Raw genomic sequence first — 72,089 nt, forward strand, 5'->3', positions numbered from 1 at the left:
TTATTGCACCCATTTATGGGCAGAGGAGACAAGTTGCTAGGCAGTTCGCTCAACGAATGGAAAAGAATTGGAGGACCCCTCATCTTGATAAACTTGAGTCTAAGTTTATAGCTTTAGAGAAGGAAATTGGAAAGAAAATAATTTAACTCTTTTGAAATTGCTTCCGTTGAACTTGTATTCTTTTGATTTATTATTCTTTCATTGATTATTTTATTGGAGTATTTGGACTCCTGTAATCCTTTAATTCATTAATTGAACTACTATTGCTCTTGATTGTCTTTATTAGTATTTATTATTGTTGATAGATTAAAACCGTGGATCCTGTGACGGATCACTCCCACGGGTTGTCGGGCGGGTAACCGAGATCGGCGGGTGGGGTTTGACAATATGTACAAGATAATTTGGCAACACCTATTGCTTAGGTTGTAAACAAGATTTTAGCAGATACCTATGGACCTTGCATGCATGTACAAAAGCCAAAATACAAGACGGATATCCACTAGAACCCTAATAATGACGCCGGAGATATGGGTGGTGGATTGGAGAGGGATAATCAGGGTCATGAACAGGTTGAAAGTGGTGGTAGAGGAGTCCAGATCATCTCCCTCGATGGGGAGCACTCTGTACTTCTCATCGGCCATTGACTACAAATTATAGGGGGATCGTGATGAGTTTTTCTTAAAAATATTTTAATTTTTACTTGTGGGCCCCACATAGTTTGTGGTTGTAATGCCATTGGGCGAGATGATCCACACTCTGGTAGAGTTGGCACCGGCTCTAGGTTTAATGCGCTAGCAACAGAGGAAGTAAGGGAACCTAACACGCTAAAGGTGGCATATATAGTACATGCCACATGGCAGCCTAGAATCCAAATTAATGAATGAAATATGGAAACCACTAATAGGAGTCCAACATGGAGAGGAGTTCTAAATCCAGTAAATGTTTCAAGGGAAGTGGTCGGACCCAATGTGCGAATTTCAGAAATCCAATAAGGAATCAGCTTTGTGCTCCCAAAAGATGTGCAACGTGCAAAAACATGGATTGAAAATACGGAAAAATGTGGAAGGGTTAAATCCATTGGCTTTGCGTGGTGAAAATGCAAAGCTCCATTTGAGCATTTCAATGCCGCGATCAACTTCAAGAATAGCTATGCCGGAGATTCTCATATGTTTGATAGGTACTTGTAATACCCTAAATATTACGAGTTGAGATCCTTCACCCTCACGAATAGAGGACTATGCTCCCCTCACACCTCTTCACCATATGTTTATGATAAGATCAATTTTTCTAAATAGTAATAAAGTGGTGCAAAGATAAATGCCCCTCCTCATGTATGATGGAGGAATTTGAGGGGAGTACTGTCACATCCACCCAGCCGGTACCCCATTTGGAATACCCGGGATGTGATCCACAGTCCAAGGATCAATGATCTGAGTTCCATGCCTCCCACATACACGGTAACATAATCATGAACAGTAATAATCAATGGTAAAAACAGTTAATACTAAGTATCATGAATAAGATAAGATTAAATAGATCAGAGTGCGGAAGACAATAACATTAAAGTATAAGCATAATCATAAGGGTGAGAGAAGGTATGATAACCACTCTCTCAGAGCAGCGGAAAAGAAGTGTGATAACGTCAATTACATGTCCAAGTGTCAAAAGATAATCTCAAAGATAAGTTAGTTACAAGACCAAAGGTTCCATAAATACACCAAGGGAATGGGGCACTATGCTAGGTTTTCTTCTATACTAATGGTAGTCTCCTCAACAGTACGGATGAAGTAAACCCAACGCTGCCGCTCCAGCACAACTGTGGGGCTAACCCTGGTGCGGATAGTAGTCCTCCTCTGCTCCAATATACGGATCCTCACCAACGCCACTACCCGGAGGGTAGTATGTGGAATCATAGTCCGCCTCAAAGGAGGTGCCATCGTAGTCTTCGGTACCTGGAATATAATCTAAAACATTTGCACAAAAAGAAATGAGTTCGAATAACTCAGCAAGGAAGTTATTCCATAATTAGAAATCATACACATTCAGAACATATTATAATGCAATGCGATATGGAACATATGATGCAAATATGAGTCTAACTCTATGAATGTTGGTCTCTAGGGTAGACATGCTTTAAGTCATAGCACCGTACTTCTCTGGGTCATCAGTCACTCTCCCATTTCCATATCTTGGGAATGCCTGGGGAAGATCGGTAAAGTCATCAAAAAACCGTGGTAAGGGGATCGGTCACCGCTCTCTCACATCACCATTTGGTCAAGTACTGGCGCATGTCACAGTAAAGCCTAGCCCAATGCAAGTCATCTACTCAGTCGGTCAAGTCAGATTCAGATACGTCCATTCCTTGCCCCCGGAGATCCTTTCCGGTATCCTTCACACTAGAGTCAGCGAAATCCCGGATTTCGGACTCATCAACCCTATTGGTCATCCACATATAGTAAACGGGAAGCTCTCACGTCCTCTCACGGATTGGTTACCGGTCTTGAGCGCCCGTGAGCCCAAGTCTATCCATATGCAACTCTACCAATAAATGGCCCCTTTCAGGTATCCGTAGCATGGTTTATGTCCCCTACCGGATTGGTTACCGGCCTAGAGCGCCCATCCAACCATACACTACCACGGGTTGTTCGGTCTCAATGCCCTTCCGATTCGGGTCTGACACGACAAGGATAAACCTAGCCACCCAACTAGACAGTCCTATGTATGTCATCCAATAACCCGGGAGAGTGTCGATAGGCACCATCGGAGAACATCCCATACAATTCCCTCCGATGCCCAAGGACAGAAGTGTCAGTAGGACACCCCCCAATCCCAAGTCATACGTAAGCAATCACGTATCCAATCTCATCATTTCTCATTCATCCAATTCATATCCATAATAATAATCGAATCATGATATTGAAACGAATCATTATAAACATAAGCAAATCAAAATGATAAAGTAACACAACAAGAGTATAAAGATTTAAATGCTACTGTTCTAACACATATGTAACAGTCTTATAATGATTGAAAGAAAATTAAGAGATTTCATTCTTTAAATAAAACACAATTCAATATTTGATGACTTATATGTTTATGGAGATAACCATCCTTACCTTGGATGAATTGATGATGAATTGAGAATACCAAGAATAGTCCAATAGAATTGTTAAGGCCCTAAACAAACATCAATAATAAGTTAGAAAAGAAGTCGGGAAGATCGGATGTTAATTGGATCAAAATTGGCCAAGGTTGCTGTCTGCCAACATTTTGGTCGATGGTCTTTGGTCGATGGTATCGGCCAAAAGGATCGACCAAAATTTCCTTCGAGACAGAAATGTGGATTTTGGGGGTTTTCATCCGAAATGAGTTTTCCGGTGTTCGGATCAATCTTGAACTTGGAGGCATACTTAACAATAGTAGTAGGACACTATAAATTAAGAAATTTTCCCAATCCAATGGTCTAAACAAAAAGCCCCAATTTGAGCTATCAAGTTAAAGTGATAAACATCATGGCATGAGTTGGAATTGATTGCATTGATGAGGAATGGCATGTAATAGTTAGAGGAACTAATAGAAATTCGATTGGAATCATATGGCAATGTTAAACATGAACATAATACATCCTATAACTCAGTTTGATACCAAATGGCATGATGCTAATAGATAAATCATAGAATACATATGCTAGGCATGAGGTAGAAGCATAGCATCAATGAATAGTTAAGGAATCATGGATTGAACATGAGTAGACACTTGGAGTGGTGGTTGCAAGGTTGCAGCACCATTCCCAATGTCTCATCAGCAAGGTGGCAATAGAAAAGAGTAGAAAATGGTAGGGTAGAGAGTGGAATGATGATTCATACCGTAGTGTGGAAGATGAAGACAAGAATCAATGATAAACATAGAGTTTTTGATGAGGTGCCCTTCACACTAGCCAAGGAGCTGCTTTGGGAAGCTCTCCCCATGTTTCCAGGTGAGAAAATGATTGCAATAGGGCTCAAGGCTCGAGGTTATAATAAATAGAAAAGGAATATTCCATGGAATCATTAACTTGGCAGACTGGGATATTTTGGTCGATGGTCCTTGGTCGATGGTATCGACCAAAAGGATCGACCAAAATATTTCTAGCAGAAAACTAAGGTTTAGAATAGCAACTTCAAGTAGGGATTTGAAAGGCTATACAAGGTCAAATTGAGTGAGGTTTTCTTCCACAATTCAATCAAGGAGTCTAGTTTCGGGGAATACCTTCGGATTGTGCACAGGAGGTCATTTGGTACATCAACTATATTAATCTTCTCCGATGCGCAGACTTTCCTTAAACACTGACAATGCATTTAAGCAAGGGGTATCATTGTCAATGTCCATGGGCTCAGTCTCCGAATCATGATCATCAATCAGAATGGTCCATAAATCTCTTCTTCCACCGCTTCGGGTCTTCGGACCTGAATACAACAGTGGATCCGGGTCAGGGTCAAGGTTAGAATAGGGCTGGATATTACATTTTCCCCCCCTTAAAAGAATATCGTCCTCGAAATTGAAAGCGTACCTGTGCTTCCAAAAAGATGTGGAAACTTCTCCTTCATGTCTTCTTCTTTCTCCCATGAAGCTTCTTCAGGGGTATGGTTTTTCCATCGAATCTTCACCAGAGGGATAGTGCGATTCCGCAACTGCTTGTCCTTTCTATCTAGGATCTCGGCTGGTCCTTCATCGCAAGAAAGATCGGCACTAAGTCCTTCGGGTGCTTGCTGTAGTATGTGCTCCGGGTTTTCTAGGTATTTCCGAAGCATTGAAACATGGAACACATTGTGAACTCCAGCAAGTGATGGAGGCAAGGCCAAGCGGTATGCTACAGGTCCAACCCTTTCCAAAATCTCAAAAGGTCCAATGAAGCGGGGGCTAAGCTTTCCTTTCACATTGAATCTCGTCACCCCTTTCATAGGTGATACTTTAAGGAAATCTTTCTCTCCAATTGGAAATTCTAAGTCGGTTCTTCTCTTGTCGGCACACAACTTCTGTCTAGATTGAGCAGACTTGATCCTTTCCCGAATCATGTCAACCATATCACTTGTAGCTTCAATCATCTTTAGACCTAAGACTTTTCTTTCACCAGTCTCAGTCCAATACAAGGGTGTTCTACAAGTGTTACCATACAAAGTCTTAAACGGAGCCATGCCTATTGTTGCTTGATAACTGTTGTTATAGGCAAACTCGACTAAGGCTAAGTGTTCATCCCAATTTCCACCCATGTCAACCACACAAGACCTAAGCATGTCTTCAAGAATGTGAATTGTCCGCTCAGATTGTCCATCAAACTGTGGGTGATGAGCTGTACTCAGATTCAATTGGGTTCCCAAGGCTTTATGCAGACCATTCCAAAACCTTGAGGTGAACCTAGGATCACGGTCAGAAACAATACTCACTGGCACTCCGTGTAGACGAACTACATTGTCCACATAAAGTCTAGCTAGCTTATCCAAAGAGTAAGTGATCTTCATAGGAATGAAATGGGCTGATTTGGTCAACCTATCAACAATCACCCACACAGTGTCATTTCTCTTACTCGTCCGCGGCAAGCTAGTCACAAAGTCCATTGAGATATCTTCCCACTTCCAACTAGGAATAGGAAGGGGCTGAAGTAATCCAGATGGGGGTTGACGAACAGCTTTCACATGTTGGCAAGTTTCACACCTGGCAACGAAGTCTTCAACGTCTGCTTTCAAACCATTCCACCAAAAATGTTCCCTTAAGTCCTTGTACATTTTGGTACTTCCAGGGTGTACTGTAAAGATGGACTGGTGTGCTTCTTTCAATATTTCCTTCTTGATTTCATCAACAGAGGGCACACAGAGTCTACCCCTAAACAATAAGGTACCATCCAAAGATGTACTAAAAGTAGGGTCCATTTTTGAATTCGAGGCAATTTTATCAATCTTCTCATTCAACTCTAGATCAGAACTTTGCAAGGCAATAATTCTATCTCTAAGGGAGGATCTTGCAGTCATGGCATAGAGAATGCAATCTGAACCCTTAGGGACCACTTCCAAACCAAATCTTTCCATCGAGGACAACAAAGGCCGACTTAAAGCATTTAAATCCAATTCTTTTCTTTGACTCTTTCTACTGAGAGCATCCGCCACTACATTTGCTTTACTCGGGTGATACTGGATGTCACAATCATAGTCAAAGACCAATTCCAACCATCTTCTTTGTCTCATATTCAGCTCCTTCTGGGTGAAGAAGTATTTCAAACTTTTATGATCCGTAAAGATGGCGATCTTCTCACCATAAAGATAGTGTCTCCAAATTTTCAAAGCAAATACCACAGCAACAAGCTCTAAGTCATGAGTGGGGTAGTTCCGCTCATAATCCTTTAGTTGTCGAGAGGCATAAGCCACTACCTTTCCATGTTGCATCAACACGCAGCCCAAACCAATTTTAGAAGCATCAGTGTAGACCGTCAATCCACCGGAACTATTAGGTATAGTCAGAATCGGAGCACTTGTCAATCTAACTTTCAACTCTTCAAAATTCTTCTCACAAGAATCGGTCCAGACAAACTTCTTTTCTTTTCTAGTTAGCTTAGTCATAGGGGCAGCCAACCTAGAAAAGTTTTCAATGAATCTCCGGTAGTATCCTGCTAATCCAAGAAAACTTCTTATCTCAGTCACGGTCTTCGGTCTTTCCCATTCGGTAACAGTTTGGACTTTCTCTGGGTCAACATGAATACCCTCGGCTGAAACAACATGGCCAAGAAATACTACCCTTGAGAGCCAAAAGTCACACTTGCTAAATTTAGCATAGAGTTTCTTTTCTCTCAACCTTTGCAACGTGAAGTTCAGGTGCTCTACATGCTCTTCTTCATTCTTTGAGTAAATCAAGATGTCATCAATGAAAATGATTACAAACTTATCGAGCACATCGTGAAATACTTGGTTCATGAGGTCCATAAACACGGCAGGGGCATTAGTTAAGCCGAAAGGCATCACTTTAAATTCATAATGTCCGTACCTTGTTCTGGACGCTATCTTAAAGATGTCACTTGACTTCACTTTCAACTGATGATATCCCGATCTCAAATCATATCCCGATCTCAAATCAATCTTTGAAAAGACAGCAGCACCCTTCAACTGATCAAAAAGGTCATCAATCCGAGGCAAAGGGTATCTATTCTTGATTGTCAGCTTGTTCAATTCCCGGTAGTCAATGCATAGACGCATACTACCATCTTTCTTCTTTACAAACAAGACCGAGCTCCCCAAGGCGACACACTTGGCTGCACGAAACCTCTCTCTAAGAGTTCATTTAATTGAGTGCAACTCTTCGAGTTCGGTAGGTGCCATTCTGTAAGGGGCCTTGGATACAGGAGCCGCTCCAGGAATTAAGTCTATAGAGAACTCAACTTCCCTATCAGGAGGCAAACCTGACAAGTCATTCGGAAAAACATCGGGGAATTCACTAACAACTCTGACTTCTTCAAGTCTCTTCTTCTCTCTGACCTTGCTTCCAGACGAAGCATCTTCCAAAAAGGCATGGACTTGCATTAGAGTGGACAAGGTCTTCTTGCTAAATCTTCCCTTCTCTCCTTGAAATTCGAAAATTGAATTCTCTTCTACATGGAACTGGATCTTCTTTGAGGAGCATAAGATCACAGCATTGTAGAAGGTCAACCAGTCGATTCCCAAGATTACATCAAAATCTCTCATGTCAAATAATACAAGATTTGCCTTCAAATTCCTTCCACAAATCAAAACAGAACAATCTTCTAACACTTTATCTAGTTTAACAACAGACCCAACAGGGGTACAAATAGATAAATAACTAGATAAACATCGAGGTGTCAAGTTAGTTCTCAAGGCAAAAGTAGATGATATGAATGAATGTGATGCACCCGTATCAAATAATACAAATGCGGGAAGAGAAGCTACTAACAGAGTACCTGTTACAACATCGTGGCAGGGGTCTTGCTCGGCTCCAGAGATACTAAATACTTTGCCAGAGGGAGGGGCAGAAGTATTAGTAGGAGTACTCTTCACTACAGGAGCTTGAGGTTGCACAGACTTCTTCGGGCGGAAATGAGCATAATGGCCTCGCTTGCTTGCGAGAGGAAGCAAGTAGTGTCTTTCGGTCCAATAGGAGCTGCCGCAGGGGAAGGTCTCTGATAAGCTGGTCTAGGATTCACCATCCCAGGTCTAGGAGGATAAGTAGCTCCCTGAGGTCTGGCTCCACTAGACTGACCATAATAGCTCACAGGAAGGGAATTAGGATTCTGACCAAAATTTCTCGGCTGAAAGGCGGGTGCAGAATAAGGAGCAGGTCTAGCAAAACGCCGATCAGTGCGGTCCACAAATCCAGAAGGTCTAGGTTGCCAGGGTTTCTGAACTCGAGCATTTTCCTTTTCATTTTCTTCAAGCTTCTTCGAGTTTTGGACCACCTGAGCATATCCTTCAAGAGGCAAGACAGTGAGGTATGCCTTGATAGAAGGTCGCAAACCCTTGAAAAACTTTTTCGCCTTGGCTTCTTCAGACTTAATAGATTCGGGGGCGAAGAAGAAAAGTTCTTCAAATTTCTGTTGATACTCAAGCACAGACAAAGTACCTTGTACTAAGGCCATGAACTCGGCCTCCTTTGCATCCTTTACAGCTTCCGAAAAGTAGTTCTTGCAAAAAGCTTCCTTAAACTTCTCCCAGGTAACAACACCACCATTCAAGGTCTCAAGGATAGGCCTAGTGGAAGCCCACCATGCATCAGCTTCTCGGCAAACAACACTTTCTGGGCATCAGAACATTGCAAATGTCTGAAGGCCTTCTCCAACTCACGAAGCCACTTGTTCGGAAAGAGGGTGTCTTTTGTTACACCAGTAAAGGAAGGTACTTGTAACTTTAAGAAACTTTCCATCAATCGGGTGTGGGGTGTCCCGATGAATCTCTCCACAAGAGGGGCTGCAGCTTCAGAAGTTCCAACTCCGGCACGGTTCTCATTGCGAAGGGTAGCAAAACCAGTCATCATTTGATTAAATTGGGCAGCCTGCTGTTGCATCATGTTGGTCATGACGCTGGCGATATCTTTAAAGCTTCCGATATCGAGGGCACCAGGAATGCCATTTGTGGTGTGGCTATCTTCCTGTGTCTGCTGATTAGAGCCCCCAGCAGGGGTTTCTTCGTTTCCGTTGCTTCCGGATCCGACGAAACGATTTCTAAGTAAGACCATTCTGCAAGGATCAAAGTAAGGATACTAAAATTTCAAATTGACAAAGACAACTTGACCAACGAATAGGATAACCAAATCATGGTTAGAATTATCAATATAACAGTCAAATAAATCAGCATTGATCAAAATCCAAAAGAAATGAGTCAAAGAATCAAAAATTCCCAAAATAACCCAATGCAGAAAAATGATAAATTTTGGTCGATGCTTCTTGGTCGATGGTATCGACCAAAAGGATCGACCAAAATAAATTCTGCGCGAAAATCAGATTTAAAGGGCCCACTTCTCATTTCATTTTCATTTCTCACTCAACCATTTCGAGTTTAGCTCTGGAGAAAGCGATTTTCTAGGGTTTTCAAAAGTACTAGGACTTGATTCAAGGCTTCAACCATTCTTGATAATCTCACTTGATCACCAACACAAGTAGGTTCTCTTTCTTTTTCTCTTTTCTTGTAAACTTCATTCACCATTGTTGTGTTCTTCAATAAAATTGAATAATACTTGTAGCTAATGGTTAGAATCATGCATATAAATGATTAGAAACATGTTTTCATAACTTTTCAAGTAAGATTAAGTTCCAAACACAAGATTGCATCTATTTTGGTTACCAAAACATTATTCATTTCACAAAAAATAAACTTTACAAAAACTTGTCTCATTTTCAAACCAAAAGGAATTTTCACATGAAACAAATTCCTACAACACTGATCTACTATGGGGAAAGTGTTCCCATTCTCCATTCAGTCAAATCCCTATTTTTCAAAAATCACAAATGCAAGCCCAAAGAGGGATTTTTCTCTCTCCTACTTGCTGAATTTTCACTTTAAATATGTCAAAAAGATGAATTTTCAACAGAGGAAGTATTCTAGCATGTTTGTACAGGTCTTATGCATATGTTAGAATGATCAAATCAAAATTTCACAAAAATCGAAATTTTCTGAAAATTTACGAAAATGCCCTTCATCTAACAATCACACACTGGGACTAATCCAAATGAGTTTCTTTCCTTGTTTCAACAGATCTACCATGCCTAGAGGAGGGAGACGAGTGGACAGGGGTAGAGGACTTGTTCCCCGGGATGAGGTCATAGACGAGGAGCATTTCACTACTCCTATGGCGGAGTTTCTACACGAGCATTATTTCCATGATATACCGATCGAGCACGGACGATTGGTGGATGTGGATGATTTAGAGGTATTTCGCATCCGAGAGAGATCAAAGGCTATGGATTGGCTTCACTTATACACTACGGCACAGCCAGTCTACCCAGATCTTATCAGATACTTCTATAGTAATCTGACTTACCGTATAGAGGATGATCTGAGGGATGGTTCTAGGATTGTCATGGATTCCGTGGTCGGAGGCAGGGAGATCAGTTTCACTACGAGGACACTGGCTCGCATCTTAGATATACCGATCGTACGAGATTCCTGTTGGTGGATTCCCGCCGGCACAGATATCACTGAGGCTCTTCTCCCTATGAGGTATACGAGGTGTGCATGACTCTATGGGATGACATTGACTGCTATATGCCCTGGTGTGGTACCGCGATGCATCCTTCAGCTAGAGTTATCGCTCGCATCATTGGGCGAAACATCCTTCCGTAGGCAGGGCACCATAGCAAAGTGTCGGCAATGGAGGCACTGGTCATTTATAGTATGTATACTGGAGTACAAATCGATTTAGCATACATCATGCAAAATGTCATGATTGATCGGATCGAGTTTCCTGGGGATAGGAACTTGGCTTTCGGCCGACTCTTGACTCGTATCTTTGAGTACTTTGATGTGGACTTGGAGCATACACCTGTGATTCAGGGTCGAGATTTAGGTGAGCCCATTGGTACATGGTTGATCAGGAAGATGGGGCTCCATGATGCAGTCAGATTAGAGGATGAGGATGATATCAATGATGCATCAGAAGATGATGACTCGGAGGATGATAGTACTGATGGTGATGATGGTGGTGAGCATGATGATCAGGGTCATGATGAGGCTCCGAGAAATGAGGAGGTTCCCGCTCCACGGTTTACTGAGGTCGGAGGTCCATCACACACGACTTCTGAGGCTCCAGATGTGGCTTCTCATCAGTCATCGATTTACTCTATTCTTGAGAGGATCGAGGCTCGGCAGGAGAGGATGGAGTTACATATGTGCACCCTCAATGAGAGGTTTGCACGAATGGAGGAGGAGTTCAGATCTAGGAGGGATCAGACAGATCGCAAGAGTCACTCACCTACATAGACAGTACTAGGAATTTTCTTTTATGTCATCATGGATGTATTTCCTTTTTCAAACTTGTAGAAATTCCCCTATGAGATCAATGAAGTTCAGTTATTTTGTCTATATTATTGTGTCTTATTCATGAGTCAAATTATGTTTCAATATTTTGGTTTCTAGTCCAGGTTATCTATTATTCACTTCTAAGAGCACTTGAGTCACTTTCGGATCTGTGACTTGGAATGTTTCGTCACCGTTTCTGTGGTCGGGGTTCCACTTGATCTTGGGCTCTGATACCAATCTGTCACATCCACCCAACCGGTACCCCATTTGGAATACCCGGGATGTGATCCACAGTCCAAGGATCAATGATCTGAGGTCCATGCCTCCCACATACACGGTAACATAATCATGAACAGTAATAATCAATGGTAAAAACAGTTAATACTAAGTATCATGAATAAGATAAGATTAAAAGATCAGTGCGGAAAACAATAACATTAAAGTATAAGCATAATCATAAGGGTGAGAGAAGGTATGATAACCACTCTCTCAGAGCAGCGGAAAAGAAGTGTGATAACGTCAATTACATGTCCAAGTGTCAAAAGATAATCTCAAAGATAAGATAGTTACAAGACCAAAGGTTCCATAAATACACCAGGGGAATGGGGCACTATGCTAGGGTTTCTTCTATACTAATGATAGTCTCCTCAACAGTACGAATGAAGTAAACCAACGCTGCCTCTCCGGCACAATTGTGGGGCTAACCCTGGTGCGGATAGTAATCCTCCTCGGCTCCAATATACGGATCCTCACCGACGCCACTACCCGGAGGGTAGTATGTGGAATCATAGTCCGCCTCAAAGGAGGTGCCATCGTAGTCTTCGGTACCTGGAATATAATCTAAAACATTTGCACAAAAAGAAATGAGTTCGAAGAACTCAGCAAGGAAGTTATTCCATAATTAGAAATCATACACATTCAGAACATATTATAATACAATGCGATATGGAACATATGATGCAAATATGAGTCTAACTCTATGAATGCTGGTCTCTAGGGTAGACATGCTTTAAGTCATAGCACCGTACTTCTCTGGGTCATCAGTCACTCGCCCATTTCCATATCTTGGGAATGCCCGGGGAAGATCGGTAAAGTCATCAAAAAACCGTGGTAAGGGGATCGGTCACCGCTCTCTCACATCACCATTTGGTCAAGTACTGGCGCATGTCACAGTAAAGCCTAGCCCAATGCAAGTCATCTACTCAGTCGGTCAAGTCAGATTCAGATACGTCCATTCCTCGCCCCCGGCGATCCTTTCATGTATCCTTCACACTAGAGTCAGCGAAATCCCGGATTTCGGACTCATCAACCCTATTGGTCATCCACATATAGTAAACGGGAAGCTCTCACGTCCTCTCACGAATTGGTTACCGGTCTTGAGCGCCCGTGAGCCCAAGTCTATCCATATGCAACTCTACCAATAAATGGCCCCTTTCAGGTATCCGTAGCATGGTTTATGTCCCCTACCGGATTGGTTACCGGCCTAGAGCGCCCATCCAACCATACACTACCACGGGTTGTTCGGTCTCAATGCCCTTCCGATTCGGGTCTGACACGACAAGGATAAACCTAGCCACCCAACTAGACAGTCCTATGTATGTCATCCAATAACCCGGGAGAATGTCGATAGGCACCATCGGAGAACATCCCATACAATTCCCTCCGATGCCCAAGGACAGAAGTGTCAGTAGGACACCCCCCAATCCCAAGTCATACGTAAGCAATCACGTATCCAATCTCATCATTTCTCATGCATCCAATTCATATCCATAATAGTAATCGAATCATGATATTGAAACGAATCATTATAAACATAAGCAAATCAAAATGATAAAGTAACACAACAAGAGTATAAAGATTTAAATGCTACTGTTCTAACACATATGTAACAGTCTTATAATGATTGAAAGAAAATTAAGAGATTTCATTCTTTAAATAAAACACAATTCAATATTTGATGACTTATATGTTTATGGACATAACCATCCTTACCTTGGATGAATTGATGATGAATTGAGAATACCAAGAATAGTCCAATAGAATTGTTAAGGCCCTAAACAAACATCAATAATAAGTTAGAAAATAAGTCGAGAAGATCGGATGTTAATTGGATCAAAATTGGCCAAGGTTGCTGTCTGCCAACATTTTGGTCGATGGTCTTTGGTCGATGGTATCGACCAAAATTTCTTTCGAGACAGAAATGTGGATTTTGGGGGTTTTCATCCGAAATGAGTTTTCCGATGTTCGGATCAATCTGGAACTTGGAGGCATACTTAACAATAGTAGTAGGACACTATAAATCAAGAAATTTACCCAATCCAATGGTCTAAACAAAAAGCCCCAATTTGAGCTATCAAGTTAAAGTGATAAACATCATGGCATGAGTTGGAATTGATTGCATTGATGAGGAATGGCATGTAATAGTTAGAGGAACTAATAGAAATTCGATTGGAATCATATGACAATGTTAAACATGAACATAATACATCCTATAACTCAGTTTGGTACCAAATGGCATGATGCTAATAGATAAATCATAGAATACATATGCTAGGCATGAGGTAGAAGCATAGCATCAATGAATAGTTAAGGAAATCATGGATTGAACATGAGTAGACACTTGGAGTGGTGGTTGCAAGGTTGCAGCACCATTCCCAATGTCTCATCAGCAAGGTGGCAATAGAAAAGAGTAGAAAATGGTAGGGTAGAGAGTGGAATGATGATTCATACCTTAGTGTGGAAGTAAAGATAAGAATCAATGATAAACAAAAAGTTTTTGATGAGGTGCCCTTCACACTAGCCAAGGAGCTGCTTTGGGAAGCTCTCCCCATGTTTCCAGGTAAGAAAATTATTGCAATAGGGCTCAAGGCTTGATGTTATAATAAATAGAAAAGGAATATTCCATGGAATCATTAACTTGGCAGACTGGGATATTTTGGTCGATGGTCCTTGGTCGATGGTATCGACCAAAAGGATCGACCAAAATATTTCTAGCAGAAAACTAAGGTTTAGAATAGCAACTTCAAGTAGGGATTTGAAAGGCTATACAAGGTCAAATTGAGTGAGGTTTTCTTCCACAATTCAATCAAGGAGTCTAGTTTCGGGGAATACCTTCGAATTGTGCACAGGAGGTCATTTGGTACATCAACTATTTTAATCTTTTCTGATGCGCAGACTTTCCTTAAACACTGACAATGCATTTAAGCAAGGGGTATCATTGTCAATGTCCATGGGCTCAATCTCCGAATCATGATCATCAATCAGAATGGTCCATAAATCTCTTCTTCCACCGCTTCGGGTCTTCGGACCTGAATACAACAGTGGATCCGGGTTAGGGTCAAGGTTAGAATAGGGCTGGATATTACAAGTACAATCCTCTCCCTTGTAGGTAAAAAACTCAAACTTAGATGTTACATGAATCTTGGAATATGGATCCCAACATCACATATGTGTCAAGTTAGCTCTCCTATTTTTATCACTTGAATAAATAATTTGATGGTAAAAAAGAAGTATTTAATGAGATTTATGTTAGAACTAAAAACTATAAGGAACGATGTTCTTATATCACCCGTATTGAAAGATTATCTTCAAACCCATTCGAGCCAATATTAACGCTGTCGATGGATAATCAAAGTTTGTTTTTAAATTCACATTTGTATCCGTTTAGGGGAATTTGAATCTATCTAATTATTAATAGGATTCATATAGGCTATTATCCCTTTTAGAAGCATTATTATCCAATGGATTAAATTGTTTGATTAAGTAAAAATTTTCTATTTTTATTTTAAATAAAATTTTGACCTCAGATATATCAATATTTTCTATAAAAATAAATACAAATGGGAGTCAATACTTCAAACATAGAATCTTTTACATGAGCCCCCTCCGTTTCCATTGGAAACTCACTGCACCCCGTTCAAAATTAAAATCTTAAAAGCCCCCTCCATATTTGATATGGTTAGGTTTTCGTTAGTTTTAACTTTAATTTGACAATTTTATCCTTATTTGAAAATTTTATTTAAAATCTTAAAAAGTTTTTATACGAGTCCCCTCAATTTCAATCGGAAACACTCAACACCTCCCCAAAATCAAAATCTTACAAAGCCTCCATCCACACTTCACACCATCTATTTTCTTTTAACCGCGATATGCTTTTACTTTTTCACCCACACTTAATAAATTTATGTAAAATCATGAATAATATTTTTAATATTCATTTTAGAATCTTAAATAATATTCTGATGTCACTATATTACCCCAAATTATATGACCAAAATTTTCTTCAAATTAAAAAGAATCTTGCATTATCATTTTATCACTCTATGGCCAAATGCGTTGAGTTTCCGCTATAATTAATTCCAAGTCAATTGTACCATCTAAAATTAGAGGTGCAGGCTTTATCTACTTTTACTTTAAATTTTTATTCGCATGAAGCCTCTTTAGTGATTTTTAGTTTAAATGTTGTATACTCTATTATTTTATTTCAAAAAGGATGAGTTTTTTTTTGGCTAATAGAAACAGGAACCTCAACCAATAGGGGTTGGTCCAAGTGGTAAACAGCTTGGTTTGCTTAAGCAAGGTTCCGGTATCGAAACCTTGTGGATGCAAAAAATTCCCGCTGGGAGACTCACCCACCACAACTAGGTGTGCGACCCGGGTTGAACACCGGATTAGTTAGGGCAAAACCTTGGAAATCAGGGTTGGCAAACCAAAAAAAAAGAAACAAGAACCTCAACAATACGAAGATCCTGCTGGGTTAGTATGATCCAGTTAGATCACTTTTGAGGGATAGAAGTAAGGATGAGTTTTTGGATTCAAATCCTCCATTGTGCCCAAGTGAGCGGTCATGTTTAGCAGCTAGTTCTTAATAAGCATCACGGGTTTCCTATTTATTTTGAACTTTTGGATTATGATATCTTTAAATCGGCCCATGCACTTTGGTTCATCAATCAAAACAAATAATGAGTAATTCTTTATTTTTTATTTTTTTTGGTGAAACAAATAATGACTAATTCAAGGGTTAGAAATAGATAGGGAAGACCGCTTACTTGGGCGTTGCAGAGGACTTGAACAAGAATTTTCTGGGGTTAGCTTTCGGGAATCAACTATATGAGGCCTATAATGGAGTAGATCTCAAGATAATGGATTCCATTTCATCGGTTTCTGAAGGCGTCAAGATTCTCTACACCCAGGTGTATGGTGCACCCAACTTTCCCTCTCACAATCCACTTGACACAAGTGGACCCTAGGTGGCCTGTGTCAGATGGGCTATGAGAGGGAAAAGTTGAGTGCACGGTGCACCTAGGTGAAGGAAATTCAAATCCTTTTTAAAGTCAGTTGGTCCTCTTTGTACAAGAATATTGATTGAAAAAAAAAATAAAAAAAAAAAAAAACCTCATAATTCTTTTGTTAATTCAAACTATCAACAACTCTTGTTAAAAATAGAGATTCAAAATCAAGACAAAATGCATCAATCAATAGGTCAATTAAGAATGATAACGCATGTAAATATCTATACATTTTCCCCCTCTTTTTCATGGATACAATACGTAATTAATCTAGTGTCTATAATTAGGATAAGTGGTAGGGCTGGTATGGCAATTGACACTACAAGAAAAAGTGGCAAATGCCACGAACCTTTTGCCACGGAAAATTCCGTGGCCAAAACTCAATATATACCACGTTTGTAACCCACCCGTGATAATTGTATATAACAAGTACACTATTTGCCACGGTAAAAAATTACCGTGGCAAAAACTTCATATATACTATGGAAATAGATTGACTAAATGCTACGGTAATTACCGTAGCAAATAGATTACCAACACATTGGTTATAATACTTGGACCATTTACGTTGAGGGTATGAATACTTAGACATTTGCTTTGGTACTAAATTACCGTGGCAAATAGGTTATCAACCCCTAGCTTAGATCATTTACCACGGTAATTTATTACCGTGGCAAATAGAATAATTAAGTCGATAACACTTGGACCACTTAAAATATTAGTATTTAGACAGTGTCCCCCTAGCAAATAGTTTAATATTTAGAAGATAAGCTACGGTATGTACTTACCGTAGCAATAGTTTGTGCTTAGTAATGTTAGTAATTTATATGCTATGGGAATTGGTCTCCGTAGTAAATATTTTAGCGTTTAATATAGAAGCTACGATTGGTACTTACCATGGTAATAGTTTTTACTAAAGATTGATTATACAAATAGTACAATGTATACCACGGTAACTAATTACCGTAGTATATGTATTCATTTTATTTCAAAAAGGTGATTTTACGCGCTTTTTATTTATTCTCGCGCGAAGCTAATATGACTTTATTTCTCTGTGATAAACCTTAAATCTGAATTAAGCTCTCCTAATAATTTTCTCAAATATCTTGAAACCCTCTCTTACGATACACTGAGCAGAAGTGAAGAACAGATTGACCTTTCTCTGAGCAGAAGTGATGAATGACCGCGAGTCCTTGGAAATATTGGGAGATCTGACCCGTCTGCTCACATAGCTGAGGCATTTACAACTTTTGATTCGCAGTTTTTGATGGACTAAGGAATTTCCTCCCGCATTAGAGTCTAGGGTTTTAGTGGTTCCAGCGGAGAAGCAGCGCACGAAGATGAGAAGCATAGGTGATTGCAGCGATTGCAAGAAGTGATTGTTGATTGACGCAAGCTTCATCTTCCATCGGTGATTGCAGTGAACCAACGGTTAGTCTTCGATTTCTCTTTCATATGCTCAACCAATTGCATTGCTTGAGATCTATATTTTCTTCGTTTCAACTATTAGTATTCATCTTCCATCGGTGATTGCATTGCTTCGTTTTCCCTTAGATCTATATTATCTGTTTCCACTTACTATTTCATCAACTCAAGTTTCTCCAACAGTGGTTCCCACGTCTTTTCTTAATTGAAAACGGAGTAATCGTGATTGGTGTTTAGTAATTGTCCATTTCTTTTCTTCTGTTCAAATATCGGAGATATCGGATAGTGTAGTAACGGTGACGTCTGAATACCTTTGTTAAACTATTTACTTTTGCAAATTTGGCTCGATAAGTGTTTCCTTGTATTTAGCATTGTGATTACTACTATATATTGGTTCAGTTTTGGTTTATTGACTCAATCAACACGAGCCAAAGTATAATGTGGTTTCGAGTTTCATGCTTGACATCCCCTGTTGTAGCTGAAATTGTTTTTGAGTCTGTATTACCTACCACTTAAGGAATAATAAGAGGACTTTCTCCACCGTGAAAGCAGAAAGGTTTATGATAACACTGTTATAGATGAGTATGGAAGATCATCTTGCCTCTTCGGTACTCTAATACTCTTACAGATAATAATACTTTTTTTCCTTCCGGGAAACAGAGTAATATAAGCTAATCAGCTGTATGAGTTGATGTGAATCATTGATGGTGCCTTTCAAATGACCTTGCAGCAGATTTACATATTTTCCAACTTCATTCTATTTTCCCTATCATGAAATATTTCTATTTGGATTAGATGATTGGTCTAATTAGATTATGATAATTCTTTGCCCACTCTATTCTTGGTTTTATATTGTATTTTATTTTTTCCTAATATGACCATATTTGTGTTTATGTGTGTTCCTCTGTTGAAGTGTTTGTGTGAGTGAGGTCACTGGTTTTGTGGTTGCTCAATCAGGTATTCCATACTTCTATTTCAAACAATAAGATTGATGGGTGACCTTCACTAGCATAAAGACTAAGGTAGTCATTAATCATTCTTTATTTTTTGTTTCCTTCTGTCGATGACCTTGTGGAGGCATTCCAGTCAGTCCATGTTGGTCATAGACTAGGAGATGAACTTCCTACCCTGTTTGATAAGAGCAAGAGTCACCTTGCTGGCCCTGACTATTGACAATTATGGTATTAGCAAAAAGAAACTGTTGAAAGCCTGCACAGAAAGAGAGTTATTGTTAATGAATAGAAACTCGTTTATCTACATTTTCAAGACAATATGGCAGTCTATCAAAATTGTATCTTCAAAAATTTCTCTTCTAATGTTAGTAATTCTGGGGTCTTCACTGAAGCTTTTGAGCATATTGTGTCAATAAATAAAAGTCTTAAATAACAGTCATGATCAGAGTTCCATCAGCATATGTGGATGTACTTCTTCCTTTTCTTGTTAAGTTATTTGCTACTTCATGCAGGTTGTTGCCAAACATGAGTGACAATGAGTTCTCTCCTCCATCTTCGAGTTCAAGGTCTACAGGTAAGAGATTAAACATCTTTAGCAAATTTATGTTTGTTTAACTAATAGTTAATATGTGTATCTCACTAGAATTGAATATTTTTAGGTGGCAAGAAATCTGGAAGAGGGCCGGCTCGAGGGAAGGCGATTGAAGAACTCGTAGGCAAAATTGATGTACAAATTGATGATAATGGTCAACCTTGCAATGAAACAACTGCAAAGTTAATGACTTGGGTTGGAGTTAAAGTAAGGGCTGCACACCTACTTCATTTATCCTATTCTGATTGGAGGAAAATCCCACAACCTCTGAAAGATGACGCGGTGGATAAGATATATGTAAGATATATTTCCCATATCATATTTCTTACCTATATTTAGATGTTTGTATTCATATATTGCCTAGAGCTAGACTAACTTTTACCATATTATATTTGTAGGAAAAATTCAATCTCCCTGATGGTTTAAGGAGTTGGGTGGAAATTAAGCTCAATGAAAGATGGAAGGATTTTAAACATGAGCTTAAGGTAAATGTGTTCAACAAGTACGGAACACATGAGGAGAGGTTAGCCCATTTAGATAAGCGTGTTCCATTAGAACAATGGAATATACTCTTCGAGACATGGGGCCAAGAGGCTAGTCAGGTATGATGCCTAGAATTTAGCTCATCTTGTGACAAAACAGTAAATTATGTTAGCAATAATATTTCTAATCTAATTCTGTGTGTTTCAAAATATTTTAGGTTGTGTCGGCCCGCAATATTGACAATAGGAAAATTTTAAAATCATTGCACAACACAGGAAATACTTCTTTTGCTGTAATTCGAGAGAAAAAGGTATATGATGTAATTTGAAAGTATAAATGTTTATGGAAGTTCAGATGTTGTTTATGGAAGTTCACATGTTATAATATTTTATTGTTTCTTAATTATTTAGCGTCAGGGGCACCCAGAGAAAGAACCTCCCACTCGTATGGAAATGTTCAAGATTACACGTGACCCTAAAGACGAGGTTGCTAACTTGATCATTGTAAGTTATTAAATCATAAATGAGGTACTATCATTTTATAGCTTCAATTAATATATCTTGTAACTGATTTTTGTGTTTCAAATGTAGGCCAATATGGAAAAACAACTCAATGAACTGCCTGAAGAAATGCGAGGGGACCCTGCCGTGCAAGATGAAGTTTGTAGAGATTGTGTAGGTGAAGATGTCCATGGTCAAGTACGGATGTGTGGAGTTGGAATAACTCCAACACAAGTACATGGGACAACAAGAGAGCTCAACAAGTCATATGTTAAAGAGAATACACAATTGCGGGCTAAGATACACACATTAGAGGTAACAACATCGGCACAGGCTGAAGAGATAGCTAGTCAGGCTAAAGAGCTAGCTAGTCAGGCTAAAGAGATATCTTCGCTCCAAGGTGGCTACTCTTCGCTCAGGGCTGACATAGAGTTCCTAATGCAAGACCGACGACGTACTTGAGGTGAGTATGGTTCTTACTTTCAATATCCTTGCTTGATCCCTATTCTTGGTTTTGATTTTTCTCTAGTTGAAACATTATCTTTAGGTTCAAGTTCCATAGATAGAATGTCCTTCCGCTTCATCTTTGGGTGCCTTTGTAAATCATGCATTATCATTTTGCTTGCAATTATATCTTGATTAGTTAAATCAGTAGTTTTAGATGCCAATTCTATCATAACTATCTATAGAATCACTGGCAGCATGACTGTCACTGGGTCTAGTTGCCCCAAGGAGTTGGATGATGCGTGGACCAAGGCACCACCTTGTCCACTCAAACACATGATTTATATCTTTGATGCCTAGCACATATTTTATGTGCAGGGAAAACAGATGGTTCTTATTTGCTGACACAGTTTCACTTTATTATGTGCGTTTGATATTCATTCTAAAACTTCTTTTTTTCACTTGAGATTAAAGCTAGGGAAATCAATAGGACAATTTGTTTTCTTTATGCCTACATCTCTATTTGTAATCACTGCAGCCCAAGTATTTCTTTAGCCCTTCCCATGAGAGACAATACAGTTGCAGATATGTGTTTTGAAGTAAGTCCTGCTTCTTCCATCCGATCTTTTGCTGAACCATGATCAATGTATCCGTCGAGGTAGCACCAATGATCTCAACTGCAAACATTCAAAGAAGCTCCATAGAATCAGAACAAGGCCTGGTATCTGATCCTATTGGTTGTGATGATAGTCATCTGGCATCAATATTGGCTATGGACGTCCACAAGGGTCAGCAGGAGGTTGAGATGGAACTGTTTCTCAAAGGGGAGCATGCTGCAGCTGATAGGAATTTGTTCTTGATCATTTTGTGAAATTGATCTCTAGGTATCCTGTAAAGAGAAGAGAATCTTCTCTCTTCTTTCAAAGTCATGTAGTCTTCAGTTACATGAAATGTATAAGCGTTCTTTGAAGAAATGTTGATTACAATATCTCTTTTTCATTCTCTTTTCTGAAAATATATCACCAGCCAATCAATTGAAGTTCTCTTTTCTCTTCTATTTTTCTCCTTTCTGTCGTGCTGGATTTATAAATATAAACCCACCAAAAAAGAAAAAAAGAAAAGAAAATAAAATAATAATAACAAGTATTTGCCACGGTACAAAATTACCGTAGCAAAAAATAGGATCCATAATTACCGTGGTGTATATAAGTAATTGCCACGGTAAGCAATTACCATGGCAAAAATGTAAGTATTTGCCACGGTAAGGAATTACCGTAGCTAAAGGGAGCATAACCGACCCCGTTATTACCGTCGTATCTCTTTACGACGGCTCCCTAACCGACGGAAATCCAACGAAAATTTTACCGTCGGGTTATTTTTTTGCTACGGTTATTGGGCTTTTGCCACGGTAATTTTCCGTGGCAAAAGCCCTTATTTCTTGTAGTGTGAACAAGCAATCTATAGTGTTAATATCAAAGCGGATGTTAAATAATGAAATAATTTGTTAACCTGTTTGATGTTAATATTATTACGAATACCAAATTAATCTTTAAGATATCAGTCACATACAAATGCCATTTCCAGTAACCTACATATTGAATATATAGAACCAAAATCAATCGTACTCTATTTACTACAAAATAAAAAAGGATCAATCCTATTCTCCAGTTTATATATTAGATATCTGATAAAAGAAAAAAAAATTCACTTAATTCAATATGTGTATCCTTTTAATTTTATCAATTCAACTGGTAGACTAAAATTAAATTCTATTTTGGCGTTCTAATGTAGAAGAAAAGTCAACAGTCAAATGTCTTAGAATTTGTATCCTATGCTTTCTTTAATGAACGAAGACCAGGCCTTCCTTAGTAGAAGGTTGGCAAATTGGACCTGTGTTGAATGACAAGGTCATCGTCTCATCACCCTCTGCAGGTTTTGTGTATAAATATCCATCTTCTGATTTGCCTTTACACCTACAACTAGGGGTCTATAAGCATTTGCAGAGAGTTTCTCACCCATTAATTTTCATTCTTTCTATCTATTACCTTTAATATTAGAGTTTCTCAACCTTGTCATGGCCATGGCAACTGATGAGAGAGCTGGGGCTGAAATCATCTGTGGAAAGGAGGCTTGTGATCAATTTTCAGCGGAGTTGTTGAAAGAGCTTGGATTCCCCAGTGGTGTCCTTCCTGTTGTAACTAATATATCCATTACCGATTTATACCGGTCAAACCAACTTCAACCGGGTTCGATTGAGAGATAAAGGCAAGATGATCAAAGACGTCCAAAAAGGAGCGATGATCTGATGGTCATAATTGAAAGAGAATTATAAGCGGGAAAGCCAGTATAAAAGCAAGAGAAGATCCGTAGGAAGGTAAGTCTCTAGAATCAACCAAAACTCTAAGCTCACTCTGATTGAACTCCATTACTAGCATTTTAGAAGCTCCATAGAGCTCTGTAAACACCATCGACACCAGACTGACTAGACTGTCGGAGACGAGACACCGATCAAGACGATCGGCTCCGTTTCTTCCTGTAATTCAGTTTCTTTCAGGAGTGAGAGGTTGATTGATCGAAGAGCAAACCAGATCGAATCAGATCTGAGGAGTTCGGTGCGAGAAACTACGGTTCAAGGCGATCGGCAGAAATAGCACCAACATTTGGCGTCGTCTGTGGGAAACAAGTCAGAACAGAAGCTATGGCTCAATCACCTGAGCGAGAGGAGGAATTACCGATAGAAATGGCGGAAACAAGCCAGAGGGAGCCAAGGAGAGTAAATCCAAAAAGAAGAACGAGAGAAGTGGTTCCGATGCCGCAAATTCCAGTGATGCAAACTCGATAGAGGCAGAGAATGCTGGAGGATCATTCTCCACCTCGTCCAACTGATCAGTTTGAAAGGCAAGAGAAACAATTAGCAGATACATTGGCGACATCTCGTCCAGAGTTAGATCCAAATCTGATCGCTGAGTGGTTTGAGAGCATGCAGCATCAAATACTGGAGACACAAAATCTGATGAGGACTTTCATCAAGCAGATCGGAGTACATCCTGAGGAAAGAGTTCCGGTCTTGTCAGCTGGAAGATCTTGAACTCTTTCTCGAGCAAAAGCGACCTCTGTCCCAAACTCTCAGATTCAAAAGTCAGGAGGAAGCCGAAGGAGATCATTTCTGAAGGAAGGATCAGGAGAAAGTGCGGATCCAAACTATATTCCACTAGAGACTGAAGATCGAGAATCGTCCAGAGATGATCAATTGAGTCATATCTGGAGCAAAAAAAGCAGGAGCGTTGGGAATTGGAGAGATAAGAGAGAAACAGGAAAATCAGGAGATTGCAGATCTGAAGTTTATGGATCGGAAATCGCAAAAAGATTTCGCGTCCTCGATGATCGATCCAACGACTGGTGAACAAAGATGGCGGAGAAAAAGCTGAGGAAATAATGAACCAGAATCCATTTGCTAAAGATATTATGTCAGCACCACTGCCGCGCAATTTTAAACTTCCGACATTCATGATGTACGATGGAAGTACAGATCCAATGGAACATCTGGCTCAGTTCAACTCTGTTATGATGCTAGCAGGTAACTACGATATTTTAAAGTGTCGCTCATTTCCATCTTCCTTGAAAGGATCTGCAACAACCTGGTTCTTCAGCTTATTACCAGATTCCATTAAGGATTTTAAGGATTTGACGAAAGTATTCTTGTCAAGATTCCAAAGTAGAATGAAAAGCAGCAAAACTGTTGATAACTTAGCTGCAATCCGCCAAAAATCGAGAGAATCAGTTCGAAATTATATGAAGAGATTCAATCAGGAGTCAATTCAAATTAAAATTTTGAATGAGACGGTGGCATATGACGCTATGTTCAGAGGCCTAACAGATGAGCATCTTTTGGAATTCCTGATCATGAACAAGCCAGCGAACATAGCAGAATTGACGACTCATTGTAATCGCTATGCAAATATGAAAGACATTCTCCAAGCAAGAAAAGAAACCGATAGCAAGTGGGAGTTAAAAGGAAAGATGATGGAGTTGTGAAATCTGATCAGAGAGATCAGAGAGAACGAAGGAACAGCAGGAGCTTTTCAAGAAATATTCCTGATCGTCAATTCAGAAGGGACATTCCCAAACCATTCCAAGAAAACTATACTCCTCTCAACGCAAGAAGATCGGAAATTCTGATGCAAATTCAGCATCAGGGATTTATGAAATGGCCACTACCTATGATAGCAAAGGCGGATGAGAGGAATCCGAATAGGTTCGTGAGATATCACAAAGATCATGGTCATGATACCGATGACTCGCAGAATTCTGAAAATGAAATTGAACGACGATCAACCAAGGAAGATTGGACCAATATGTTCAAAAGAGAAATGGGGGAAATCGAAGAAATGCCGCTGATCAGCCGAGAAGGTGGAACAATCGAACACCAGCTAGAGAAGAACAAGCCAAGGGAGATTTTCAGTACACCTCTCCAGAGGAAAATACTAAACAACAGGAAAATCTGCAGATTCAACAGAAGCAGTCCCCCGTCATGACCATCCTGGGAAGTTTGGACTTAAATTCAATTTCAAAATCTAAGGCTCATGCCAGGTATGTGAATACTATCGAATCTCATGTTATTCCTAGAAGAATCAAAATGATGAAGGAAATAGTCTTCACGGAGGAAGAAATGGAAGGAATTCAAGAACCACACGATGACGCCATTGTGGTAGTCATCGAGGTGGCAAACAGAGATATTCATAGAGTTTTGGTAGACATAGGATCATCTGTAGACATCATGTCTTACGAAGCTTTTCAACGATTGAAGTTGGATATGGTAAAGATAAAACCTTGCAGCACAAGACTATTTGGATTTTCTGGAGAGTCTACTTCGGTAGAGGGGACTATGGAGCTAACGATAACACTTGGAACACATCCACAAACGGTAACTACAGTTACTAAATTTTTGTTAATAAAAAGTCTATCAGCATACAATATAATTCTCGGGAGACCAACGTTGAATACTATTGGTGCAATAATTTCGACAAGACATTTGAAGGTCAAATTCCCAACGAAGGAGGCATTGGAGGATGCAAATCGATCCAGAAAACTTCAAGGCAAAGCTATACAACTTTTTTAAAGGATTCAAAAGCACAAGGTAAGGCACTTGCCTTTACTGTTGAAGTTACAGATAACAGGGATGAGGAAAAAATTCAAAGAGGTGAACCAGTAGAAAGGCTGGAAAAAATTTGTTTTGGTTTGGAGAATCCGAAAAAGGGACCATGATAGGAGCTGATCGAATAGTCGGGACAAGGAGCAATTGAAAGAATTTCTTCAAAGAAAACGCAGATGTCTTTGCCTGGTCAAGCACAAGACATGCCAGGTTTAAGCAGAGAGGTGGCAGAGCATTGTTTATGGATAGATAAATCTATCAAACCAGTGAAACAGAGGTGAAGGAATTTCTCATCAGAAAAGCATGATCCAATTAAGGTTGAAGTGGACAAACTTAGGAGATCTGAGTTCATTGAGCAAATCGAGTGTCCAAGGTGGTTAGCAAATGTGGTAATGGTGAAAAAGCATAATGGAAAATGGCGAATGTGTGTAGATTACACTGATTTGAACAAGGCATGTCCTATGGATTGCTATCCTTTGCCGCGAATTGATCAGCTAATCGATGCCACATCAGGTCAGCAAATGTTGAGTTTTATGGATGCTTATTCAGGTTATAATCAAATCCTTATGAAGAAGGAGGATCAACCTCACACGACATTCATGACCAATCGGGAAAGCTATTGTTATAAAGTTATGCCTTTTGGGTTAAAAAATGCTGGTGCAACATACCAAAGGGCAATGAACAAGCTGTTCACTGATAAGATTGGAAGAAATATGGAGGTTTATGTAGATGATCTTCTTGTAAAAAGTCAATTTAAATCTGATCATCTCGTCGATTTAAGAGAGTGTTTTGATGTATTGAGGAGAAATGGAATGAGACTCAATCCTGAGAAGTGTGCATTTGGAGTTTCATCTGGTAAATTCCTAGGTTTCATGGTCACACAGAGGGGCATTGAAGCAAATCCAGAAAAAATCAGGGCTATCTTAAATATGACGGCTCCTAGCAGTATGAAAGAAATTCAAAGCTTAACAGGAAGAGTTGCAGCATTAAGTAGATTTATATCCAGATCAGGAGATAAGTGTGCACCATTCTTCAAGGCTTTGAAGAACCTAAATGCACTCAACGAATTCAAATGGTCAGAGGACTGTCAGAATTCATTTGAAGAGTGAAGAGGAGGTTGATCAGCCCACCGGTTTATCTCGACCAAAGCCCTGGAGAAAGCTTGCGGATATATCTATCTTCTTCAAAGGCGGCGGTAAGCGCGGTGTTAATCCGGGAGGAAGGTACTGTTCAAAATCCTATCTACTTTGTAAGCCATACATTGTTAGATGCAGAATCTAGATATCTGGAATTTGAGAAACAGGCTTTCGCCTTAATAGTAGCAGCCAGGAAGCTCCGGCCCTATTTTCGGGCTCATCCAATTATTGTTCTTACTAACTGGCCTTTAAAGAAAATACTGCATAAACCCGATCCGGCGGGGAGAATGGTATCATGGGCGATAGAGTTAACGAACATGATATAGATTATAAACCTAGAACTGCGATAAAGGCACAAGTTTTGGCCGATTTTATTGCTTGAAAGTATTTCATCACCGGAGGAGGAAAAAGATTCTAGTAAGGTGTCTTCTGTGTGGACCTTACATGTAGATGGGTCAAGTCATTCGCAGGGATCAGGAGCGGGAGTGATTTTACAAAGTCCGTTCGGATTTGTAATTCAAAATGCACTTCGGTTTAATTTTCATGCTTCAAACAATGAAGCAGAATATGAAGCTCTTATTGCAGGTTTACGACTAGCCAGATCTCCCTGTGTTCAAAGCATCGAAGTAAAAAGTGATTCAGAGCTGGTGGTCAGTCAAGTCACGGGAGCGTATGGTGCGAAAGATGATCGAATGGTCAACTATCTTAAAAGAGTATCACAATGTAAGGAGTGGTTCACACAATTCTCAGTCACAAGGATATCTCGAAATCAAAATAATGAAGCAGATTCTCTGGCAAAATTGGCATCCGCAAAGTCTATTTCTATTCCACAAACTGTATATTATGAGGAGCTAGATATTCCGGCATATTCAGAGCCAGAGATAATGGAAATTGACGCAGAGATATCTTGGATGGATCCTATTATACAAGATGTGAAGGATGGTATTCTTCCTGAAGATAGGGAAAATGCCAGAACTGTGAAAAGAAGGGCTGCCAGGTTTATTCTAAAAAATGAATTATAATATAAAAGAACAGTTTCTGGGCCACTTTTGAAATGTTTGGGACCCTCTGATGCTCTTTATGCCTTATCCGAAGTTCACGAAGGAATTTGTGGAAATCACTTAGGTGGGAAAGCTTTGGCGTATAAAATTTTAAGACAAGGATTTTATTGGCCGCGAATGCAATCTGAGGCAATTGAGTATGTAAGAAGGTGTCATCAATGTCAGATTCATGCACCAATTCAGAGCCAGCCAGCAGAGCAGCTAACATCAATTCTTAATCCTCTCCCATTTGCTATGTGGGGTATGGATTTGTTGGGACCTTTTCCTGTTGCAGCTGGAGGGAAAAAGTTTGTAGTGGCTGCAATCGATTATTTTACGAAATGGGTAGAAGCAGAAGCCTTGGCAACAACTACCACGAGTCAAATTGAAAAGTTCTTCAGAAATCATGTCATATTCAGATATGGCCTACCAAAGATTCTACTGACTGATCACGGACTGCAATTTGACAATGAGAGATTCAAGGAGTTTTGTGCAGATTATCATATTGAGTGCAAACACTCATCTGTAGCATATCCTCAATGCAATGGCCAAATTGAGGTAACAAACAGAACACTTTTGTAGGGGATAAAAAAGAGACTGGATGAAGCGCATAGTTTGTGGATTGATGAACTACCTCATGTACTATGGGCATATAGGACTACGGTCAGGACCCCAACAGGTGAAACACCTTTCAGACTGGCGTATGGATCAGAAGCATTGGCTCCAGTGGAAGTTATGGTGGGATCAAATAGATATGAAGGATTTGATCCAATAACTAATGAAGAGGGACTACGGGCAAACCTCGAATTTTTAGATGAAGTCAGAGAAAAGGCCTTATACCGTAATATGGAATATCAAAGGAGAACAGCAGCGTATTATAATGCTCGAATCAAACATAAATCTTTCAGAGTAGGAGATTTTAAGGAAAAAATCAGCATTAGATCCAAGGAACTGTGGAAAGCTTTTTGCAAATTGGGAAGGACCATATGTGGTAACAAAAACTGTGAGCAAAAACACATATTGGCTGAAGGACTCTCATGGAAGTTGTTTGAAACGACCGTGGAATGTAGTTCACCTTAAGAAATATTATCAGTAGAAAGAATTTTCTGGTATTCTTGGAGAATGCATTTTATTAAACGTGGTCATCCAAAGTTTCTTTCTCATTATTAATCCAAAAGACATCTATGCGAACCAGTTTCTTCTGATCAAGCCATTTCAACGCTGATCCAGGGTCATTCTTTTTGAGGATGATCCCGACTTTTCGAAGTCAGACCCAAGTGGTCAGCCTTCCGAGGCTTGGTCATGCTTTCCGAAGCTGATCACGAATCATTCCGTACCGAGGGTGATCCCGACTCTTCGTGAGTTAGGCTCAAGTAGCCAGCCTTCCGAGGCGTGATTATGCTAGCTGATCCGGATCATTCCGTACCGAGGGTGATCCCGACTCTTCGTGAGTTAGGCTCAAGTAGCCAGCCTTCCGAGGCCTGGTCATGCTTTCCGAAGCTGATCACGGATCATTCCGTACCGAGGGTGATCCCGACTCTTCGTGAGTTAGGCTCAAGTAGTCAGCCTTCCGAGGCCTGGTCATGCTTTCCGAAGCTGATCACGGATCATTCCGTACCGAGGGTGATCCCGACTTTACGTAAGTCAGGCTCAGGTAGCCAGGTCATGCTAAGCTAATCACGGATCATTCCTTTCGTGAGGGTGATCCCGGATTGTTCCTTCCGAGGAATGATCCCGACTTTCCGAAGTCAGGCTCAAGTAGCCAGCCTTCCGAGGCCTGGTCATGCTTTCCGAAGCTGATCACGGATCATTCCTTTTGCAAGGATGATCCCGGATTGTTCCTTCCGAGGAATGATCCCGACTTTCCGAAGTCAGGCTCCAATAGCCATCTTTCTAAGGCAGCATTCGGATCGAGTACGACGGAATTAATCAGTAAAATAACTCAAGGATCAGGTTACACTGAAGTCTATTAATTGAAGTTCAAAAGTCAGATCAGGTATTAAATCAACATCTCAAGGTATCTGATCAGGTATTAAAATTCCTTTTAAATACTTTTTCATCAGAGGTATTTCAGCAGTATATATAATATAAAAATAATCACAATAGAAGGAGGGAAGAAAATTTCATTCATATAAAAGTTGAACAAGTTAAAAAAAAAAAACCTCATATGCAAAAGAGGTAGGCAAGAAAGAAAAAGGTAAGTTCATAAAGCAAAAAGAGTGTTTTCTTCATATGTGTGATTTTGTAGATGGATCAACATCTGTAGCATTACCAGACGGATCAACATCAACAGCATCATTAGCAGCAATATCTTTATCTCCTTGAGCAGGTAAGTTATCATCATCATTATCATCTGAACCACTGGCAGAATGATCTGGGCCAGAGCTGGAGGAGTCACTCATATCATTATCAGAATCATTTTCTGATGAACAATCAGAACTGGGATGCTTCAAATTCCTAAGATCAAAAAAGGTTCTAGAAGGGAGAAACTCTGGAGATAACAACTTTCTATGGCAACATTAAGGATGGGACGAGCAATTACTTCTGATGGGAAAAATATATGATAATGAGTAAGGATTACAAAAAGATAGAAAGGTATACAACAGTTATTATCTTTACCTGGAAAAAGGCCGTGACTAATGAGACCTGCATCTGTCTTCAACTTGGCCGCATCTATGGGAGTTCTAGTCGGAATCATACTCCAGGTTATTCGGTCATATTCAGTAAGCACAGGACATACTTTTAGAGGAGATAAGGAATCCAAGGAATGAAGACACCATCGAGACCGGAAGTTTGGATTTGGAATAGCGCAGAAGAAGTATTTTTCCCGCCATTGCTTATTGTCATGGGGAATGGAAGAATCAATGAAAATTTTGGATTCTCTTCCCAGTTCACCCAAAATGCAGGTTCTTCTGGCAAAGTGAAGGTATCCGCGTTCGCGGGATACTTTCAAGGTGTAATAATTTCTGAAGAGATCAACAGACGGGACACGATTCATCTGAAGAATAAACACAAAAAAACAGTAAACCAGCCTCCAACTATTTGGAGTAAGCTGAGAATGACAGACATGATAATAGTCCAATAAAGATTGAACTACGGGAATCAGGGGGATTCTAAAACCTGAATCAAGGTGATCAAGGTAGATGGTGATAACACCAGGATCAACTGAGTAAGGACGGTCGGAGGAGTCAGGAACCCATACTCTAGCATCAGAAGGAAAATGGTAACTTTCCAAATAAGAATCCAGGTGGGATTTCTTTATTTTAGTGGGATACCATTCAGGACCGGCATGCTTTGGGTCCATTTTTTCTCTGGACATGTTGACAGGAGTATAAAGAAGGATGGCTTCGTCATGAGAATACGGGACCGGTTTCCAGTCTGAAGGATTATGTTGAGAGGAGGAAGAAGCACCAGACACGTTTTTCATTTGCTCTCTGCTTGGAGGTATATCGGGTTGGGAAGAGGTACTTGGCATCGAAGGATTGGAAGCAGGATCCATGGCGGAGATAAGAAAGGAAGAAGAAGAAAATTGAAAAGGTAAAATCTGAAAAGGAGTAATAAAGGAGTTAGCGAGATAGGTATGTTGATGTTCGCGAAGAAGAACAGAGTACGGAAAGGAAAAGGCGACAGTTGATGATATATATAAAGAATGAGAGAGGATTTCTTGAAAGGAGGGGGAAATACACGATGGTCCAAAATCAATGGTCATTACCTTTCGTAACCGACGCGTGGGATTAATCGGCTAACGCATGAAAAACAGCAGTTGAAAAGAATGAAGATGATGTGTGAAAGGGCAAGGGAACAATATGATGGTAATGCATGGGAAAAAGACGAAGTCAGTGATCAAGCTGCGGTAACGTTAAGGAAGTTAAAAAGTTATATTTGAAAATTCAGAAAAGATCTGACAAGACAGTGATTTCAGCCGGTTTTAAGATAACTTGGGGGCTGAATACAGTAATATAATTTCGACCAATACAAAGGACATGATTTCATGAGAGATATGGTTATAAGCAGATTTTCAAGATAATGATGATATGATACGATAACTCGTCATCAAGGTTTTGAAGAAACCGAGAATTACCTGGGGAAAAGGCGTAATAGCTGGACAAGGAATACTGTGTGATTTTGATGAAAAGGATAAAACCTGCTAATCAGAGTCTCATTTAGATTCAACTCCGATCAGCGGGCTTGGGGGCTTATGTTGTAACTAATATATCCATTACCGATTTATACCGGTCAAACCAACTTCAACCGGGTTCGATTGAGAGATAAAGGCAAGATGATCAAAGACGTCCAAAAAGGAGCGATGATCTGATGGTCATAATTGAAAGAGAATTATAAGCGGGAAAGCCAGTATAAAAGCAAGAGAAGATCCGTAGGAAGGTAAGTCTCTGGAATCAACCAAAACTCTAAGCTCACTCTGATTGAACTCCATTACTAGCATTTTAGAAGCTCCATAGAGCTCTGTAAACACCATTGACACCAGACTGACTAGACCGTAGGAGACGAGACGCCGATCAAGACGATCGGCTCCGTTTCTTACTGTAATTCAGTTTCTTTCAGGAGTGAGAGGTTGATTGATCAAAGAGCAAACCAGATCGAATCAGATCTGAGGAGTTCGGTGCGAGAAACTACGGTTCAAGGCGATCGGCAGAAATAGCACCAACACTTCCCACAGGAGAACTAGTAGAATGTGGGAGGGTCAGATCCACGGGCTTTGTCTGGTGGAAATGCAAAGCCCCCTACGAGCACTACAATGCAGCCACCAACACTAAGAACAGCTATGCTGCTGAGACCACTGCATACGTTGAGAAGGGGAGGATGAAGAAGATGACTGGATGCAAGGCCAAGACACCGCTGATGTGGGTTTCTATAGTAGAGATGTCCATTGATGGCAACAAGATCTCCTTCAAGTCATCCATGGGAGTTGGAAAGTCCTTTCCCCTCACTTCTTTCATGAACGAAGAAGAAAAGAAGGCTTATCTCTCCAATAATTAGATGGTTCCATTGGCAAATTTAAACCATATTCTACCAGCCTGGCCTCCTTCAGTAGTAACTTAGTTATTTCTATCATCCTCATACTTTATCAGCTATATATATGTATTGAATTATTCATTTGTATCTTTATGTAATCCATGCATCCTCACTTAATGACTAGATAATAATTGGATGTACTACTTAAAAACCAAAGACACAGGGTTCACCTTAACTTATTTCTTCGCCTCTATCTTCTGCTCTTGTATTGCAAGACCTATGAATTCAACTTTAGTTAGATGCACTAATTTGCCAGGTCTTCTCTCTAGTGTATGAGACTGAAGCGTCACATTGCGTTCTTTAGTACCACATCTAACCATGAGAAAAGCCTTTTACTTTAGCTATGTTTTATTAAAACTTGAACATGTTGCATTCTATGACACGTCGATGAAGAAAATGGTCAAATTTGTGCAAAATAGAAGAATTTTAGTTTTTGGTTGGCCATGCATCACCCTATCACTTTACCAGCAATATTCATAAACCCTTGGTGGGTGTATATGTCGTATGAGCTAAATAATGAATCGATCTAGTGATCATCGCCGTGGTTAACTTAGTTTTCCTTTACACTCTTAACTATTTAGCAATGCGATTGCTTTAACTTAAGATGAATTGGCCAGATGACTTGAAGATCTAGTATAAAGAATAAAACATTGTTATAGAAACTCTAAAAAAGCATGCAAATGCTTCAAGGATATGTGATATTATTAGTTGACACGTCAAAAATTAGATGATCATCGAAAGATATCTTTAATCTTGTTGGTCAGAAAATATTTTGCTGCTCATATATTCTAGAATGGTCTTCGTTAACTTGTTTGATCGAGGTTAATAGATGTCCATTTAGTCACATTACTGTATAATAGACACTAATATTACCATTTAGGAGATCAGCCACATTATAATTTATAATAACCTTTCTTGTATCATACATTTTGGAAATATAGCTTCAAAATCATCGTATAGGCCAACTTAACCTAGATATTTAATTAAGAATTATCCAATTAATGTTTGTGTATCTTCTTGTTTTATCAAGTCAGATCGAATTCTTCTTTGGCATACTAGTATAGAAGAACAGTCAATAGTTAAATGAAGATTGCTTCCCTTAAAATTTGGATCTCATGTTGGTTAACTGGCAACATTTAAGATTATTTTTCCATGCTAATTTCCTTCATTGACCAATTACTCTGATCTAGAAGCACAAATTATTAAAATAAGTCACAGAAATTATGGAGCGATTTCTCTTTATTTGGCTAAGGCTGTAAAATGGATTCTTAGTTTGAAATTAAGAAGACTTGTTCCACTCTCATCATCAGGTTTAGTGTTTGTATATATCTATACCCTCAAGAGTGCAAACCCACAAACACCAAAGGTCCTTTAGGAAGTACAAGATAGCTCCTATATGGATATCCTTATGTTCAATGTGTATTACTTTATTGGGTCATGGCTACTGATGAGAAAGTCGGGCTGAAATCATCCGTGGAAAGGAAGCCCATGATCAATTTTCAGCAGATATGTTGAAAGAGCTTGGATTCCCAATGGTGTCCTTCCCAAGGGATAGCTGGAAGAATGTGGAAGGAGGAGATCCATAGGTGGAAATATAAAGAACCTGTTGTTCCAAAATTTAGTTGTGAGTGATCGACTCACTATTGGTCCAAGCTTGGTTCCTGATAATAAAAATGGATCCTGATAATAAAAAAAGGTGAGAGTAGGCCTCCTCTGAGGACCGAAAACTACCTCCAATGATTAGGTCAGATTCAAGAAAACATAGTCTTAGTCTAGAAGAGTAAATGTTTCAAGAAAGAATGTCTTCCTATGGAGTTTGCAGGAGGGTAAATGCCAGAGTTATTGTCATTGGACTTATCCTAATTTGTGTAAAACATTGGATTATATAACAAGTTCATACCTCTGAGGTGGCCAAGATGCATCATAGCCCTCTGATCTTTTATTACAAGATGAAGGGTTGTAATTACTCACAATGGGTTACTCGATCACCAAGTTAAGAACCCAATCATCTTGAAGAAGCTTCAAGACAATTGTACCTTATCCCAACCAGATCTGATGATTAGAGTCCAGCAGCCCTTTACTTTTGCAGACAAAACATAAGGGAACAATACTCGAGGAAGTCCTGAGCGAATGAGAAGCTTCTTGGCAGGCACTGAGCATTTAATGAGTCTCAGTACATTCAATGTTAAATTTAACGCATTGATTGATGTTTGGATAAAGATATGTATGCCGAATCCCCTTACAACGTTACTTTTGCCAAGATATAGCTTTTTGGGCGCTTGACAAGGGTTATCCGAGAAGTCCACTATGTCAGTTGGCAGTCACAATGAAGTATCCTTCTAGGCAAGTATTCTGCCGAGAAGTGCTTGATGAACCCTATGAACTTAAACAAGCATTCTAAACCGTGTGGTTCGTTCAGGGCTCACGGTTTGAACCATAACATGTATAACAGGACCGGCCCTATGATCATGTCAATCTTGTGACCAACTCCAAGAACAGTTATTAAGCCCAAACCATTGCGTATGTGGGAAAGAGAAAGATGAAGAAGATGACAAGATGCAAAGCCAGGACACCACTGAAGGTGTGGGTTTCTATAGTAGAGATGTACATCGATGGTGACAAGATCACATTCAAGTCATCAAAGGGAGTCGGCAAGTCCTTCTTTCTCACATATTTCATGAATAGAATGAAGAAGAAAAGAAGGCTTACCTCCATTATTAGTAATGATTTAGTAGCTCAAAGTCCTTATCAACTGTATGTATTGAGTTCCTCAGCTCATCCTTTTGCATTGATGCACTTCATTTAGTGAACAATGATGGATGAAGGCTCCATCCTTTTGTATTCTTGCTTAATATTTATTCGGGCTGCTGCACTGTTAAACTTACGAATGATATTAGTTATCACCATTAAGGGAAGGAAACAAAAATTTGAAAAAGAACCTGGCTGCCAAGCTGCAATAGTATCCAAACACGAGAGGAAGACAAAATGTTGCCCAACCCTGTGAATGCATAGATCTTATCATTTTTTAATGATGTCAAGCAAAATTTGATTGATCCCAATTAGATGATGAAATAATATGATAAATGTAATAGCTTGGGCCCTAAAACAAATCAATATTACAGCAACAGTTCTTTAATTTAACACTTTTTTTTTGTTGGGTAACTAGTAACTTTATGTAAGGGATAACTATTTAGTGTAAAGAGATTAAAACTCCTGACTTCATGCTATGAGATATTGGTTCTTACAAACTAAGCCAAGCCCTATGGGTTGTCTTTCTTGCAAGTTGATTTCGTATTTGTTTTACTGGTTCATTTAATTAAAAGGGTATAAAGAAGTGATTTAATTTATATTGAAGGAATTCGAAGAGCTAAGTACAAACCAAAAATAACATTATGAGAATTGGTGTATAAGCTATATGCATATATATCTTAAGCTTTCTATCTAGTATGGCATGATACAGAGCTAATTAGAATGTAAAAATCCATGTAGCCAGCCACATTTAGTTGAGACAAGACTTATTGCTTCTTCTTTATTTTATTTTATTTTTTAATTTTTTTTAAAGGGTTTTTATATCAATTTACTTGAAATAGGGGGTGGGAACTATACATATACCATCAGGGACAAGGAACACCCTTTCGCCGAATTTCGGTTGTTTCGGTCTAGGACGAAACGAATATATGTCGAAATTCGATATTACAAAATATCACTGAAAATTCGACGATTTTCCACCGAATTGGAAAAAATTGTCAAAACCTCACTGAACCTGCCGAAACCTTTGCTGGAATCACTGGTAAGTGACCTCCTTGGCTCCTTCCTTCTCTCTCTCTCTCTCTCTCTCTCTCTCTCTCTCTCTCTCTCTCTCTCTCTCTCTCTCTCTCTCTCTCTCTCTCTCTCTCTCTCTCATGAGATGATTTCCACTTTTGTTTTTAAATAAGTTGTCTGTAGACATTTTCTCTAGCTCTACCTTTCAAAGACTCATCTTCCTCAAGTTCATTATTATTATTTTTTGCCGATTGCCAAAAAGGCGATACCCCAGCGAGATGTCGCACCTTAATTAGGGAGGATTGGACCCTGACCTCTTCATTGGGAGGCATTGGTCATTGCCAACTAAGCTAACTTTTTATGGTAAGACTACTTCTTGTTAATTAAAAGGATATAATCAATACTTCACATCATTGGAGGGGTATGTCTCTTTTTAAAAGGACTTATCTACTTGAAGAGAGTCTAATTAATATTTTCATTTATTTTGAGGTTGTATTAATATTGGGCGGCAACTCAAGGAGTGGTATTGATAATTTTCTGAAATTAATTATACATATTCAGATATTAGTACTGAAAAAAATAAAATTAAAACACTTAAATCATCATATTTCCCAAGACAAAAGTACACAACTATATATATATATATATGAGCAAATTGCACTGGCACCCCAAAATGGAGGATTTAAAACACTAACACCCCATTTTTTGTTTGAAAAACACATAGGTCCTATTCTATTAGAATGGTTAGTTATATTATTGCAAAGACTATTATACCCTTCCAAGAAATCTTATTCTCATTCATCAAAAAAATAAAAGACATTCTTTCGCCCACAAAAGTTATTTGATGAAGACATTGTTGTTGAATTTTTTACTTTTATTTTTTCCTCAGATTTTGGCAAGGACACTTTTAGAATTAAAGAAAAATAAATAGTGGACTAACCATTTTACTAATAGAATGGACTTATGTGTTTAATGAATTAGGATGTATGTATTTTTCAAACAAAAAGTGAGGTGTAAGTGCTTTAAAGCCTCCATTTTAGGGTGTTAGTGTAATTAATTCTATATAAAAATTGAATTGATATGTGTTGTAACCCAAACAAATAAGAATAATTTTAAAGCGAAGAATGAAGATATATAACCAACAAATTTGAAGATAAGTTGAGTTCTTAGATTCTGATTTATATGGTGAGCGAGGGATCAAGAGATTACAGAGGCTTTGCAAAAAAATTAAAAAAAAAAAAAAAAATCAATTTTCCTATTCATAACCTCATTCTCCTATTTTTGTGACAACTTCCTCTTCAAAAAAAAAAATTTGTTCATAAATATTGAAATTAATTTACATACATATCCGTTGATTTTTCTACCAGTTTTTATTCATTTTAGCTTTTGATTTGGTATTAGCCATGTGTATGGAATAGGTTGTAGAATGAAAAACTATCCAAGGTGAGGATCTTCAGGCTCAAGGCTGGTTCGGATTTATAAGACCAAACTTGTAATAAAAGAAAAAGAGAGGTGGAAACTTGATAATGGTTGAGAGATACATTGGTTTTCATACTTGTTGGTGAAGAAGTTACACAGAACCGATGCTTAAAAAAATCTTTCCAAGTGGTTAGGCAGTAGCATAAGATTGACTTCTAATTTGGCATATCTGACTACCAGTAGAGAAAGTAATCCAATTCCTTGCTTGCTTGACCAAACAAAATCATAAAACCATTAATTAAGAATGAAGACTTATTTCCCTAATGGAAGGTTCTGTAGCCGTCAACCTTGTCTGATTCAAGATTGGAACATGTCATCATCGGCGGAGATGGAAAGACAAGGTCACCTTTCCACCTGTAGTTATTGTATATATAGATAGCCAACTGCTCAGAATTCACATCCACAATAGCCAGCATAGCCCCTTTTGAGCAGTTGCGGAGTTAAGAGTTTTTCTTCTAACAATCTCTTTACGTTTTATTTACTAGCTAATCATGGCTACTGATGAGAGAGCTGGGGCTGAAATCGTCCGTGGAAAGGAAGCCTGTGACCAATTTTCAATGGATCTTTTGAAAGAGCTTGGGTTTCCCAGTGGTGTGGCTCCCAATGGAGAGCTGGTAGAATGCGGAAGGGTGAGATCCACTGGCTTCGTATGGTGGAAATGCAAGGCTCCCTACGAGTCCTTCAATCCAGCGACCAAATCCAAGAATAGCTATGCTGCCGAGACCACAGCATATGTTGAGAAGGGAAAGATGAAGAAGATGACAGGATCCAAGGCCAAGACTCCCCTGATGGTGTGGGTTTCTGTAGTCGAGATGTCCGTCGATGGTGACAATATCACTTTCAAGACATCAGTTGGAGTTAGCAAGTCCTTTCCCATCACCTCTTTCATGAACGAAGAAGAAAAGAAAGCTCATCTCCAAAAGTAAACCATACTTATCTACAGTTTCTCCCTGAAGATCTTTTAATTATCAGCTATAATATCAATGTTGTATTAAGTTACTCAATCTATGTTCTTTTGTATGATCCTTTTGGATCCTCCTTTCATAACCTAATAATACTTGAGTTATTATACAATTTCTTCACCTAATAATACTTGAATCATTCGCTATCCCTTGGATGGTGGTTTGATCAACTCTAATTCTCAGACCAATGACCCCATTTTGGTCACTGTAGAGAGAAGTTAGCCATTATAAACTTGTTCAGCAATCAAACTCCATTTTATAGATACCATACAATCTAAGAGGAGGAAAGCTAATCCCAATTATCAACAGAGTAGTCAAATTAACGCATTAGCCTTCTTAAAACTCTAGAAGTAGAAATGGTTTTGGTTGACCTATTTAATCTTATCTGTTTTTCCAACTTATTTAATAACTTAATGTCAAAACCTTTCGATAAAAACGATGCTAGAAATTCCATGCATGACATGGTTAAACGCTTTCTTGACTCTGGATTTAATTCTTAATTTTTTTTGGTAGATGAATATAAATTCTTAATAATCAAAAGAATAAATTGCTAAGTCAGTTTCTTTTTGGGTTACAACTGTTTACAGTCGTCGGCTTCTTCTTCTTCCTCTTCTTCTGTCTATGAATATCATTTCCATTATTTCTAAACCATAGAATTAAGAGTAGAGTTACCACAGGATTGAATGGGATGAAGTTACGGTAAGTACCTATTCCTATTTAATAATGAATGGGAAGCACTCAAAGCAGTCCTCTTTGGTGAAGAAGAATTGCACCCAGATGCTATGATGGGCTCATTGAAACCATTCTGTTCCAAGTAATCATGTATTGTTGCCTTACTATATATAGACTTTGACTTCAAAAACCCAATGAAGATCTTTTCTCTCTACTTCAGGGTTTGTAGGGTTCCCTTACCAGTCGAAGAGGAGCACAAGATGTTTACCGGGGGAGGTTTCATTGCTTTGCACAATTCATTATGGAATGAGGTATGAAAATCAAATCAAACAGTTTGTGAATTAAAAATCTCCATGTTAAATTGAAATATAAATCAGCTTTTTTGAGAAAGCCACAATAGGCAGCAAATCAAGTCTAAGAGACTAGTCACAACAGGGAGAGAAGATGGGGCAACTTCTACTCTGAACAATTATTTACCAACTTCAGTTTTTCTCTACTCAAAAAATGAGTCAAAAAACCTGGGTTCGAACTGTGTTTTTAGAACTCCAGTAACCAATATCTCTTCCTACTCAAAATAGGAAACCATCCTATAGCAAACCATACAAAAAAATACGATTGAACAAATTAGTAGACCAGCATTTGCAAACAACAAAGCTAATCGTAAATGAATGGGTGTTATTGGTGTGATCTCAGATTCTCGATAATTTGCAGCAATCTCCTCTGCTTTGAGAATCTCTTCTCCATGCTTGGCTTGGATCATTGCCCATTTTTCTTCTGCTTTCTTATGGATTAAAGCCACCTCGGTTTTCATTTCCTCCACATACTCAGCCTTCTTTTCCGGTTGTTCCTGTATCCCACAAGGTCTTGTCAAGGCAATATGAACTCAATGCAAATGATTCATAACACCTTTAATACTACCATTTGTGTATGTATGGTTCAAAACTTTTGAGAAAAAAGTTATTTGTATGATTGAAAAAAAAAAAAAAGAAAAAAAAACCCTGTAGGAAGACTAGGTGTTGTTTCGAAATTGTACTGGAGACCCCTTTGGTTCTCTTCTGGTCCAAATCTGGTTCTTGAGGACAAAACAAGGGTGCGAGTGGGCCGCCTCTAGGGACAGGAAGCTACCTCCAATGATTAAGTCAGTAAATGTGGAAAACCTAAATCCTCCTTCACAAGAGTTAATGTCCAAAAAGACGAAGAGAATGTCTTTTTGGTGAGGTTGCAGGTGAGTAATGGCTGGAGATTAAAGGTCTTACCCTTTATAAACGCATAGTGATGATATGTATATATGTAGCTGGTCCGTACCTCAAGAGAGAACAGACGCCCATTGCCTTATGATCTCCTTGCTCCCAAATGAAGGGTGGTGATGGCTTCCGGATTGCAGCTTGATCAGCAAGCTAAGTAGTTTAATTGCCATACAACTAGAGACAATATCGTTGAATCAAAGGGTCAGCCTCATGCTGATATTGATGTGACACCCATACCCGGTTGGGCAGACAAAATGTGAGGGCACGACACTCGAGGGTGGTTTGAGCGAATGAGAAGCTTCCTTTTTGACAATGAGCATTTAATGATTCGTAGAGCATTCAATGCTAAAATTAATGTTGTGATTGGCATCTAAATGTAGATACGTTGGATCTTCTCACAACGTCACTTTGTTCGAGAAGTCTCGTCGTGACAACTGGTGTCACCATAGGACTCACTTCTCAGCAAGCATCCCCTTAAGAAGTGCCTCGCCAAGAAGCTCTAAACAAACCATCCTAGACCAGTCTTGAGTCTAGGGAACCGTTTTGAGTGGTTTACTCCGATTTAATGGCTTGGACGTACCATAATGGGTACAACATTAGCCCCCTGGTCTTCATGACAAATCTTGTCGTGGAGACTAATTCGTTGAGAGCCACTACTTAAAAGGCGCACAAGTTGGCAGAGAAGTGTAAGTGCTCCTCCGAGAAGCCATAATAAGATCTTGATAAGCATACGTTTAAGGCATTAATTGTTCTGACGGTTTTGTCAGTTAATCATGTTGCCTGCAATGATGTGCACAACATTCAAGGTGTCTACTTTATTGCCACATTTCTTGAATAATGCAACGCCCTGGAAATGGAAGCATTAAGGTTCAATGACCATTGATTTGAAGGAATATGAGTCTCAACTCCAAGGTAACTATAAATTGGATCATCTCATGCTTTCATTCTTTCTCCTTCACTGTATTTGCAAACTCTGCAACTCTTTGTTCAGACCAGGTGCTTTTTTCAGAACTTCCAACTCTTCTTTTTTTCGTAAGTTTTCTTCACAAATCGACATTATGGGTAGGAAACTAGTGAAGAGGCATACTCCCTTTGAGAAACCAAATCTTAGAGCCCCTCCAGAGCCTTGGAAAGATGTAGGGATCAATGGCGGTCCCTTCAAAGGTAGGTTTCCTTCGTCATCTTCTTCTCCTCCTCTCCCTGACATAGCCCTTGGTTCTACCAGCAAACCACAGGTGTCCCAGCGCGAGGGCGTTGCACCTAGAAATCCTACAGAGGAAGAAACGGCTCCTGAAGTAGGGATCAAAGTTCCCCCAGACTGTAGGCACCCTTCCTTCACCTCCAAGTTTGGTCCCTTGTACTTCCCCAATCTCTTTCTCCCTCATCACGTTCAATTGATGAAGAGGGCCTTCAGAATTTCTGATGATTTCAAAGTGAGACTTCCAAGTCCCTGCAAAAAGGGCTAGTTTGTTGAGAGAGGCAGAGATTCCTCTTTATTTCAATTCAATGTTAGGGGGTATAAGGGTTCCCTTCTATCCCTTCATCATGCATGTCCTTTACCACTTCAACTTGAATTGAGGAATGTTAGCTCCAAATGGGTGGAGATGCCTAGTGGGTTCCATTGGGTACTGCTACCATTTGAATATAGAATTCAACTTGAATGTCATCAAGTGGGTTTTTTCATTTAGGACCATTAAAAGAGAGGGCTGGTATAGTACGTTTTAGTAAACGGGGTACCTCCAGCACCAAATTCCATGTTATTGAGGATGATACCCTCCCCACCAATAAAAATGGATGGAGGGATAGGTACATCACCTATCTTCTCCCACAAGAATGTGCAATCCTTGACTGGCCTTCCATACTCAAAAGTGGTATAAGGAGAATGAATGTTAAACCTTCTTTTGATTGAAAGGAAAAAGCCTTTTATGAGCTTTCTGTACAAGGACGGGGGGGTCCCAATCCATGGCAGGGAGATGGACTTCGATACTCCCCTATTTCTCTAGAAAGTCATGGTTGGTGAGCCCCTTGCCCTACTTCTTTCCTTCACTCTCTTTGATCAACCTAGTGTGTGACCCCTCTTTAACTTGTACTCTCTGACTAATGCTCTACCGTTCTCTATAGATTGAAGATGACCATCAGCAGAGAAGATCTCCTCCAACGCTACAAGGATTCACAAATTGCCACCAGGAATGAATCTAAGAAGACCAGAGGTACCAAATCTGGGCCATCCCTCCCAACCTATGAGCTTCCTAGTCCTGTTGCTAGGGTGCCTGTGAAATCCCCTGGATTTCTACCCTTAACCCGTGGTTTCAAGATTGAGAACTCGGGCCTCGAGTCGGCGACAACTGTGGGCCATTCAAGTCGAGCCCGAAGGATTGGAACTGGAACCAGTGGTGGTGGATGACCCTTGTGATGACTCAACAACTCTCCGAGAGTTTAAGTGAAGAGAAAAGATTAATCATGTTGGTGTAAAAAGGGTGATTTTGGATCATCCATAGATCGGCAATGGAGAATCCGATTGACGCGAATAATGTATCAAATTGATGATCGTCGAAAGACCTTTCCATCAAGCCAAAAATCACTGGATTCGGAGTTCGTTTAGGGGTCCAACCATGGACCACTCGGTTGGGCCGGTTGGGTGAACCAAACCCCCACCCTATTTTCAGTTTAGAGGAAAAAATGGAATTTTGGGTTTTTAACCCCTATTTATGTTTTACCTCACCCGTAACCGCATTTCTGTATGCAAGGAGTTTGAGGCTGCGGGTGTGAAATCCCACCTAATCCTAACCTTGCTGCTGTGCCAAATGCATACCTACCATATACATTATTCAATTTATTCTTTGCATATGAGTTGCCTAATTTTGTTTAGTAGAAGTTTACCTCGAAGCTAATCTTTTCCCCCTTCTATTTCTTCTTGTGCCTTCTATTTTTCCCTTTGATGAGAGGGTGATCTTAAGTCATTCCCATGATTGATTCTTCTATACCTGCTGTTGTAAAGTGGACCTCCATACACTCTATAGCCTTGTAAATTCTCCACATGATGATTTCGAAGAGAAATCAAGTGTGATCTTCATGATTTGTTACTCCTTCTAATTGTTTCAAGACTTCAAGCTTTGCATCTCCTGTTCTTCAATCAAAGGTTAGTAATCTCCCTTATATTGTATTGATCTACTCTTACTATGTTTTATTCTTTGTGACTGAGACTATGAAGAAGATGTTTCATCCTTGCAACCATCTCTTCTACAATCTCCTTTCATTCTTAAGGTTTTATGATCTTCATATTGATCTTTGCCGTGATCCTTGTGAAGTCTTCATGAAGCCATGATCATACTCTCGATTTGATTTCAAAGCATGTTAGATTTATTCCTTGTTTTCTTACAAAAGACTTATTGTTATTTGTTTCCGTATATTTTGGGAGAAGAAAGTCAAGGTAAAAGAAATGTATCTCCATCTCTTTCGAAAGCCTAGTACTCTCCCAATTTCGAGGACAAAATTATTTTAAGGGGGGGGGAGAATGTGAAATCCAGCCCAAACCTCGCCCGGGGCACCCTATTTGTTTTGGGTGAAGAAAGACTTGGTTGATGTTAGACCCTGAAGTTGGACCTTGATTTTAGTGTTATTACCTTGAGAGCCCTCTTTATGGAAGACACGGTGTTTGACATGAAGTGGGGGAAATAGAGACTTGTGGACCCTTTTGATTAATGATTTGATGTCGAAGCCCAAACCCTTGGACATTGTCGATGATGCCCCTCACTTGAGAGCATTGTCAGTGTTAGTTTTGAATCGGCATCCTGAAGAAGGTGAGCTTAGTTGGTGGACTGAATGAACTCCTGTGCTCAATCTGAAGGTATTTTCCGAAACTAAACTTCTTGATGGACTTGTAGAAGAAAACCCCACTCAATTTGACCTTGTATAGCCTTCCGAATCCCTGTCCGAAGTTGCTGAACTATGTCTGGCCAATCCTGCCTGCGCATCGAAGAAGATTGAATTACTTGAAATACCTAATGAACTCCAATTCTTAATCAGAAGGTATTTCTGGAAACTAGACTTCTTTATTGACTTGTAGGAGAAAATACCACTCAATTTGACCTTGTATAGCTTTTCAAATCCACTCCTGAAGTTTCTGTCATGCCTTGGTCGACTGCCTGGTCGACTGCCAGTCAACCAAGCCAGTCGACCAGCAGTAATGAAATTCGAAAAATTACAAAATCACTTACCATTTTGGAACTCGTAAATGAAGGTTTACCCCAATCATTGGCACTCCAGAGAACGAAAAGTGACACTCTCTTGAGCCTTCCTTGGTGTTTGTGAAGATCCTTTGCTCCAATAATTGGTTTTCCACCTCAATCATCAACTCAAGGTATGATTCCTCTTATTCTTCTTCTAATCTACTCATTATTCTATCAATTTATGATCTTAAGACCATGGTTGAAGTGCTGCAATCTTGCAAACACTTAACCATGAGTTTTTCCCTTTCAATTCCATGATTATCACCCCACTCTTGCTATGTTATGCTCCCATTAGGATTGCTTACATTTCATTGCTTTGATTCCTTTCATTTCAACCTATTCTTGATTCAAAACTGATATGTAGATGCATGTTAGGTCTAGATTATTATGAATTCATGATTCTAATTTAATTCTTAACATTCACTTGATTGATTCCCATCATTCTTTACAATTTCAATCAATTCCAATTCGATTCTTGATATTTATCATATAGAACATAGGGCTTCAATTTGGGTATTTATAATTGGACCGTTGGATTGTCATGAAATTTAGTGTGTAGTGTTCTCATATTGTTATAATCATGCCCTCCAAATTTTGTGTCGATCGGAGCACTGGAAGGTCAGTTTAGGGTCAAATCTTCAATTCTGCCCATTGTTAACAAGTCTTGGTCGACTGCCTTGGTCAACTGACAGTCAACCAAGCCATTCGACCAGCATATGACAGCAGCTCTGTACTTGACCGAATTGCTTCGTTTGACCTACATTTTGACTCCAATCTTTTGGAATTGCTTCTTATGATCTATACATGTTTTGTCAAGCTTGTTTAGGTGATTTTGGATCTGTTCTCTAATCTCTTATTTGAAGACTATAAGTTCGGATTACGAGGTGAGTATTCCAACTCACAATATGCCTATTTACATGTCTTTATGTATTATGACATGAATGCATGATTTAACTACTGTTGTTTGGTTTCCTTTACATCATGATACTTCTGCAACTACAGTAGCTTGTCCACATTGTTAATTTCATATTAGAATTGATTATTGATTATGAGTATGTGTTATGGACTATGATGTGGATATGAATGTGAATATGACTTGTATGGAATCATGATGTGATGTGGATGCCTAGGTCGTAGTTGTGGAATGGGGAATGCCCTATTGGCATTTCTGTCTTTGGACATCAGTGGAAGTGGTATGGGACGCTTACCTATGGTGCCCCTTGACTCTTTCCTTAACTACTGGTTGACATACCTAGGATTGGTCTAGCAGTTTTGGCTAGGAATACCCCTATTATATCAGACCCGATTCGGAAGGGTATTGAGACCAAACAACCCGTGGTAGCAATGGGGATTCATGGGCGTTCAAGACCGGTAACCAACCCTTGAGGGGACATGAATCGCATTGTGGGGGCCATTTATTGGTAGGGTTGCATATGGATAGACTTGGGCTCATGGGCGCTCAAGACCGGTAACCAACCCTTGAAAGGACGTGAGAGCTTCCCGTTTACTATATGTGGATGACCAATAGGGTTGATGAGTCCGTAGTCTAGGACTATGCTGACTCTAGTGTGAAGGATACCTGAAAGGACCGCCAGGGGCAAGGAATGGACGTATCTGGATCTGAGTTGATATGACTAAGTAGAAGACTTGCATTGGGCTAGGCTTTACCCTGACATGCACCAGTACTTAGACCAAACGGTGATGTGAGAGAGAGGTGACTTAAACCCCAGCCAAGGTTGTCCGTAAGGTGTACCGACCCATTGCCAACCGAGGATGAGTGAATTGAGACCTACCCAAAGAAGTATGGTGCTAGGACTTAAAGCATGTCTGCCAATAGAGACCAGCATACATACATAGAGTTAGAAGCATACTTGCATTTATTGTTTTTTATCATTGTATATATGTTTGTTTGTGAATGCAAGTGAAGATGCTTATGTGTTTGAATTACTTGCTAAGTTATTTTGAGCTTACCCTTCGGGGGACTTGTTTTTAGATGACATTGCAGGTACGAAAGAGAACCCGTGCCCCAGCACGGAGGACCTTTCCGTACATGCTACAGCTCCGGATGTCCTTGAACAAGGTAATGAACAGCGAGGCAGCCAACACTCAGATTTGGGCTGCATTAACGGCTCCTATTGATGGAAGCCGGCATCGTCTTATTCGTCGATGGGATCACGCGCTAGATGCTGATCTAAAGCTTCAAGAGCATGACCCTGAAGCGAAGAAGATGAAGACTAAAGAAGAAGAAGAGCCGACTGAAGATGTGGATTAGATTCTCTTGTTTCTTCTAGACTTTTATTTTACTTGTATTAGCTTAGAGCTTGCTTTAGATTTCAATCTACCTTCCGCACGCATTGTGGGGTATATTTCCGCTATACTCTACAATTGTCTTTTGATTTGGTATCAAGTTATTCCGCACTTAGATATTCTTTAGTGATCCTTCTGAGATCCTTTCTTGACTTTTATTATTATTTTATTGGAATACAATGATTTGTTCTTGCTTTTGATTATGTTATTGTGCTAAATGGATATGATCGTTCCTAAACTTGATCTTTGGGGCTGTGGATCTCTCCCTGGGTAACCCCAGATAGGGTATAGGCTGGGTGTATTTGGGCGGGATGTGACAGCAGGAAGAGGAGAAACCAAGAAGAAGTGCAGTTCCCATCCTTCCGAAGGTGTTTTGTGATCCGAACCTTCGCGAAAACATTAGGAAATGTTAATTTTTTTTTAATCTTTCTCTTAGACATAGTTTTGTGAGTATTTTCTCTTTTCTTCTTTTGTGAGATCTTGAAAAGAAAGAGTGTTAGGTATCTTGGATGCTCATCTTTTCTTGTATTAATGTTTCCCTTGAGTATGAGAGTAGTGGTTTGTCCCCTTGCAAAAGATTTTGCATTTTGACTCTACGGGTCACCCATAGGTGATTTAGGAGAGCCAATTTGGGCTTTTTGATCGTAGTTAAATTGGATCAAATTGAGGACACCCTTAAGATTATTTTACTGCCAATTAGACTTTCCTAAAGTTTTGTTTCGATTCAACTTCACATTGGTGACGAAATAGAGACCATTCACTAGTGAGGTTGAGAACTACCTTTTGTTAACCTAATTTTCAGATTTTGTTTTGGTGGGAAGATCTTGGGAGATCTTTTGAAGCCCAAATTGACTCTAATTTGTGATGGTTAATGTAACAAACCCCGTATTTCTAACCCGAGATCCGTATTGCAGGTCCGAGAACCCGAAGGTCTAGTCGGGTAAATTTGTGGAGTGTCTGGATAAAAGTCCATGATCCATACCCTGAACCCATGGATCTGGATTCTCTTGATGAAGAGCCTGCCTTAATTGGTATTTGGACTTCTGGAAGGCAAGTGATGTCTGGAGATGTCCGAAATGAAGGTAAGACCTCCCCCATGTGTTCATTAGGGTTAGATTGTACTTGGACTTCAACCCCCTGAGCAAAGCACCCTTGTATAACAATATACTAGGGGGCGGTTGCTAGTGGCAGTTGATTAGACCAAGCGACCGCCGGTCCTGGTTGCGGGGTTTTGCCCTATTTTGCCCCCAGACTTCTATAAATAGCAACCCTCATCTATTTTACAAATATTATATTCGGGATTGCTATTTTTGGTGGTTAGGCGGCTGTGGAGACGTGCTGGAAGGTTATTTGAAGTGCTGTTAGTGTTCCAGAAGGTTCTACTGTCTTTATAGCTGATCTAGTTGAGGTAAGTGATTCCCTGCTCACTCATACTCTACCTCTGGCTATGATTAAAGTAGATTAGTTTTCCTCTTTGGTTGTTCATGATCCTTCTATTACAGTACCTACCTTTTTAATGATCGTGATGAGATCAGGTCCGAAAATGAAACCCTAATTTCGTGAAAAGGATTGATCTAATCAAGGGGAGGATTCTGGATAACCAAATTGATGTCAATCGTTAGGTTTCGTATTACCCTTGGTTGTGAGAGTGTTAGATTTGAAATTCAGACTATGATCATTCAAAATTCAGATTGAAATCTGATGATCAGAAGCCTAAGTTTTGGATTGAAACTCATTGTTTTTGGGGCGGTCACTAGTGGCGGTCGCTCAGCCTAAGCGACTGGCTGGTTTCCAGTGAACTTGCAACTTTTGGATTTTGTCCGATTTGATTCATTCGACTTATATATTATTGTAACCCTATTTATAGGTGTCCTCTGTTTTCAATAAAAGTCTTATAATTGTTTCTGGTTTGCAATCCAGAGGAATTCTGCTTATTTACAAGTAAGGACATACAATCTCATCTTTATAAAATAACTCGAACATGCTAGTCCAATGTCTTTCAATACTGCTCTTTCATTTTATATACTGTTGTAACCATGAATAGCTTGTTGATCTTAATTTGTATGCTTGCTGTTTGTACTGTCTTTAAGTATACTTTGTCAATTATGAGTGTAGTATGATGATGATTGATGTATTGTGGTTCTGATGGAAATGGTATTCCATTGGAATATCTTAGCTAGAGATATCAGAGGGCTTTGGTATGGGACACATGCTCACTGATGTCTCTAACACTATCATAACTACTGGATGACATACCTAAGTAGAGTCTAGAGTTGCATGGCTAGGTACCCCACATATTACTACCCTTTCGGTAGGGGAATTGAAGCCGGATGACCCGTGACAACGGTGATGTGACTTTGTTTCATCCTATAGCGATAACCAGTTCGTGCGAAGACTCAGTGGTCCACTATTGGTCATACAATGGTAGGGTTGGGCTTATGGACATCCAAGGAGCGGACCGGGTGTCGTGAGGAGACATGAGAGCATTCCGCCCCAACAATATGTGGATGACCATAGGGTTATGGGATGGAGTTCATAGGGATGGGAAACCACATCCAATGATTAAGTTAGTAAATGTGGAAAACCTGAATCCTCCTTTGTAGGAATTAATGTCCAAGAAGAGGAAGAGGAGAATGTCTTTTTGGTGAGGTTGCAGGTGAGTAATGGTTGGAGATTAAAGGTCTAAACCTTTACAATGCATAGCGATGATATATTTATATGTAGCTGGTCCATACCTCATGAGAGAATAGACGCCCCACTGCCTTACAATCTCCTTGCTCCCAAATGAAGGGTGGTGATGGCTTCTAGATTGCAGCTTGATCAACAAGCTAAGTAGTTTAATTGCCATACAGCTAGAGACAATATCAGGGTTTTCAAAATATGTTGCAAATGTTATTATGTCATTGTAAAAACTGTCAATGCCATATGTATTTCTTAATATATGTACGTATCAAATAAAGTTGTGTAGTGCAGAAACTATGTGATGCACTAAAGGACAAGCAATTGAGTCTACAAATTATTTTACACCTAGAAGTTTTTAATAAGAAAATTGTTCGAAAAAGTCATATTATGTTGAAAGAATATTAAAAAAAGAAAAAAAAGAAAAAAAAATAGAAAAGAAAAAGAAGAGATTAAAATTACGTTATTTTTTTCAATTTCTGCACAAAGAGTACATAAAACACAAAGTCAATATAACAAAAATGCTATCCACAATCACTTGGATGCTTAGCAATGTCCCACTAACTTTAGTTGCATATGACATTTAACTAAGAATTTCCCAGTGTTAAAAATACAACAACAACAATAAGCCTTGTCCCAACTAAATGGGGTCGGCTACATGGATTCTTGCCCTCCAATCAGTTCTGTTCGAGGCCATGCTAGATACAAGGCCTAAGCTATACATATCCTTTCTCACCACTTCTCCTAAGGTTATCTTAGGTCTACCCCTTGCTCTTCTAATTCCTTCAATATGGATTATATCACTTCTCCGAACAAGAGCATTTATAGGTCTCCGTTGAACGTGGCCTTGCCACCTCAAATGACTTTCTCTAAGCTTATCAGTTATGGGAGCAACTCCCAGACCAACTCTAATATGATCATTTCTTATCTTATCCATCCTAGTTTTGCCACTCATCCATCTTAGCATCCTCATTTCTGCTACGCTGAGTTTATCTATATGCTTCTTTTTAACAACCCAACACTCTGCACCACACATCATAGCTGGTCGAACAACGGTCCTATAAAATTTTCCTATAAGCTTTAATGGAATACGCCGATCACATAAGACCCCGGACGCACCTCTCCACTTCATCCACCCTATTTTAATTCTTTGGGAAACCTCATCCTCTAAATCACCTCTTTTACTTATTATTGAACCAAGGTACCTAAAACAATCACTTTGAGGAATCTCTTTATCGTCAAGTATCACCACCTCATCATCTGCCCGATCATGACTAAAGTTACAAACTAGAAATTTTGTCTTCGATCTACTAAGTTTAAAGCCTTTTGATTCCAAAGCTACTCTCTATGATTCTAATTTGGTATTAATCCCCACTTGGGTCTCATCAATCAACACAATATCATCCGCAAAAAGCATACACCAGGGGACCTCATCTTGAATTTCTTTGGTTAATTCATCCATTACCAGTGCAAATAGATATTGGCTTCAAGTTGACCCTTGATTTAGCCCAACTGTTATCGGGAATTCATTACTTTGTCCCCCCACTATTCTAACACTAGTCACCGAACTATCATACATATCCTAACTATATCTACATATTTACTTGCAACATTTCTTTTCTCTAGTACTTGCCAAATTAATGCTCTAGGGACTCTATCATAAGCTTTTTCTAGGTTAATAAATACCATATGAAGGTCTTTCCTACATTCTCTATACCTTTCTATAAATCTCCTAATTAAGTAAATAGCCTCCGTTGTAGATCTTCCTGGCATAAACCTAAATTGGTTCTCCGTAACTGTAGTTACATCTCTCAAACGGGTTTCAATTATTCTCTCCCATAATTTCATCGTATGGCTCATCAATTTAATGCCTCTATAGTTATTACAACTTTGAATATCTCCTTTATTTTTGTAAATTGGAACCACAACACTTCTCCTCCAATCATCTGGCAGTTTCCTTGTGCTCATAATCTTATTAAACAACTTAGTCAACCAAACTAGTCCATGGGTTCCTAAGCTCTTCCATACTTCAATTGGGATTTCATTAGGACCTTGTGTTTGGCCGAGTTTCATCCTCCTTAAAGCTTCTTTTACTTCGGACACCGAAATTCTACGAATATAAGTTCGGACACTGGTGCCTTGGTGAAAAGTGTAATCTTCCAAAACATAAGTGCTTGAAGAATGTTCATTTAGTAAACTAGAGAAATAGGTTTCCCATCTTTTCTTAATATCCTCCTCACAAACTAATACTTTACCATCTCCATTTTTAATACATCTAACATGGTCAAGATCTCTACTCTTCCTATCCCTCATCTTAGCTATCTTATAAATAGATTTTTCCCCTTCCTTTGTGCCCAACTTATTGTATAACTCTTCATACTTCCTTTCCCTTGCTTTTCTCACAATTTTCTTAGCTTCATTTCTATCCAACCTATACCTTTGAAGATCCTCAACATCCTTAGTTCTTTGCCATGTCTTAAAACTAGCTTTTTCATTCCTAATGGCAACTTGAACCTCACTATCCCACCACCACGTCTCTCTATAAGAATGGATCTTTCCTTTTGATTCACCTAGAACATCTTTAGCCACCTTCTTAATACATATAGCAATCTCATTCCATATTGCATTGGCATCCCCTTTAAAATTCCATTTTCCTTGTTTGACTACTTCATTAACGAAGGATTTTGAGTACTCTCCTTTCAAATTCCACCATCTTATTCTAGGATAGTTTACCTTGGACCTTTTATGTGTTCTTGGGACTAAGCACATATCCAAAGCCACAAGTCTATGTTGTGCAGTTAAGATTTTCCCCGGTATCACCTTGCAATCCTTGCACAACAATCTATCAGTCCTTCTAGTTAGGAAGAAATCTATTTGGCTTCTATGCTGTCCACTTTTGAAAGTAATTAAATGTTCCTCTCTCTTTTTGAAGTAAGTATTTATAATAGATAGATCAAAAACAGTAGCAAAATCCAAAATTGAAATCCCCTCCTCATTCCTTTCTCCAAAACCATATCCTCCATGAACACTCTCATATCCTCTTTGATCTTTTCCAATATGTCCATTTAAATCACCTCCTATGATAATCTTTTCTCCTTGACGAATTCCTTGCATTAATCCATCCATATTTTTCCAAAATTCTAGCTTTAGACTTTCATCTAGTCCTACTTGAGGTGCATATGCACAAATTATATTTACGAACTCTTTCTCCATTACAAGCTTGATAGCAATAATCCTATCACCCACTCTTTTAACATCCACCACATCATTTTTTAAATCTTTATCCACTATTATACCCACTCCATTTTTATTTGTTTTATCCCCAGTATACCAAAGTTTAAAGTCATCCAACTCTTTGGCTTTTTTACCCCTCCATCTAGTCTCTTGAATGCAGGCTACATTAATCCTTCTTCTCCTCATAACATCTATCAATTCTAAGCTCTTACCAGTTAGAGATCATATGTTCCAAGATGCCAATCTAATCCTACGCTTATGGACTAGCGTCTTTACCCGCACCCGTCTACGGCGCTGGAACCCTTGCCTACTTATCACCGCATCCGGACGCCGATGTGACGCGTCGCTTACAGGGGACGCCCTAGCTAACCCTTGCCCACTTATCACTACACCCGGGCCATAGTGTAGCGCGTCGCTTCTTTTGTCGGGGAATGCCCTAGCATAACTTTTATCATATAAGGTCGAATCCATGAAAAAAGGTTTGGCTAGATTTTTTCCGGTGCCGGCTGCCGACCTGACGCACCAACCCTCTTTACCCGGGCTTGGGACCGGCAGCAAAACACTGGCGGAGTTCCCAGTGTTAAAAATAGTTCTTTTAAATTAAAAGAATAAAAATAAAAAATAAATAAATAAATAAATTAAAACTTTATGGATTCAAAAATGTCTCAAAAGGTTAGATCCATTTCGCATCTTTCTATTTTGTTAATGTATGCCTATAAAAGAAATGAATAATCAGATGGGTTTTCCCCATACCGGAGCCTTACAAATTAGATACGATTTTTGTTTTATCTATCAATTAGAAATTTTGGATCCATATGAGTGATTTATATACGAAATAAAAGTATGCACTTTTTCCCCTTAATTTAATACCACACCTAACAACACCACAAGCCTTTCACTTTAGCCATGTTTATCAAAACTTGAACATGTTGCATTCTATGACACATCTGATTAAGAAAATGGTCAAATTTATGCAAGATATATAGTAGAATTCTTTGGTTGGCCATCACCCTTGTCACTTGACTAGTAATATTCACTAAGGTCTTATTTACTTTGTTTCACCATCTTCAACATCTATTTCGTCTCAGATGTTAAAAGAAAATTCAATCAGTTGAAAAGAGTTTTATCAATCAATCGCTTTATAATCGAAAAACATATATCATATTTTATTTGTAATGAACAGTTAACTCTCTCTTCGCAAGGTTCATATCATGCTTTCAAGGATCTTACTAGCTAGAAGTGCTCTAGTTCAAACAGTGGGTTGGGAATTCTAATTTCAATCACTACAACCATGGTATATGTAGAAACAAAATGAGGGCATCAAACCAATATGCTAATAAGGATTTTAACTACAATCAGATCATCTTGTCCAGAGGATCATAATCAATATTAAAATTCACAGAAAGAAAACTGCAACTACAGATATTGTAATGCTTTAAAAAACAGTTGTTAAATTACACCTAGGTTCAAATTATGGAAACTTGGATTACAAGAGATAGCCCAAATTATAAAGGGGAAAAAACCTTTGGTCAAATATAAGCATAGAAGATAGTGCACAGAGTCCTAAGAATCATATCTAAAGGGGGAAAAAAACCTTTGGATGCTGACAGATGTGGCTTGAATGTTTGACCGTAGGTAGTAGCTTCTCAGGACTGGCCTGAAGTCACAAAATATGCAGGATTGGTTTGTGCTCAACCTCACAGACAGGAACTAATACAAGACTTGTGGAAAACTTGGCATGACCCTGTTCATGGCATGGTTGGTGGTGGAACGTTCCGGTACTTGAAGTCTCTCTCAAATTGCTCCATGACCATTTTCCTATGGGAATTATATTTTTCTAATATTATTATTCACTTTCTATGCAAAGATCTATTGGTTTCCTTTCGAAAGGCTACTGGACAAAAGCCTCAACGAATTATATTCTACAGGTATATTAGGCTTTCTACATTGCTATATACTAGTGTAGATATGCAATACAACTATAGTTATATTGCTAATGGGTAGAATGCTTCAGATTATGGGAGTGAATGATGAATATGCTGCTAATTTTGAATCTCCATGGGCCCAATTTACATGATTCAACTTAAAAAATTTGTCAGATGCTATGACTATGGCCAGTATATTTGGGGCTGACATGGTTGAACGAACCATGAATAATAAGGTGGCTTTTGGTTCCGCAATTCCCTGAAATCCGCTTCTGTGGGAGTCATGAGTCTGTAGGAATTAGGTTCTGTAGAATCATATTCGTAAAAAAAAACTGTTTGGTTACCCTGATTCTGGAACGTGAATCTGTCGGAAAAACCATTTGGTTACCCTGATTCTGAAAGTGAATCTGTCTGAAAAACTGTTTGGTGACCCTGATTCTGAAAGTGAATCTGTTTGAAAAAACTGTTTGGTTACCCTGATTCTGTGAGTAGATTCAACCTGAATCACTTTGAAGAACCATTTATTACTGGGTTGAGGGCTAATGATATGACAATTTTTTTCTTTAATTTGGATTAATTTTTTTCTTCCCTGTAAGTATAATATATAATTTTATATAAGTGTAACTACATAATATAAAACATGACAAGACCAAAACTTTATGAGAGTACCAACCACCACCAACAATAGCTTCAAGTACTGGATCCAATGTTGCATGATCCTATAATTGAAGATAAGAGGTTTGACGAATACTCAGTTTAATTAGGATCCCTTTCATGCACCTGCTAATGTTGACCTCTTGGATCTCTTTCCAAGTTGGCTATAAATCTAAGGTCCATACTTTGTTATTGGCATCGCAACAAGTGTGCAAATAATTGAAGGAAGTGAAATTAAATGGGATCAAAGTCCAGGATAAAGGATCAAACAGTTGATCGTTTTGTAGCGTTTAACTCAAGTGAGTTTGTATTATGTCTTAATTTTTTCCTTTGTTTACACCCAGAAGGTATTCACTATACACTATGTCCAGTCAACAATTAGCCTTGGTGGCTTATAATATCAGTCAATTGATATGAGAAAGGTAAGCAACATTGATACCCAGTTGGTAGATTATAACATCAGTCAATTGATATGGGAATAATTATAAATTACTGAGAATGACGTTATGATACTCAGTTGGTAGATTATCTACATCGAACCTCATAATCTTTCCAAGCAAGGATTTTTTGTTTTAAGCCATGAGAACAGACAGGTGAAATATTAAATGTACCCTTAACAATACATGTTGAAAAGACAAATGTTTTTACCTATTTGTTGCAAACAAAAATACATAACAAGAAAGTAAAAAAACCCACACACATAAGAACAAGAATCCATGATACAACATTGTGATTCGGTTTGATAGAATTTCAACGTGCATGATATCAGTAGGGGCTCGGCACGCAACACCCAAATTCTTCTTGTTGATGATGTCATATGATGCTGAAGCTGTAGAACCTTCATCCATTGTATGAATCTCAGACATATTATCTAGCCAAATAAAAGAATTTGGATGGTTACTACCACTTGGACACCTATAAAATATTCGACCTGGATTTTTCCTAGTTCTTGAAGTCATTAGGATCATCCTTCCTTGCCTACAATAGCGCAATGAAGGCTGTTGTTCCATTCCAGTTGAAGTTTGATCTTCACAATAGTAACCACCCATCACTTCACCTATAAAACAAATTCAGTTGGTATATATCAAATAAAGAATATTTTAAATGGAGAATCTCTAGGCTGTAAGCTGAAAATATATTAAATAAAGTTTTTGATGTTCTATTTTCTTAATAGTTAAGAGCACATAGGACAACTTGCATGTTCTCTGTTTTCACAAGTAGGAGGAGCTATGAATTGTTTAGTGTAGCGACAAACTGGGACAGAGAAAAAGAAAACGTGTGATTTCAACTTTTAGTCAATAATCAAAAAGGAAGGAAGAAGCTGGGTGGAAAAGTGAGAAGGGTATCTCTGTGTGTTCACACTCCAACCTAGTTGAATTTCTCTTCTTGAAAGCGTGGGGGTGATGCTGTGAGAATGTCAAAGAAAGAGGCTTCTGTTTTGATCATCTATTTTAATATCAATCATGATTGGCCATCTCAGTGCATTGTTCACTTCATTGATCATATAGGTTTTTTTTTCATAACCCCCTTTCTCCACTCACTGATGGGCACTTCAACAGTTTTGGAGGCCATTGTATTGGAATTAAGCCTCTCAAGAAATGTCAATTGGGAGGTTTATAATTAAGAGATCTCTATCTTGTACTACACTTAATGATGTAAACGATAAGCTCTCAATTATTAGATTAAGACAGCTTCAAGTTCTGTTTAGTGGGTTCCCTCTTCACCATCAATACTAATTAACTTCTTCTTTCCTTGTATTTTGGGCAAATTAATAGATATTTAAACATAGGTTTAGGATCCTTTCAATCAACTACTTTAAGACAACAGTGGAGAGAATGTATCAAAATTCTTCATTTTTGACATTTGTATGTTGTATTAGCTAAGGTTTGTTATTGAACCACATTAGAATTTTGGTTTGTTATTGAACCACATTAGAATTTTCTATTGCTTAATTAGTCTAATCCTCTACCCGTCGCAAAGAAGATTAATATAAGTTCTAGATAGATGAATTCCTCTTCTGGCATCCTAATTGAATTAAGTTGGAAGGTATAAAAAGTTAAAACTTCATCAATAAAAACTCATTATTCTTCTTCTTCTTCTTCTCTAAATTTTAACTTAGAAGTTTAGATGGATGATTTTATCTTCTGGGTGACTTTGAATTGCTGAAGCTAATAATGCAATTATATGGTTTTTATTCCATAATCTTGTTGATTTGGCATCCTAATTCATATTTAATTACCAGAAACTTCTCATGTCCTATAAAATAAAGTTTTTGATGTTCTATTTTCTTAATAGTTAAGAGCACATAGGACAACTTGCATTTTCTCATGTCCTATAAAATAAATCTGAATGATTCCTATGACCGTATATAAATGGGCAAGACAAAGAAGGAGATGAATGACACGAAGAGATCTAGATCAAGTAGTACTTTGTCAAGTAAAATATATTATTGTGAAGTCAGCCATCAACAAATAGGATATATACATGCAAACCCACACAAAAAACTGGTCCTTAGACGTATCCAAACTATTCCTTCCACCAAGAAATATTGCAACTAAACCACATTCCTCATTCATTGTAGTTAATTTGTTGTAGTCATTCAAGTGTTAAATCTAGCTAGATGTCATGGCTTGTTGCAAACATTACTAGCAGTAGAAGTAAATTACTTGCAGCCATGAGATGGATTCTGCTGATGAAAAGTTGTGAAGCTACAGAAACAAAGGAGAAGAGCAGGGGAAATGAAATCCTAGCATATTTTCTGACCCTGACTCCATTTAGGAGACAGGTCGTATTTTCCTAGTCATAAGAACTGGCCCCAGCAAGCTTAGATTAGTTCCACATCTAATCAAGTCTGTGAACCATAATGAGCCAACAGGAATCAACAGAAGTCAACAGAACTCATTAAATTGGATTTCTTAAACTTATGCAAGCAGGGGAATAAATTAAGTGTCCTAAAGACCATGTGCAGAAATGATGCTGTAGACAATTAAAAGGAAGAAGCAGAGGGTTTCTCTTCTTTTTGTGTGTCTAATTATTTATTTATTTTTTTTTTTTGGGTGGGGGGGGGGAGAGGAGGCAAGTTGGCTGCATTTGTAAGAAATTTAATTTTCATAGACACAACTGAAACAGATATAAAGATAGAAATTCACACCATATTGAACAAATTCACAGCACTCTATACATTTTGGTTTCGATAAGCAAAAACTGCTTAATTCAAAACAAAAATAGGAAATCAAAGAGAAGAAATGGACTAATTCATCTTCAAAACAGATCTGAAAAGAAAAAAACCATAACCAATATCGATATTCATGTAGAAGAAAGGTCTCCAGTCAGATCTTTGTACATTAATGTACACTACTTAAATCAGATACTCAATCAACATGGATACAGGTGGGAATAAAAAATCACAATTCAGATTGTCATCCCTACTCACAGGAGACTGATACAGATGGAGTTTTCTGCACACCATGGAGTTGATTTGACAAAACTGTCTTAGATTGACAGAGCTATATCCAAGCCAAGGATGGGCAAACCATAGTAATCTAACAAGGCAGAAGACAAAACAAAACAAAATGGAAAAGAAATCACAGAAGTTTGTAGCTGAAAAGCAGCAAATCAATGACATCTACTTTTAAATATGTGCTCTTTAATGGCTAGAGGTTCTCCGGATAATGGTTGATTGGTCCATGAAAGATGCAACCGCAAGCCAAAACCAAACAATGGATCGGATAACAGGACATTAGAGCTTAACAAAGAATAAATCATAGATTGCAGTGAAGGCATATAAGAGAGAGATGTTACCTTTTTGTAGAAATGGGTGTGAATGAAGCTTAGAAAAAAAAACCGATGGAGCTCAACAAAACACCAACGCTCGACGACGAAACGGAAGCCCTAGCAGAGACGAAGAGGTGTTGAGACAAGCTGAGCCCTCGAAGCTGGAGATCAACAAGCTGCTCGACGATGACGGAACGGAAGCCCTAGCAGAGACGAAGAGGTGTTGAGACAAGCTGAGCCCTCGAAGCTGGAGATCAACAAGCTGCTCGACGATGACGATGACGGAACGGAAGCCCTAGCAGAGACGAAGAGGTGTTGAGAAAATTTGAGCCCTCGAAGCTGGAGATCAACAAGCTGCTCGACAATGACGATGACGGAACGGAAGCCCTAGCAGAGACGAAGAGGTGTTGAGAAAATTTCACGATAAAAGTGATTCTGAAAGTGAGTCAATCGTATTTATACCCCAGCTTCGAAACGATGAGTCTATTTGGAGACCACCTCAAGAGGTGGTTTCCAGTGGATTTGATTTTTTAGGCAAAAACGTGGATCCGAGCTGATTCATGATCCCCTTAGAATCAGACTCATTTTAAACCAAACACGTTTTTTTGTTGGACTCATGATTCCCTGGAATCTAATTCCAGGGAATTGCGGAACCAAACGCCACCTAAAGGTCCCATCATGCATGCTCTTATAACATGTTTTTTTTTAGGAGCTTAATAATCCTGAATTCAATTGGTTACATGCCATCATAGTAGTTTTTGCATATGACTCTCTTTATGTGAAACAAAAAGCAAGGATATTTTAGCTGTGAAAAAATAGTCATCATTGAACATTGACAAAACTAGATGTAACATGCATGGAGTTGTGCATTAACGTCTGTTGGCTACATTTGTGCACAAAGATACATTAGCATTACACATAAGAATGTCCGCACACATTAGCATAGTATGCAGTTATGTTCCATAGTTTCGTTTATTAAGTGGATTTATTTGGAGCAGAGATGGTGTGAGTGAAGGGCAATTTTATCAAGTTCTACTTTATGAGTTAGATGCAATTCGAAAGGTACATTACTTGTCCTTCCAACCTCAATAACTGAAGCTCAACTAGAATTTCTGTGAAACTAAAGTTGATCCACAAACAGGCTTGTGCCTCTCTGGACCCAAACTACCAACCTCCTGTGACTTTCATTGTTGTTTAAAAAAGACATCACACAAGACTATTTGCTAATAACCACAAGACCGAAGCAGCACAGACAAGAGTGGGAATTTTCTACCTAGTAAAAGTTGCACTTCCTTATGAATAAAAACTGTTTCAAGAACCACGAAGTAAGAAATGCAACGGCTATGGTTCAAGAACCGAAGAGGGATTTGAGGGTTTCTTCTTTCTTCTGCTTCAAGATTCTTCTTCTCCTTCGATCGAAAACTGGGAGCCCCAACCTGCGACTGAATATTATTAAACTCAAACATCGTTGAAAATCCTCCACTAAGGCACAAAACCACACCTTCGAAGAATTGCACTTCCGTATGAATCCTATCAAATGTAAAAGCATAGACAAAAGAGATTGGGAGAGATGATGGATACCTGAATTTGAAGGATATCGCCTAGAACAAGAGGATTCGAGGTTGACCTAGAACAAGAGTTGGGGCTTTTGATTTTGAAATGAAACACGAGTTCAACTAGTCTTCTCCTCTGCTTCTTCTCCTTCCAATGACAGACAGATCTTCTCGAGCTTCTCCAAGATGCGATCAACATTCGTGTTTAGAGTTCGTTCTCAAGATGAGCAAGGGTTGCTGTTTTTCTTCTTCTCCAGATTTTCAGATCAGACCTCCAAATCGTAAAATGAGTTGGGCGGGGTGAAAGCCATGGGTTTTGGGTTGTTTTCAAGACATTTTGAAAAGAAAAATCTAATAGTATATACGTATTTTGTTTAAAACGTATTAACCATTTGGTATGAAATACCAATACTTCACTTACCCAATATCACTCAAACCGCCCAACTCGGATCGCTGGTTTGTCATTGGACTGAACCGTCAGCAAAAACCAAGCATTAAAAGTTGTTTTATCTTATTTTAATGGAAGGATGAAGCCAGCCATCCGATTGGCTTGACCGTCATGCGCATTAATTGCACATGATAGTAGCAAAATTGTAATTTCAGAGTCCATGCATTGACTTTAACTGAAAGGTGATATCATGAGAAAGGATATTCCACCTAACACAGAATTTCTTCCCGATCATCGATTGCATCAACAAATATGCAAAAAAAAAGGGGTGGGCAAGGGCCTTTATTACAACTATGATGAATTAGTCATGCCTGGAGATTGATACAAGAAATTGTTCTTTATTGAAGGTTGTTACGAAAAAGGGGTACATGTGGCAAGTAAGTTTCATAAACAGAAAAAGGGGTAGAGAACTTCCCTATACATTTTGAGACCAGCTCAACTTATAATTCAAGACATAAACCAGTACTAAAGAGAAAGGGTAGAGAAGATATGCCACCAAACATGTCCAAAGGGGGAAGGTGTGACGAAAACTCGCAAGAAGACCCATCACCGTGCAAACGATGAACACAACTAGCACTTCGGCAGAGAAGTTCCATGTCAAGCCCCGAGCATAAATGATTGTTAGAAATACAGATAAGCCTATGAGATTGTTCATGAAGATATCACCGTAAATCTGCACAAGCAACTCCAAAATTAGCTACACACTGATGACAGACTCCTTTTAATTATCAGCTAAGGAAACAAAATTGAAACAAAATAAGTAATGGAGATCAAGAAAATAACTGAACTACACATTGTATCCTATATATGTGAACATGAATTAAACGCTGTTCTGTTGATAAGATTGTTTAAGGGAACCACATAACTTGTTCTAGCCATGATAGATAGAAGATGACCTTCCTATTGTAAGTGAATTTGAAGAAGCTTACCTCAGAAAATGTTAAAGAACAAGTTCTTGGAATCTTGCGGCTAGCAGTGCTAATTGCATATAGTGCTTCTCTTGAGTTAGTAGCCAAAGGGACCACTACAAATGCAACGAAAAAAGGAGGGATATTTGCAGCAGTTGAGAAGCCTTGAACTGCGTCGACAAGAGGCTCTGAAAGCACAGCTAAGATGATCATTCCAAATAACAATTGTAATACAGCTTTCATCAAAGTCCATGTTTTGTTTTTATCCAGTAACTCATCATTTTCAACTTCATGCCAAACTTCCTGCAGTCATTCAGAGGATCTCATAATTACGTTGAAGTTGAAGAGGATGTAGCAAACATTGATTTTGTGTCTAATCACCTGGTAAGCTTTGTCATCTTCAAGATCTTCTGGGGCTGAGTACTTGTCTGCAACCATATTCCTAGCAACTTCCATCATTTTTTCAAGTCCATTTATGAACTCTTTTTCATCAATCATATGATCACCATCTGCATCAAATTCCCGAATTAGTTTCTCTATTGATTTCTTAGTGTCCACATCTCCAACATTAAGTCCTTTAAGCACTTCTTGAAATTCATTGATTGATATTGCCTTGTCATTGTCTTGGTCGATAGCCCGAATTAACCTGTACTTAAGAGAAAAAATTGATCGAACAATGTAGTATGAAATTTCAAATATGGCAAAGAGTGCCATACTGAATAACATGCTTACCGTCTTATAGCAGACACATTAGGTGCACCATTTCTGGTGAGGAGGTTTCCTACGGCATTGTTTTGCATATGTGTCAAAATATCTCTCAGTAGATATATCTGCTTCACATATTCTAGTTTCCTCATTTGAATCCAGGGTGTGATTTCCTGTGACAAAATTCAAAATGGAAATGTGGTGTATATAACAAATAAGCATATGGACACACCCTTGTGACCATGTCAATACCCAAAAACTCCTCTTGATTTATGCAGTTTTCAGGGAAATATGTTGTAATTTGCACATATAAATTAGATTCATTTGAAATTTGGTCCACTGACAATGATGTGCACAAAATATCAACCAGAATTGGAGATATTTGATAGATAGGTGATGGTGTGATGAAAGGTTGCTCCCTTAAGCATAGTATTACAGCAGAACTTGTAAAACACCAATTGTGCTAAAACTTTCTAAAAAGGATTGGAATACTTGATACCTGATAGATGAAGTAGGAAAGGAGGAATAGAATGCAGGTAATAAGAGCAACCAATATCACAGTATCTCCAGAGCAAATAGGCTTGAAAATTTCAGGTAGTTGCACAATAATAAACGGGACCATAGATAGAACCATGATAGCCGCTAGTTTACTTGTTTCCCTATCAGTAGTAACACCAGATCCTGCAGAACAGAAATTTGTCAATTATTTATTTATTCATTGGTAAAAAAAGATTATTGGATCCGACTACTAGGTTTTAACCATTCATCTTGTAAGCAAGGTTTAAAGTATCCCACGATACAATAACGTACTAGCTGATACATACCCATATTGGATACATCCGATACAATAAATATCAACATGTCTCTATTGGGTTGCATTAAAATACATTGGCCAGTAAGATACAATACTCGATACAAGATGATATGTCTCCTAAGTTCACCTGAATGATATGATACTTGATATCAATGCTTTAAACCTTGCTTTTAAGGAAAAGTTTAGTAGAAAGATGAAATTTCGAAAAACAATCATGTTGACCAGATGTAATCCAAAGGTACAACGATATTTTAAGCTCACCCTTTCCATGATCATTATTGGTTCAAAAGACTGGAGGGAGAGGAAACATACTTGTCAAAAAGGATCTGATCGGTCTTCTAATCTGTGTGTCTTGAGAAGATGAAACCTCTGACTCAATAGAAGTAGAACAGGAAGTTTTATCATTTCTGGCCACAAGAATGCAAGTTCCCCATATTAAAGTCAAAAGGGTGATTGTTGAACCAGCCAGCAAGCCCACTCCGGTGAATACTCGTTCCTGAGCCTCCTCTTTATCCTTAAAAAGCCCAGAGACTGTTAACCATTAAAAAAAAACCTTCTTCTTCATGATCATCATACTATTCATATTGTTGGACAAATTAAGTTAAACTACAAGAAGAGTACTTACATAGAATGACAGTGGCCTCAGGTAGAACACCAAAAATGTGGAAGAGGCTAGAACCATACCAGTCATTGCCAATGATCTTGTACAGCAATTCTCTGCCACTAGTGACATGATTCTCACCTATGAAGAGCATGTATCCATAGAGTGCAACAAGGAACAAGCCTGTTTCAACAGTATCCGTGCAGGGAAGGAAGCTGAATAATCTGTCACATGGTTCATCATCAGAATGATTGTAAAGGTTCCTCATAAGTAGGAGAGGAGATGGATGGGATTGATGATCATCAATGCCATCAGAAACTAGTTGGTCATCTGAGAAGGAAGTAAAGTTAAGTACAAGAGCACGGCTTTGTCCCTCTTGTACAAACAGTGCTACTAGTAAAATAAGACAGGCAACAACATAACAGAACATTTTGGCTTTTGCCATCTTCCTCCAATTTCAGCAGCAGCAGCTCCTCTTATGCTATGAATCAGGGACTTATGTCACAGAGAGGAGGCAAACAGAACTATTACTGTTTGGTGTTTCTTTAAGAAGAACCAACAAATCCTAAAACTCCCGGAAGTTGAGATCTGGAGATAAAAGAGGATGTCTTATTGAAACCCACAACCGACAGGTTGGGATTAGCGCAATATAACAGTTGCACCAAGGTTCCCCCAATACAAATCAATATATAATACCTAGTCAAAGTCTGCAAATTTTATTCTTCAATCTTAAATGAGATCTGTATTTTTAAATTTAAATATTTTAATGTGTGATATATTAGTTTTTCCAATTCCTTGTTATGTTGAACTACTTCTTGAATCTGTGCAGCATAAAGTTTAACAAAAAAGAAATGGGAAGTACACCAATTATTAAGCTGACTACCTGTAATGATGCATTATATACTAAAGTTTAAACTACTAAGACTAATTAATCAAAGGAGTCATTGCTATTAATATTTAATTAAGGAGAAAAAGACAAATTACATGAATTACATGAAGACAGCCACGCACAGCTCGACAATCCAATTGGTTCGAAAATGAATTAGGGCAATTACAATCATTCCCAATATTACCCAAAATCGCTTACCCTTAACTTCTTTTCTTGATTCCCCAGGAAATACAGCTTTCCTTCTTAGCTGGTATTGTAAACTGCCCAAAAAGCACTGGTTACCATCTCCTCTCCTCCTGTGTTCCTTCACCAACAACCCAGGCCGACCCAACCTCTGCATCTCGGTCCACCCTCTCTGCATGACCTTTTCAGAATGCCCGCCAATCTCCCATTCACACAAGCCCGACCCACATATTACCCACCGGTACTGGGAAGCATATGAAGAAAAAGGAGTTGAATCTGAAATCCTGAAACAGAAAGCAGAACGCGATGTTTTGGAACAAAGGGCAATGAAGTTTGAAACAGTAAACATATTGAAACAGGCAATGTGTATGAGCGGCAGTAGACATGTATACAATATTAAAAGTAACTGATTTTGAACATTTAAGAACAGAGTCTTCAAAATAGATTTTTGGTTTCAATATTAGGAAGCTAAATTCCATTCCAGAAGGATTGGAATATAGAATTAAGGAAGCTATGTTTCTATAGAATTAATGGAGCTCGTTTCAGTATTACAATTCGAAAGAGCGAGTAATCGCAGATACCCTGCACGTTAACCGAGGCGAATGATTGTGAACTGAAAAGGGGAAGAAGGTGCAAAAGAAAGAACAAAAAAATCCAAAGAGCAGAAAGAGGGCTCACTAGGAGAGCAAAGGACAGAGCTAGAATCATCCTATTGACTGGCAAATGTTTGAGGGCTGGAGCTGCCTCACAGGTAATCTGTCAAAAAATCGCGACGTCGGTGACTGGAATCAATCCATCTGGTCCAGGTCTCTGTTCTAACAAATCATCCCTCTTCTACTCTTGAAGTATAGATTTCGATTCCTGCAACATTGCTTCCAATAATCCACCGTTGCTCCGCGCGGCGAAGGGATGTTATACTCATTTGCGGAGTTCAACCAAGCAGTAGAAGCACTTCCACCGGCTGGGGCAGTAGCCTCCATTTGTTGGAAATTTAAATTGAAGGTTTAGAGCATGGAACTTAAGCCGAAATTCGAAATGAGGTGATTTCGCCCGGGCGAAACGATACCCGAAACGATATCCCTCATATATTGGCGATATCTCGACGATTTCTAGCCCAACTGGCTATATATCACAAGTTCCGCAATAATTACCGAAATTGGTGAGAATTTCGGTGATATAAGGGGGTTCGCTGGGATTTTTTGGGAATTATCATTTGATTTATCTGATTTTCTCTCTCCTCACCCAAACCATTCAGAGCTTCTCTCACCTAGTTCTAGGTGTTTTGGCCATATTTTCGTCCGATCTTCGACATAAAACCGCAATACTCACTTAATTCTTGACGGATATAGCATTATTTAAGACGATCAAGTGAAATTTCACACCGATCTGGGTGTTTTTCATCTAAGAGGTAAACTGTTCTTCTCTAAACTTTTTTTTTTTTAAATGCATGCTATAATGTTGTTGGATGGGTATGAAATTTTTTTTTTAAATGCATGCCATAATGTTGTTGGATGGATATTAAATTAATATATGTTGAATACAAGTAGGCGATTTACAAACTCATGGAGTCGGGAATTTTCTTTCGCTAAGTAATTTATTTATTTATTTTCGGGACCCAAAAATTATATTTTTCTACATTTTAAATGCTTGCCTTTTGCTTAATATATGTGTTGTATCGTGATTGAAAAAATATATGTGGATCTCCATGGGTCGATCTACAAACTCACTGAGTCGGAATATTTTTCGACCCAATAAATAATTATTTGATTTTTTAAAATTTATTAAAATATGAATATAAAATATAAATAATTATGAAAAAAGAGAAAAAAAATTTTAGGAATAAATAAGGGAAATGATTTTGAAAATTAGAGAAAATTATAGAATACCTATATAATTATTTTCAAGTGCTTCTCGTGTGGTTTCATTGTCGGTTTTGATATGGTAACCTTTTCTTTTGTTGAAAAAAATTTAAATATTGTTTAAAATATTATATTGGTATTGTTTAATTGTTTATGAAATCATTTTTGTTGTAACAGTTATCATGTCTAGCACTAGGAGAGGAGCAGGTTCATAGGGCCAGGGACAGGGACAGACACAGGGAGCGGGGCTTGCAGGGAGGGGGAGGGCTGATCCTGCATGGTAGTATTGTGTTGCAATTGATGGCAACAAAAGTAAAACAAAATGCAACTTCTGTGGTAAGGAGTTGAACTCAGGTGGCATATGTAGGTTTAAGGCTCACATCACTGGTAGTTCAAAGGATGTGACCACTTGCACTGAGGCGAATATGGATATCGTGAAGGCAGTTAGAGAGATGGAGAAAGACAAGGGGAAGAAGAAACATGAGAGGAGAAGGGTAAATGATGCATTGGATGAGACGGTGCGAGCACCATCATTTTACAGAGTTGATTCAAATTCTGATTAGGAGGTTGATTTGAGAGAGCAGGAGGAGAGGGACATTAGACGGGCGATGGCTGAGAGTAGAGCGATGCAGTACCAGGAGGAGGAGAGGGCCAGAGCTAGATTTACAGGAGTTGGTACCTTTAGGCCTGTCACATCCCCCCAGCCAGTACCCTAACTGGTATACCTGGGTGTGTGATCCACAGCCCCGAAAATCAAGTATCGAGGAAATCATCCTCCCACATATGCAATAACATAATCATGAACAAAAAATAATCAATTTTTTAATATTATAAACAAAAGATCTAAATCAGGAAATGAATATTAGTATAATCAGAGTGCGAAAAATGATACCAAATGTAGGCACATAAAAAAGTAGAGTGAGGCCGAATCTCACTCCACAGTTATGGCGGAATGTACCACGTAAGTCTAAAAAGAATTACAACTATTTCTAAAGGAAAGTAAGGAAAATAAAGTCAAACTAAACTACGAGTTTTCTATTCTATAGATGACATCTTCAAAATAGTGGACTTCATCAATCCAATACAGATGTTCCAATTCTACGTTATGTCTAAACGTAGTACGCAACTTGATCGCTCAAGGGATCATCAGTGTGATCTTCATTGTTGCTAGTACCTTGCGTGTAGTACGCTTCATCGTATTATCCTTCATAATAGTCAATACCTGTAGAATAATCTAACAAAAAGATTGCACAAAAAGGAGTGAGTTCGAATGAACTTAGCAAGGCAAGTTAACTCATAACAACATAAATAACATACAGCAGAACATAACAAGATGCAATGCAATATGAAATAGATAATCTATGTATGCATCTAAACTCTATGTATGCTGGTCTCTATTTGCAGACATGCTTTAAGTCATAGCACCGTACTTCTTTGGGTAGGTCTCAGTCACTCGGCTCCGGCATCACTCGGGACATTCCATGGCTGGGGTTTAGGTTACCGCTCTCTCACATCACCTAGCCCAATGCAAGTCATCTACTCAGTCACATCAACTCAGTTCCAGATACGTCCATTCCTCCCCTCTTGGGATCCTTTCCGGTATCCTTCACACTAGAGTCCTCATAGTCCCTGACTATGGACTCATCAACCCTATTGGTTATCCACATATGGTAAACGGAAAGTTCTCATGTCCCCTCATGGGTTGGTTACCGGTATTGAGTGCCCATGAGCCCAAGTCTAGCCATATGCAACCCTCCCAGTAAATGGCCCCCACAATGTGATTCCTGTCCTCTACGGGTTGGTTACCGGTCTTGAGTGCCCATAAATCCCCATTGCTACCACGGGTCGTTCGGTCTCAATACCCTTCCGAATCGGGTCTGATATAACGGGGACATCCTAGCCAAACACTTCTAGACAGTCCTAGGTATGACAACCAATGGTCCAGGAAGGTGTCAATGGGCAACCCCAGAAATATCCCATACTATTTCTGTTGATGTCCAAGGACAGAAGTGTCAAAAGGACACCTCTCAATCCCAAACCATACTTAATCAAACACATTCTCAGATCAGTCATGACATACAAAAACAACACCTCATCATACAAAAGAGAATGTAAAAGCATAATCCAATCATTAAACAATATGTAGTAATAAGCATTTCATATAAGCTTGAATGATGAAAAAGAAAACATAAGTGAAGTGCTACTGTACTTACAGTAGTACATCATAAGTATAAAATACAATAACAGTAGTTAAACTCAGAGTTTCTTAAATTAGAAACCAAAGTATACGCGATCTATGTTATTATGAAATAATTGTCCTTACCTTAATTATCGTTGTAGATAATCCAAAGATTAAAGAGAGAGGTTCCAAACTTAGCAATTAAACCCCTAACAATCATAGATACAACATTAGGAAAGAAGCCTAAAAGATTAGAGAGCAAACGAATCAAACAGAGCTAAAAACAGAGCTTCTGACTGCATTGGTCGATCGATTGGTCTACTGACCCAGTCGACCAATCCGTTGACCAACAGAGTCAGTACGAAGCAAATTCGAGAAAATTGATCCGAAACTCAATCTACAGGGTTCAGAACTTCACGAAACTTGGAGGAAAACTTTAGGATAGTATTCTAACACTAAGGGAGTAAAGATTGGGCACTAATAATGATTAAAAACACTACCTTCAATTTAAAATTATGGTTTCCCCAATTGGGAGAAAACCCTAGAATTCGATGAAAAATATACTATGAAAATCACAGAAAAGACTAGGGATGATTTAGATCTCATCCAAGAAAAGGTAATTAGAATAATTACAAGTATGTCATGAAAATTAGATTTGGTCGGCTAAGAAATTAGATCCATAAGAAGAACTAGGGTTTCAAAGGATCTTACAAGAATTAGGGTTGAGATCTTTATGCTGATCATAAACCCTAAAGAAAAGAATGAGATCATGGAAGAGATGGTTTAGATCTCATCCAAGAAAAGGTAATCAGAATAATTACAAGTATGTCATGAAAATTAGATTCGGTCGGCTAAGAAATTAGATCCATAAGAAGAACTAGGGTTTCAAAGGATCTTACAAGAATTAGGGTTGAGATCTCTATGCTGATCATAAACCCTAAAGAAAAGAATGAGATCATGGAAGAGATGGTTGCAAGAATGCAGCATCTTCTTCCCAATCTCAAACAAGAACAAGATTGAAGAATAAATCATGACATCGAAAATTTTACTAACCTTGAATTGATAGATCACAGATCTTGCAGAGAATTCTTCGAAATCACCGAAGAGAGTTTCAAACAAGTCTTCCCACGTTCTCAGAGTGTTTTGGAGGCAGATGATACTAAGAAACACGAAGTGTGTTTAAATAGAGAGTGAAAAACCCTAAAATTGGAGTTTCTCGGATTTAACACACTATTGGTCAAATGCTTGGTCGACTGGCCCAGTCGACCAATCAGGTCAGCAAGGTTCAAATAGGGAATTGAAGGATCAATTGGACACCAAACCTAAAGGGCTTTTACACACACATCAAGTGACATACCTAGGGTGTAGAAATGCCTTCGAACCAAGTCATATAATACTCCAAGTCTTTCAACTAATCTCATCTCAGTCAGGTGCAGTTTCCTTTCTAGTTCTGCACAGACTTCCAAGATTGGAACACCAACATCAACATC

General features: G+C 38.8%; 3 protein-coding genes across 3 annotated transcripts; 2 read left to right on the forward strand and 1 right to left on the reverse strand.

Annotated features, from left to right (window-relative positions):
- The first annotated feature begins 21,811 nt into the window (after positions 1 to 21,811).
- LOC149011768 (uncharacterized) lies at positions 21,812 to 33,670 on the forward strand. The gene is made up of 2 exons (XM_089162756.1): positions 21,812 to 22,026; positions 33,209 to 33,670. Exons 1-2 carry the CDS (start codon positions 21,812 to 21,814, stop codon positions 33,498 to 33,500), a joined length of 507 nt encoding a protein of 168 aa, XP_089018882.1. The 3' UTR covers positions 33,501 to 33,670.
- Positions 33,671 to 39,268: 5,598 nt separating this feature from the next.
- LOC149011769 (uncharacterized) lies at positions 39,269 to 39,703 on the forward strand. Its single transcript, XM_089162757.1, has one exon. The coding sequence runs from the start codon at positions 39,269 to 39,271 to the stop codon at positions 39,701 to 39,703; it is 435 nt and encodes a 144-aa protein (XP_089018883.1).
- Positions 39,704 to 62,779: 23,076 nt separating this feature from the next.
- LOC149011770 (sodium/calcium exchanger NCL2-like) lies at positions 62,780 to 66,122 on the reverse strand. Its single transcript, XM_089163051.1, has 7 exons — positions 65,514 to 66,122; positions 65,201 to 65,419; positions 64,574 to 64,755; positions 64,102 to 64,247; positions 63,751 to 64,015; positions 63,391 to 63,672; positions 62,780 to 63,134 (listed from the first exon to the last, which is right to left on the reverse strand). The coding sequence occupies exons 1-7, from the start codon at positions 65,932 to 65,934 to the stop codon at positions 62,877 to 62,879; spliced, it is 1,773 nt and encodes a 590-aa protein (XP_089019177.1). The 5' UTR covers positions 65,935 to 66,122; the 3' UTR covers positions 62,780 to 62,876.
- Between the last annotated feature and the right edge of the window lie 5,967 nt (positions 66,123 to 72,089).

Source organism: Hakea prostrata, chromosome 7 (assembly GCF_041222555.1).
Source record: "Hakea prostrata isolate BN-2017 chromosome 7, UWA_Hpros_2, whole genome shotgun sequence".
NCBI classification, from domain to species: Eukaryota; Viridiplantae; Streptophyta; class Magnoliopsida; order Proteales; family Proteaceae; genus Hakea; species Hakea prostrata.

Excerpts from the sequence above, each read along its gene's own strand:
- LOC149011768 (XM_089162756.1), top strand. The coding sequence starts at position 21,812 with ATGATCAATGTATCCGTCGAGGTAGCACCAATGATCTCAACTGCAAAC. Across the intron at positions 22,027-33,208 it reads GCTGCAGCTGATAGGAATTT|ATCCACGGGCTTTGTCTGGT; the intron begins GTTCTTGATCAT and ends TGGGAGGGTCAG.
- LOC149011769 (XM_089162757.1), top strand. The coding sequence starts at position 39,269 with ATGGCTACTGATGAGAGAGCTGGGGCTGAAATCGTCCGTGGAAAGGAA.
- LOC149011770 (XM_089163051.1), bottom strand. The coding sequence starts at position 65,934 with ATGGCAAAAGCCAAAATGTTCTGTTATGTTGTTGCCTGTCTTATTTTA. Across the intron at positions 65,420-65,513 it reads TGAGGCCACTGTCATTCTAT|TCTCTGGGCTTTTTAAGGAT; the intron begins GTAAGTACTCTT and ends AATGGTTAACAG. Across the intron at positions 63,673-63,750 it reads AAGATGACAAAGCTTACCAG|GAAGTTTGGCATGAAGTTGA; the intron begins GTGATTAGACAC and ends GAATGACTGCAG.